We start from the raw sequence: 72,089 nt of genomic DNA, 5'->3' as shown, positions 1-72,089 counted from the left end.
CATCCCTGGGTTACAAGATTAGTATACTCTTCCAGGAACTGGTTGGTGGGGTCACTCCAGAGAGATTTATAGCAATCCTTGTTAGTAAGTTGTCTCTTAGCCTCTTGGATATATATATCCTGTGGCCAGATGACAATATTGCCGCCTTTGTCACTAAATTTGAAGACAACGTCCTCCATTTATTTAAGCTCATCAATTATTCGTCTATCCACAAAGTCAGGACTTCATCTAAAATCTCCATCTGGTAAGGCTAAAATATCCTTTGTGACCAAATCCACAAAGACCTTCACGGCAGGGCTAGTTTGCAATGTCGGCATATTGGTAGACCTGGGCTTTAGAATTTTCTTTTTCCAATTGGAACTTGATATATTCTCAATTTCCACCTCCTCTACTTGATTGGCTATGTCCAATTCTTTAAGTATTTCTAAGGTCCGTAGTTCTTGACTAGAAAAGCTAGGGTTAGATTCTGTATCCTGTGGGGAGATACCATGGTTTACTCGACTTGAGAACATTTTTTTAAAAATTAACTTCCTTCTAAAAATATGTAAGTCCTTGATAATATTACATTTGTTCAGGTGACTTGGGAGGCAAAAATTGAGACCTCATGGCCTAAAAAATTTTGACAAGAATCTCTTGAATGTATCTTCTCTTATACTAAACAAATATGTGGTTCATTTTGTCTCCCATGGTGTTGTATTTGGGCACCGAATTATCGGTGTCCCAGATACTACACTATGGATTAATATTAATTCCTAATATGTGGGGAATATATTTTATATATCTCCAATCACCTAGGATATATTTTTTCCTTCTATCAGCATATTGACTACTAGGAATAATTGTTAAATATTCAATAAGTATCAATAAGTATCAATTGACCTACACATATCAGCCACAATATTTTTGATGGGAATTGTGATTACATCGCTTTTAGCAAATGCTATATGTGGTCTTGTTAGTTTTGTATAGAGTAGTATGTGGGCATTGAATCCACTAGTTTTTGTAATTTAATAGGTCTATATATGTCAGAAGACTGTTACAATTTGAATTTTCAATGTATATGCCTCCTCGGGTATAATATCAGTTATATATCTATAAGAATGGGATGAAATTTGGGACCCATGCATTGGTACTGTAATTTGTTATTCTTTATAATTATCTTGTATTATTTAATTTCATCTTTTTGTGAATGTGTGTATATCTACAATCTGATTGGCTGTCATACCTGTCAATCTTGACAGGGTGTATAAGAATCCTGAGGAGGCGGTCGATTTCGCCCTTAGAAAAAGCCAGTAACCCCCGCAAAACGCGCGTCAGGGATGACTGTCCTGTCAATGTTCTATGTGTCAGCACACTAGAGATTTCCATGCTATTCCCCGGTCCTGCCATGTGCCGGTTTCACTTCCTAAGTGCCTCACTATATGATTAGCAAAATGCAGCATGATGTTTGCTGTGCTGCTCCTGCCACCTGAATATATCCAGCGGCACTGACCGCGTGCGCACCACCTGCACGCGATCAGCCTGTAAGCTCTGTGTGGGAGACTGTTCTAACCTATGTGCGGTACCTTTGCATATGTCGGCGAAATACCGACACATGTGCTGGCGCTTCACCTACCCAACGTGGGGTGTTAGTTGTTCACACTGACATAACTGTGACATGCGTGAAAACTCCCCAATATAGGACTATATCGCTATAATATCTGCCGTCTAATCATTTGTTATAGATATCAGTATATCAGCCCCACAGACCCGATATATGATCAAATATGAGGCTGATGGATGGTGATTTCTTTATTAGCCACCTTTCATATTGAGGTTGCTTTCCACTATATGGCATAATTAACAGAAATAGATAAAAACACTAATAATTTTTGATAGGCTAAGACGGGGATAGATGGCATCCCTAGACAGGAGATTTATAACACCCAACCATCTAATTGTGGGGACATTGGTTGTGGAATATTTTGTATTGGTGCTGTCACATTGAAGTCAGGACTTTGTGGGTCATAGCTGTTTATAATTTATTACAGCAGTGGCCCAATATACATCCCCCTGGATGTATGATAATTTGTTTGATCAATATTTTAATTTTATTATTAAAGTTACATTTTATTCACATACTTTTCCTCCTTGGTACCCTTCCTATTCTCTAATAGCTATATATTTGGTGGTGACCACCTATGTGAATATTGTCCACTTCAAATCGGATTTTATTTAACCTGTTTTGTTCTTACTTCCTGGTGCAGTACTGTGTGACTGTGCATTTTTTCCTTTACCTCATGTTCTGAGAAGCAAAAGCTTGTTATCCCAAGTAATTTGCTCTGTGAAGTTTCTACCACAACTGTGGGTATCCAGAAGCTGTGCAACAGGTTATGGTCCCAGGCACCGAGGACCTCAGAAACCGGAACTCTCAGGAAGACCCTAGTGAATGCAGAAGAATTCTACAGTACAATTCTCTCCAAACAACTAAGACAAGTTAAAGGTGACAAGTAAAGTAACACAGAGCTAAAACTCACAGTAGCTAAGATGAATAATGAGAATTATCAGTTATGGAAGATCAAGGTAGAAATGTTATTGTCTAAAGATGCTTTATGGGAAGTAATCACTACAGATAGACCTGATGAGGATAATCAGACATGGGATAAGAAAAATAGACAAGCAAGAGCTACCATCAGCCTATTAGTGAATGATGCTCAATTAATCCACATAAGGAATGAGGATACAGCAAAGGGAATGTGGGAAGCACTAAGAAAGCTACATGAAAGACCTAGCTTAAATCACAAGTTATTTCTGCTCAGAAAGCTTTACAGTATGAGACTTAGTGCAGACAATGACATGCAGAAGCATATATTCTCTATTATGGAAGTGATATCACAGCTGAGATCAATTGGTGAAGATATTAAGGAAAGCCATGTAGCAGCAATATTATTGTGCAGTTTACCGGATTCATATACTGCTTTTATAAATGCACTAGAGACAAGACCTGAAACAGACATTATATTCGAGTTTGTGAAGACCAGACTCATAGATGAATATCAAAGAAGGAAAGAACAAACAAATGATTCTTCTACTGAAAAAGATAATGGAAATGCTCTTAAAGCTACAGAATCAAAACCCTATAATAAAGAGACAAGAGAATGTTTCAAATGTAAGAAAAAAGGACATTTAAAGAAAGACTGTACTATATGTAAAGCAGAACAACAGAAATTATATCATAAAGAGAATACACAGAAGGTGAAAAACACAATTTCTGATTCATGTGAAAATAATTGGAATGGCACATTTAAAGTGACTGATAAGAAATCATCGTTGGGTTGGTTTATTGACTAAGGAGCAACAAGTCACATGACAAGTAATACAAATTTCTTTACTGAACTTAATTTAAATAAGAAGGAAGCCATTTATCTTACAGATGGAAGCAAAATAACTGCAGAAGGTGTTGGACAAGGAATGCTAAACTGTTCTAACAAGTTTGGGCATTATTCAAAAATACTTGTACAGGATGTGTTATATGTTCCAGGATTAAAAGGAGGATTGTTATCTGTAAAACGTCTAACAGCTAAAGGACTTACTGTAAATTTCAAAGATGATGAGTGTACGATCCTAGCAGGAAACAAGGTAATAACCAATGTCAAGGCAGATGAACAATTATATCATCTAGACACATTCAAGGAAAAGATGAAGTTGTGTACACATGATCACAAGAATTGTATTCACATGTGGCATAGACATCTAGGACACAGACATCCTGAAAGTATAATGGAGCTACAAAGGAAAGAATTGACAAAGGATCTATTGATATCTAATTGCTCAATTACCGTAAGATGTGAATGTTGTATAAAATCCAAAGCTACAAGGATATCTATCTCTAAAGAAAGTGAAACGAAAAGCACAAGACCACTTGATTTGGTGCATACTGATGTATGTGGACCCATGAAAGTGACTACATCAGGAGGCAATAAATATATGGTGACTTTTATAGATGACTACTCAAGATACACAGTCACATACTTGATCAAGAACAAAAGCGAAGTTTTCAATAAACTAGTAGACTACGTGACAAAGTCGAATAACAAGTTTCAGAGGAAGCCAATTGTCATTAGGAGTGATAATGGAGGGGAATTCACAGGACACCAAATAGAAAACTACTTAAGAAAAAATGGTATAGAGCATCAAAAGACTGTTCCATACACACCTGAACAAAATGGAGTAGCAGAAAGGAAAAACAGAACTCTGACTGAAATGATAAGGCGTATGCTGACAGATTCCAAACTATCAGAGAAATATTGGGGTGGAGCAGCAATGACAGATACATATCTACAGAACCGACTTTTTTCTAGAAAACGGAAAAAAAAACATATGAACTGTGGCAAGTAGAGATGAGCGTTGTTCTACTCGAACTGTTCGCCAATCTCAAATTCGAGCTGTTTTGGGCGGTGTTCGAGCCGTTCGGCGAACACGAACAATTTGAGAAAAAATCGGCTGTTCGAGGTTATGTTCGATAACTGTTCGTGCACCAAAATCATAACTGGATTTTTTCTCAGTAATGATGAAAATTAATGTTAATACGCAGTTTGAGTGTACAGCGGGGTGGAGGGAGGGGCAGGGGATGGATCTCTGCAGGAACAATGAAGATCTCCATTTTTTTTCCTCTTTCCCGCATTTACAGTGGGGAGGTGCAATCTGTCAGCCTATCAGCAGCGCACACACGGAGCGAAGTGCTTTTTTTCACACAAGCAAGGGCATGTGTCATTGGCAGTGTATGTCACATGTCCTTGCCCTATAAGACCAAGCCATTTTCCCCGTCGCCACCATTTTCTCACTGCTGCAGCTGCGTGTTAGACGGCACCGCTGTTGCTGTGTGCGCTATACCTTGTTAATTTCAAGCCAATTTTCGCACAAATCTACAGATAGCTTGGGAGTAGGGAATAGTTGTGATTGCAGTCCTTTTAAGGACTAGGTTACAGCATTTCCTACTACTTTTATCAGGCAGGTCTGTGCTCTTAAATAGATAGATTGTGGGAGTAAAGACTAATTGTAATTGGAGTCCTTTTCAGGACTAGGTTACATCAGTTCCTATCAGTTTTTGCCAGGCAGGTCTGTGCCAGTGCTGTGCAAGTTTTTTTCACAGCATTTGGCTGAATCTAGCAAAGCTAATCCTTTTTGGCCTATTGCAGAGTGTGTTAGTCAGTGGAGTAGCCTATCTGTGTTGCAAGATATACCACCTGTGTATAGAATACCAATTTTTTTACTGCACCTAGTGAAGTAAAATCTTTTGGGCATAGCATCATTCTATTAGTCCATCTATACTGACCTCCATCAGGTTGCAAATTGAATATAATTTTTTTCTGCATCTAGCTCTGAAAAAATATTGGGCTTCTAGCTGTGTGTGGGACTTGTTCTATTAATCCATCTATACAGACCTCCATCAGGTTGCAAACTGAATATATTTTTTTCTGCATCTACCTCTGAAAAAATATTGGGCTTCTAGCTGTGTGTGGGACTTGTTCTATTAATCCATCTATACAGACCTCCATCAGGTTGCAAACTGAATATATTTTTTTCTGCATCTACCTCTGAAAAAATATTGGGCTTCTAGCTGTGTGTGGGACTTGTTGTATTAGTCCATCTATACTGACCTCCATCAGGTTGCAAACTGAATATATTTTTTTCTGCATCTACCTCTGAAAAAATATTGGGCTTCTAGCTGTGTGTGGGACTTGTTCTATTAATCCATCTATACAGACCTCCATCAGGTTGCAAACTGAATATATTTTTTATCTGTATCTACCTCTGAAAAAATATTGGGCTTCTAGCTGTGTGTGGGACTTGTTCTATTAATCCATCTATACAGACCTCCATCAGGTTGCAAACTGAATATATTTTTTTCTGCATCTAGCTCTGAAAAAATATTGGGCTTCTAGCTGTGTGTGGGACTTGTTCTATTAATCCATCTATACAGACCTCCATCAGGTTGCAAACTGAATATATTTTTTTCTGCATCTACCTCTGAAAAAATATTGGGCTTCTAGCTGTGTGTGGGACTTGTTGTATTAGTCCATCTATACTGACCTCCATCAGGTTGCAAACTGAATATATTTTTTTCTGCATGTACCTCTGAAAAAATATTGGGCTTCTAGCTGTGTGTGGGACTTGTTCTATTAATCCATCTATACAGACCTCCATCAGGTTGCAAACTGAATATATTTTTTTATGCATCTACCTCTGAAAAAATATTGGGCTTCTAGCTGTGTGTGGGACTTGTTGTATTAGTCCATCTATACTGACCTCCATCAGGTTGCAAACTGAATATATTTTTTTCTGCATCTACCTCTGAAAAAATATTGGGCTTCTAGCTGTATGTGGGACTTGTTCTATTAATCCATCTATACAGACCTTCATCAGGTTGCAAACTGAATATATTTTTTTCTGCATCTAGCTCTGAAAAAATATTTGGCCTTCTAGCAGTGTGTGGGACTTTCTCTATTAGTCCATCTCTACTGACCTCCATCAGGTTGCAAATTGAATATAATTTTTTTCTGCATCTAACCCAGCCAATAGTTTTGGCCTAATACCACAGTTTGGCCACTCAGCTCTGCTCGGTTCCCATCCATTGTTTTTTTGTGCAAACAACTCCAGAGTTGTTAATTAGTTAACCACCAAAATGAGTGGAAAAGGGCCTGCTGCTGGTGGAAAGGGGAATAGGCGTGTTGGGAAGGGGAAAAAAGGTTGTGTCCGTGGGGTAGGTGTTAAAGCAACAGTAACATCTGCAGAAGAAAGACCATCTTCCAGCCAAACTAAAATGTCTACTTCTTTTAGCGGACAATGTGATAAGATCCCTTTCTTACGGCCACGCCAATCGCTACAAATTCCAGATGAGGCACAAAAACAGCAGGTGCTTCAACGGATATCAAGTGCTCCTTTAAGTTGGCTCTCCTCCACATCAACTTCAACATCACAAATACTCCAGTCCTCAAAGGTGTCACCCCAATCGCACTTGCTTCCTCACAGCTCCCAAATCTCCAGCTGCCCGTCTGAGTATGAGGTAGAACAGATGGTTGAGTCTGCAGAGCTGTTTACTCATACTATAGCCTGGGAATCAGAGGTCAACTCCAGCGCTTCTGTGAATCCAGACGAGGAAATGATCTGCACTGATGCCCAGAATCTTTATGAGTCGGATCCAGGACCAGACGCAGAAGGTTCTGACCATAATGTAGACCCTCATTCCCAAACTGTAACTCCCGTTGGTGGAGACAATGAGGAAGACGATGATAAGACTCAAATACCTGATTGGAGCGACAACTTTAGTTTTTTGTCAGGGCAGGAACAGGTTGGCTCTGAGGACGACGGGTGTGATAACGCACAGGGTGATGATGATGAGGTTGGAGATCCCACTTACTGTCAACCCACAGTCAGCCAAGAGATGAGGTCAGCAGAGGAGGTGGAGGAAGATGCTAGTGACGATGAGGTCAGGTTGCGCCTTCCTGGACAGAGACGTAGTACTGGAAGCACGTCAACAACTGCATCCTCAAACACAACTCTGCCTCTCACCACAAGTCGTGGTGGCTCTTCAGGTCGCATGGGTGCTAAGCCTTGCATAGCCTGGGCATTTTTTCAGATCGATAAAGATGACCCAACTCGTGTTATCTGTAACATTTGTCAGCAAAAGCTAAGTAGAGGCCAAAAAATACATAGTTTGAGTACTTCATGCATGAACCGGCACATGGACATGAAGCATAAGTTGCAGTGGGAAGCTCAGTGTGCTACAATGCGGCCTAGCCGGCCGGGCCAACCACCGTCTGCCATATCTTGTGCATCCGCGGCCTCTTCATCCTCTGTGACTGGGATGACAGCAGTCACACCTGTTTTGGGGCGCAGACCTGCCACCTCTTCACCCGCAACAGCCAGCGTGATTGGCAGGTCATCATTTTCTTTGGAGGTGGTAACACCAGCTGGTGTTGAGCGCTGTCCGACATCGATAGCACCACCTTTGGATCAAGGCAACCTAACATGTCCGCCTGCATCTTCCTCACAGACCGGCAGTTTGCCGGGGACACCCTTATCAACCCCGTCTAAGCACAATAGCCAGCCCTCGGTCCCTCAGATGTGGACAAGTAAAAGACCATTTCCTCCTAGCCATGAGAAAGCTAAGAGGTTGAATTTCACCATCTGCAAGTTCTTGGCTACAGAAATGCTGCCTTTCCGCCTGGTGGACACAGAGGATTTTCGAGACCTTATGTCCGTCGCAGTGCCCCAGTACCAGATGCCCAGTCGGCACTACTTCTCAAAGAAAGGTGTGCCTGCGCTCCACCAGCATGTCGCACACAACATCACCGCTTCTTTGAGAAACTCTGTGTGTGACAGGGTGCATTTCAGCACAGACACTTGGACGAGTAGGCATGGACAGGGGCGTTACATGTCGCTGACTGGGCACTGGGTAACTATGGTGACAGCAGGACAAGGGGCTGCTGTCCAAGTCTTGCCGTCCCCACGAGTTGTGCGTCAATCCTCTTTATGTCAAAGTTCCTCCACTGCTTCTGCCTCCTCAACCTCCTCTCGGTCTTCCACCTGCACCCAAAGCCTGTCTGGTCATGCCACAAGCTTTCTAACTGCGCAGAAGGGATCCTGCACACCTCCTTACTATGCTGGCAGTAGGGCTCAACGTCATCAGGCGGTTTTTACATTGAAATGTCTGGGAAATGTGAGTCACACAGCTGAGGAGTTGTGGTCAGCTCTGGAGAACCAATTTCATGAATGGTTGTCTCCACTGGACCTGAAACCAGGGAAGGCCGTGTGCGACAATGCTGCAAACCTGGGTGCGGCCCTTCGCCGGGGCAATGTCACACACGTGCCTTGTATGGCTCACGTGTTGAACCTGGTTGTCCAGCAATTTTTAGCCCACTATCCCAGACTAGATGGCCTTCTGCAGAGGGCACGGTCACTGTGTGCTCACTTTCGCCGTTCGCATCCCGCAGCTCAGCGACTTACATCTCTACAGAAGTCGTTGGGCCTGCCACTTCACCGGCTAAAATGCGATGTGCCTACCCGGTGGAATTCAACTCTGCACATGTTGCAGCGACTATGGCAGCACCGACAAGCCCTGGTGCAATACGTTCTGACGTATAGCCTGGGCCAACGAGATCCAGAGGTGGGGCAAATCACGCTGGAGGAGTGGTCTCAGATCAGGGACCTATGCACCCTTCTGCACAGTTTTGAAATGGCGACGAAGATGTTTAGTGCTGACGATGCCATTATCAGCATGACTATTCCGGTGATTTACATGCTGGAGCACATGTTAAACAGAATTCGAAGTCAGGTGGTGGCACAAGAGGAGGTGGAGGAAGTAGAGGAGGAGGAGTTGTATGCGGAAGGGCTAACATCTGCAAGGTCCAGACGGTCGGCAGCACCAAGGCGGCAGGCATGTGAGGGTGGGGGAGATGGTTTTACCAGGGCGCATGGTAGCAGCCAAACTAGTGAGGAAGGTGCAGGAGCCCAGGAAGAAGTGGAGGACGAACTGATGGAAGACTCATCAGATGAGGGAGACCTTGATCACATTTCTGTTGTGCGAGGTTGGGGGGAGAGGACAGAGGAAGGAAGCATGATTGTTACCTCGCCACCAACACAACAGGGACTTGGTGCTCCTGGATGCGCAACACACATGAGTGCCTTCTTGCTGCACTACCTGCAACATGACCCTCGAATTGTGAGAATTAGAAATAATCCTGACTACTGGGTTGCCACACTGTTAGATCCCCGGTACAAAAGTAAATTTGCAGAAATTATTCCTGCCATAGAAAGGGATGCACGCATGCAGGAGTATCAGCAGAGACTGTTGCAGAATCTTACATGTGCTTTTCCACAAAATATCAGTGGTGCACATAGTGAATCTCACAGTTCCAACTTGCCAACCGTGGGACCGTCAAGTGTTCAGCACTCAAACCGTAACAGAACCACAGTATCTGCTGGTAACATCAATTTTGCGGAATCATTTCACCACTTTTTTAGCCCATCCTTTGCAAGGCCACAGGAGACAAGAAGTCTGACACATAGTCAACGCCTAGAGACGATGGTACAGGAGTATCTCCAAGTAAACATTGAAGCCATGACTGTGTCACTGGACCCTTGCTCTTTTTGGGCTTCCAATCTGGATAAATGGCCGGAGCTAGCCACTTACGCCTTGGAGATCTTGTCATGCCCCGCAGCCAGCGTTCTGTCTGAACGTGTGTTCAGCGCTGCTGGTGGTGTGCTGACAGATAAGCGCAAGCGGCTCTCCACTGATAATGTAGACAGACTCACGTTCATAAAGATGAACAAATCATGGATCCGAAACGACTTTTCTACCCCTGTGTCATCCTGGGGAGAGTAAAAGCTTGATGATTGGTTAAAATCACCCTACCAACCGTTTTAAGCTTTCAAATTACTAATCATGTTTATCTGTATCTTGGCTGGAAAATAATTTGGGCTTTGTAGCAGTGTGCAGCACTGATTCTATTAGGCCATCTATAATAAGCTCCACCAGATTTACAATTACTAATCATGTTTATCTGTATCTTGACTGGAAAATAATTTGGGCTTTGTAGCAGTGTGCAGCACTGATCCTATTAGGCCATCTATACTAAAGCTTCACCAGATTTAAAATTAATAATAATTTTTAGCTGCATCTAGCCCGGAAAATAATTTTGGGGCTCCGAGATGCGCAAGACACATAAGTGCCTTCTTGCTGCACTACCTGCAGCATGACCCTCATATTGTCAGAATTCGAAGTAATCATGACTACTGGGTTGCCACACTCTTAGATTTCCCAAACTTTTCGATCAACCTTTTCATTTTAATAAAGACCAAAAAAATGGTCATTTTTGAAATTATAAGCATTAGCAGGTTGTTAGAAACTGAAATCAAACAGTTTTCAACTCAAAACTTTATTCTAGGTGATGTCCCATTTTCTCATAGGACCCCTTGTTCGAAAGGAGCTTCTGAACTCTCTCGTCCATTGAATTTGTCAGGTTTTGGATGGTTTCTGCTTCAATTGTTTTGCATGAGGACAGAATACCCTCCCAGAGCTGTTGCTTAGATGTGAACTGCCTCCCGCCATCATAGACACTCCTTTTAATGATGCTCCAAAGGTTCTGAATGGGGTAGAGGACAGGGGAGCATGGGGGTCACACCATAAGTTTGTCCCCTTTTATGCCCATATCAGCCAGAGATGCAGATGTTTTATGTGCAGCATGAGATGGTGCATTATCATGCAGAAAAATGATCTTGCTGTGAAATACACGGTTCTTCTTCTTGAACCATGGCAGGAAGTGCTGTTTGAGAAAATCCACATACATTATGGAGTTCATCTTTAGCGCCTTCAGGGATCCTAAAGGGGCCGACAATCTCTCTCCCCATGATTCCAGCCCAAAACATTACTCCACCTCCTCCTTGTTGGCGCTGTAGCCGTGTTTGCGTGGGGTGTCCATCAACCAGCCATCCTCCACTCCATCCATCTGGACCATCGAGCGCTGCACGGCACTCATCCGTGAACAAAACAGTTTTGAAATCAGTCTTCATGTAATGTTTGGCCCACTGGAGCCGTTTCTGCTTGTGTGAAGTGGATAGAGGAGGTCGACAGGATGGCGTATGCACAGCTGCAAACCTCTGAAGGACCCTGCATCTTGTTGTTCGGGGGACGTTGGAGGCACAAGCAGCTTCAAAAACTTGTCTGCTGCTATGACAAGGCTTTTTTGCCGCTGCTCTTTCAACCTGACGTAATTGCTTGTAAGAAAGAGTCCTCAATTTGCCCTTATCAGCACGCACACGTGTGTACTGTGAATCAGCTACATACTTCTTGATTGCCAAGACACTTCATCCTGATCATCGCACAATGTTGATTGTAGTCATGCCTTGACCTAAACACTCCACAATTTGTTGCTTCTCAGCAGCCGACACATCCTTTTTCTTTCCCATTTTGGCAGAAAATGTAGGCTGCTTAATAATGTGAGACAGCCTTCTTAAGTAGTCTTGCCTTTCATTGGACACACCTGCCAAACTAATTAGCACAGGTGTCTGCAATTGCTTACAGTGATATAAAGAGCCCTGACACACATCACCATCAATGAGTTTAACTGACAAACAAACAAATTCTTCCCTTATCACTCCTAAACACTTTTTGCATAATAATTTGGAACACAGTGTACATGTGCTTTTCCACAAAACACCAGTGGTTCACGTAGTGAATCTTACAGTTCTAACTTGCCAACCGTGGTCTGTATGGAGTTGTTCAATAAAGGGCCCAAAATTAAGATAACATAGATGGGAGAGGTCTCTATGAATAGGAATTCCTAAGTATTTGATACCCTGTGAGGGCCAGGCAAAGGGAAAGTTGGAATGGATGGAATCCTATATGGATTTGGGGAGGGAGACATCGAGGGCCTCAGACTTCGCTGCATTGATTTTAAAATTTGACCATGTAACAAAGTGATCTATTTCAGCCATAACAGCATGGATGGATATATGTGATTGAGTGATATATACTAGGACATCATCAGCAAATAGAGAGCACTTGTACTCGGTGCCTCCCACCTCAATCCACCTAATATTGGGGTTATGGCGAATTGATGAGAGCAGGTGCTCCATCACTAGGATGTATAAGAGAGGGGACAGAGAACATCCCTGCCTTGTCCCATTGGTGATAGTGAAAGGTGATGAAAATGTTCTGACGCGCCCCCTGGGCCTTGGGACACCCGGAGCCGGACCCTTTTTGGTGGATGCTGGTGGTTGTAGTCTCCGTGGCGGCGACCCGATTCCGTGGCTCAGGGCGGTCAAACCAGTGGCGGAACTATTTATGTGGTTTTGATGTTTAAATGTCCGACTACGCCACCCGTGGATTGCGGTCAGAGTGAACCGCCGCTCCAGGGCAGACCGCTGAGGCTGGTGTTGTGGGTGCAGCAGAGCGTAGCATAACTCCTCACGGGAGGAGTATAGCCTCAGGGCAGTGTATGCGGAGGATGGGGGTGATGGTGCAGGGCAGCAGCAGTAATGACACGGAGTCAGTGATGCAGTCCAGGGCCTTTACTCACAGTTCTTATTATCCAGACCACGTCTGCAGGTAATGGCTGCCCACGTTGTACTGTGCTCACCAGGTGAGGGGCTCAGACAACTCCCAGATAACTTTGGAGTGCTTCACAGGACCCCCTTTGTGTGTCCTTTGTCTGGCCTTTCTTACCAACCCTTCTGTCCGGCTGCCTCGGGCCTCCTCTTGGTAAACTTGGCGCCAGTTTCCCTGACCCTATGTGGTGCCTTCCTAGCGGGTGTAGCGAGGGGCTGCGCCACATAAAATGTCACAGCCTCCTGTTTCTAGCTGAGGGTCGTTTCCTGCCTCCACTAGTTTCGGGGACCGGTCTCCCCCTTTGGCCTGACCCCTCCACGCAGGTGGATTCGGGCGTGCGGTGGCGACTCGCCCGTCCGCACCCCTGAGATCCCTTCGTTCCTCGTTCCTGGAGCCTTCTCCGCTCCTCTTCCTTCCTTCTCCCTCTTCCAGGCCTGGGCCTCTGTTACTAGGCCCGCCTACGGAGCAGAGCTCATGCAGAGCCCCTGCTCCCTGCCACTTCTGCTCAGACTTCTCTGCACTGAACTAAGATGGTGCCCACCTTTTATACTCCCTTCTCAATGCACCCAGGAACTGCTTCCTCCCTGCTCCTGCACTACAGGGTTCCCCTTCCTCAGTGTTCCCTCCCCCCACTCCAGCCAGGGACAGGGACTGTCGTGCCCATCTCAGGGGCATATTGGTCGCCCTGCCCCACGGCAATGTGGTGTAATGCATGCAGGTGTCGGGTCCTGATCCACACTACATCCTTACCTGAGAGTGAGATATCACACCTCTGGGTGAGGTGCAATACCTCTGTAGCAACCGAGCCCTCAGGGTGCTACAGTTCCATTTATCTTCAGCCTAGGTGACGTATTGCGATACAGGGCCATGATTTTGGCTATAAAAGGGTCCCCTAGACCCCTACCCCAAGCTTTTTAAGAGAATCATATATGGCGTGCCAGGAGACTCTATGGAATGCTTTCTCAGCATCCAACGAGAGTATCTAATTACAAATTTTTAACTGCATCTAGCCCAGGAAATACTTTGTGCCTAGTAGCAGTGTCTGCTAGTCAGCGGATTATCCCGGCTGTTAAGCAAGCTACACCACCTGTAGTTTGGACACTTCATTTTTTCAAAGGAAATGCTTCGGGACCACGGGATACTCAGTGTAGAGCATCAGGAGGCACCCCAAGGCATAGGGGCTCGGACTGGCAGTAGGATGCCTTGCGGTGGACAGCCGAGCTCGATCCTTATAAAAGCTTTTTAACTGCAGCAGCTTTAGTGGACGCTACTGGAGCTGGAATTACGCGGCTGCTGGCATGAGACTTGCCCTCCAATAGATCCTTGTAAATGGATTTAAAGTGTATTTATTCAAATTAGAGAGACAATTTAAATTAAAAAGCTTAGAGCTGCCTCCACCACAGGGGGGCTCGCTCGACCCACCAGCGGACAGGCACCAGTATTGGGAGAGGGGGGCTGGCCGTCAGGGTTCACCGCGGCTCTGGCACAAACCCGGCGACACGGAGGTGGCACGGGCAGGAGCGGACTGAACGTGTCGGCTTCTCACTTTTTGGATTTTAGAAGGGCATGACATGCCTATATCTGTGTCTCCCCCTCCTTTTACTCCTCCACCTCTTTTCTTTTCACATGACTATATGTACTTGTCACTTTTCCATGTGTTAGTTGTGTCTTCTGAGCAGTTTGTCAGCTTTTGGACACCTTTGAAGGTGTTTTCTATGTGTTTCTATGTGTTTTTGTTTGCCTGCCATTGGTTTTAACGGTGTTCGAAGGTGTTCGACGAACAGTTCGGCGAACACACGGGTGTTCGACGAACCGAACCGAACTCGAACACTACGGGGGTGGCTCAACACTAGTGGCAAGTAGTGTTGAACGAGTATGTTCTATTAACCCTTTCGCCGAGTATGCTCGGGCCGAGCTCCGAGTATTTATAGCTGCTCGGTGATATGGTTGAATCACTCCCGTGTGCATGATTTGCGACTGTTTGACAGTTTTATTACATGTGAGGAATGTCTATTTCTTACACATTCCTCACATGTAATAAAGCTGCCAAACAATTGCAAATCATGCACACTGGAGCAATTTAAGCTTATCACCGAGCAGCTGTAAATACTCGGAGCTCGCCCGAGCATACTCGGACAGAACATACTCGCTTAACTCTAGTGGCAAGGTATGAAACCAAGTGTAAATCATTTAAGAGTTTTTGGTTGTAAAGTTTTTGCATTCATTCCAACAGAAAAGCGTTCCAAACTTCAAAATAGGTCCATGGAAGGAATATTTGTTGGATATAGTGAAATTTACAAAGGATATAGAATCCTAGATCCCAAAACAGACAAAGTTTGTGACATTCATTGAGGATCTAAATGTTTGAACTCTCCTGTTAGGTTTTTCTAGTTTGCTGGTCACATGACCTTTTTTGCCTATTTAATCCTGCTCCGCCCTCCTGGCCTTGCTGGACTTCATTGTAATTTCTACTCTTGAGCTAGCTTGGTGCTCTGTTACCTTTCTCAGTCAGTTTTGCTAGGTCTTCGGACCTCTATGTTCTATGTTGTTTGTCTGTCTTATTTCTGCTACAATTTCTGCTAGGAGGTGTCCATCTTTCTCCCAGTCCCTAGTTCTTGTAGGGATCCCTTCCTCACATCTATAGGTCTTCGTTCAGACTAGCCGAGGACTTTAGCGGGTCTGATCGCAGGATCAGGTTCCCCGTTACATCGTAGGGATCCAGCTTAGTTCTATTGTAGGGACAAATCTCCTGTCTTTCCTTAGTGCTTGTAGCAGATCATAACAGTAAGTCCAGCCAAAAAATTTCTCTAAGGAAAGACCTCCAGTTTCCATCATGGTCTCGGTTCAAGATTTGGCTCAACGCTTGCAGGGACACTCTCTGGAGGTGGCCAAGCTCCAACAACACGTGAGTAGCTGTTCTGGAGCACATTTTGTAGAGCCTAAGGTACGTCTGCCTGATCTATTTTTTGGTGACCAACAAGATTTTTTTTCCTTTAAAAATGCTTGTTTATTGTATTTTCGTTTAAGATCCGGATCCTCTGGTGATGAATCACAGCACATAGGGTTCATAATGTCACTTTTGCGCAAAGAACCTCAGGGATGGGCCTTTTCTCTCCAACCTAGTGATCCGTGCTTTAGATCAGTGGATAGTTTTTTTTCTGCTTTGGGGTTGTTGTATGATGATCCTGATCGTGTCTCATCTGCTGAGTCTGAATTAAGACGTTTGAGGCAGGGATCAGGTAATGTGGAAAATTATTGTACTCACTTCCGTCGGTGGTCTGCTCAGGTGGGGTGGAACGATTCAGCTTTGAAAAGTTTGTTTCTTGCGGGGCTAGGTGAAAGGGTTAAGGATCTGCTGATTGCTTATCCTTCACCTGGAAACTTGCAGGAGGCAACGCAATTAGCTATACGGGTGGACAGGAGACTGCGTGCAAGGGTTAATGAGAGTAAATCCTCTGCCATGTCAGCTCCGAGTCTTGAGAGGGTCTGTACTGACATTGGAGAGCCGATGGAGATTGGGGCGATGTCACCCCGCTCTCAGGAAAAAGACCGCAGATTTTCTGAAGGTTTGTGCTTTTATTGCGGTGAATCTGACCATTTCATTAAGAACTGTGTGCTTCGTATGAACAAAGAAAAAAAAAAGGTCAGTTACGCCCGTATAGCCTGTTTAAATACTAAGGGTGTACTTCTTTCTGCTACTACCACTGCTCAGGAAGAATTAATTGAATTTCGGGTATTTGTGGATTGTGGTTCTACTCTGAATGTGATTGATGGGGGATTCTTGGAAAAACTTAAATTAAAACCCAAACCTTTGTCATCCCCTATTGCCGTGGTTTCTGTAGATGGCTCTCCCTTAAAGAGTGTTACTCACAAGGTCTGTGAATTTCCCCTCACTATTAATGGTATTCACCAAGAGAATTTGGATTTGGTAGTATTAAATAATTAGCCTTCTCCAGTAGTGTTGGGGTTACCATGGTTAAAATTGCACAATCCTGTACTGGATTGGTCTACCAATTAAATTAAGTCCTGGAGCCCTAAGTGTTATGACAAGTGTTGTAACGGGCGCATTGCTGCTGTGGATAAAGGGGAATTACCTGTACCTATTCAGGATTTTTGGAAAGTTTTTTCTGAGAAGGAATCGCAAATTTTGCCTCCCCATAGAGACTATGATTGTACCATTGAATTTGTCCCTGGAGCGACTCTTCCTAAAAGTAATTTATTTAATCTTACTATTCCTGAGAGAAAGGCTTTGGAGGAATACACACAGACAAGCTTGGCTGCCGGTCACATTAGGCCTTCCAAGTCTCCTGTGGCTGTTGGATTTTATTTTGTTAAAAAAAAGGACGGCGGTTTACGTCCTTGTCTGGACTTTCGTGAGATTAATAAAATTACTGTACGCAATCCTTACCCACTGCCATTGATTCCTGATTTGTTTAACCAGTTAGTGGGGGCCAAGTGGTTCTCTAAAATTGATCTCCGGGGGGCTAACAATTTGTTGCGCATGAAGGAGGGTGATGAATGGAAGACTGCTTTTAACACTCCTGTGGGTCATTTTGAGAATCTGGTTATGCCTTTTGGTCTTACTAATGCTCCAGCATTTTTTCAGAATCTTATTAATGACATCCTTAGACCTTTGATCGGCAAAAATGTGGTTGTGTATTTGGATGACATTTTGATTTATTCGCCGGATCTGGAGTCTCATTGGCGGAGCGTACGTGAGGTATTGCAGTTATTGATTGACAATTCTCTTTTTGCTAAGCTGGAGAAATGTGAGTTCGCTGTTCAGAGAATTAGTTTTATGGGCTACATTATCTCCAGCGAGGGCTTTGAGATGGATCCGGTTAAAGTTCAAGCTGTGCAGGAATGGCCTAGGCCTATTGGTTTGAAATCGATACAGAGGTTTTTGGGTTTCGCCAATTATTACAGAAAATTCATAAAAAAAAATTCTATTATTGTCAAACCACTGACCGATCTCACCAGGAAAGGTGCTAATTAGTGTTGGGCCACCCCCGTAGTGTTCGAGTTCGGTTCGGTTCGTCGAACACCCATGTGTTCGCCGAACTGTTCGTCGAACTGTTCGTCGAACACCTTCGAACACCGTTAAAACCAATGGCAGGCAAACAAAAACACATAGAAACACATAGAAAACACCTTCAAAGGTGTCCAAAAGCTGACAAACTGCTCAGAAGACACAACTAACACATGGAAAAGTGACAAGTACATATAGTCATGCGAAAAGAAAAGAGGTGGAGGAGTAAAAGGAGGGGGAGACACAGATATAGGCATGTCATGCCCTTCTAAAATCCAAAAAGTGAGAAGCTGACACGGCCAGTCCGTTCCTGCCTGTGCCACCTCTGTGTCGCCGGGTTTGTGCCAGAGCCGCGGTGGACCCTGACGGCCAGCCCCCCTATCCCAATACTGGTGCCTGTCCGCCGGTGGGTCGAGGCCCCCCACGGTGGGGGGGGAGTAACATCTGCAGAAGAAAGACCATCTTCCAGCCAAACTAAGATGTCGACTTCTTTTCGTGGACAATGTGATACGATCCCATTCTTACGGACACGCCCATCGCTACAAATTCTAGATGAGGCACAAAAACAGCAGGTGCTTCAACGGATATCAAGTGCTCCTTCAAGTGGGCTCTCCATCACCTCAATTTCAACATCACAAATACTCCAGTCCTCAGAGGTGTCACCCCAATCGCACTTGCTTCCTCACAGCTCCCAAGTCTCCAGCTGCCCGTCTGAGTATGGGGTAACACAGATGGCTGAGTCTGCCCAGCTGTTTACTCATACTATAGCCTGGGAAACGGAGGCCTGCTCCAGAGCATCTGTTAATCCAGATGAGGAAATGATCTGATCCGATGCCCAGAATCTTTATAAGTTGGATCCAGGACCAGATGAAGAAGGTTCTGAGCATAATGTAGACCCTTGTTCCCAAACTGTAACTCCTGTTGGTGGAGACAATGATGAAGACGATGATGAGACTCAAATACCTGATTGGAGCGACAACTTGACTTTTCGGTCAGGGCAGGAAGAGGTTGGCTCTGAGGGCGACGGTTGTGATAACACACAGGGTGATGATGACGAGGTTGGAGATCCCACTTACTGTCAACCCACAGTCAGACAGTCGATGAGGTCAGCAGAGGAGGTGGAGGAGGATGTGACTAGCCCTGGGGATGGGGATGACTCGGTACCCGGGCATTTGCCTGGCCTTGGGGATGTCGCGGTGGTCAGCTCCCTGGCCCGTACCCTGGGGTCTCTCTTTAAAAGGGTGGATAATTGTTAATTTTATAAGTGTTCATGACGCCACCTGTGGTATCTGGTGACAAGCACCAGTGCTGCAGCAGTCCACTGAGGCCGGTGATAAGGCAGCTCGATGGTATAGCTCCCCACAGGTGGAGCTAGGTCTCAGGGCAGCGTATGCAGGGGGAATGCAGGACAGGCGAGACCCAGCTGGGTCAGAGCAAGAACGGGGACGGACACGGTAGTCACTTCAGTACCTTTTACTGGTGGAAATTCAAGCACATCCCGGAGCACTGTAGGGTGAAGGGTGCATATCAGGATCCTCCCCAATGAGCGGGTGTAGGGCCTCCTGTTTCTTGCCTCTGCGTAGTAAGTTTCTGACCTGCCTGGAGCTAGGCCTAACTTTGTCTCTGTCCTGCGCTGGCTGACCTTGTGGTAGGGCCTTCTCTTGGAGTTCACGCTCCCAGTATGCGGGGCCTAAGCGTCTCCTGGCTCTGTTACATATCAGCACCTTAGCGATCCTGGGACTTGTAGTTCTCCAGGGATTCTGGTTATGCCTTTCTGGGTCATAGAGATACCGGTAAGCTCGGATCCTGTGTCCGGTAAATGCTTCGGGGTGAGCTGGTTAAGCTCCTCTGCCCCTTATGTACTAACTCGCCACTCGCCTTCGGCCTACTCGGGCCCTCACTAGGCTATACACACTAACGGCAGCTCGCCGCGCTTCATTGATCTTACGGCACCGGCACACCTTAAGCTCTATCTGGGCTCCCTGAATCTAGCAAGCAGGAGCCTCGTGCTCCACTGCTGAACTATTAACTGCGTTCTCTAGACTAGACTGAGCTCCACTGCAGACTGACCTCTCTTAGGCTTCTCTACTGCAGGAACTCTTCAGAGGAACTGAACTGCCTAGCTCCACCTTCCCTATTTATATCCCTAACGGGCTCCCTCTGCTGGTCTGAGGTGGAAGGTGGAGATGTGTGAATGTTTATGGGGGCCTCTTGTGGAGGATTCCATCAATGCACTCTTGTAGGATCTGTGATACCAAGCGCAGCGGGGCATCACAGATGCTATTGATGACGAGGTTAGGTTGCGCCTTCCTGAACAGAGACGGAGTACTGGAAGCACGTCAACAACTGCATCCTCAACGACAACTCTGCCTCTGACCACAAGTCGTAGTGGCTCTTCAGGTCACATGGGCTCTAAGCCTTGCATAGCCTGGGCATTTATTCAGATCGATAAGGATGACCCAACTCGTGTTATCTGTAATATTTGTCAGCAAAAGCTAAGTAGAGGCCAAAAAATACATAGTTTGAGTACTTCATGCATGTACCGTCACATGGATATGAAGCATAAGTTGCAGTGGGAAGCTCACTGTGCTACAATGCGGCCTAGCCGGCTGGGCCAACCACCGTCTGTCCCATCTTGTGCATCCGCAGCCTCTTCATCCTCTGTGACTGGGGGGACAGCAGTCACACATGTTTTTGGACGCAGACCTGCCACCTCTTTACCCGCAACAGCCAGTGTGATTGGCAGGTCGTCAGTTCATTGGGAAGTGGAAACACCTGCTAGTGTTGAGCGCTCTCCGACATCGAGAGCACCACCTTTGGATCAAGGCAACCTAACATGTCCGCCTGCATCTTCCTCACAGACCGGCAGTTGCCGGGGACACCCTACTCAACACCGTCTAAGCACAACAGCCAGCCCTCGGTCCCTCAGATGTGGAAAAGTAAAAGACCATTTCCTCCTAGCCATGAGAAAGCTAAGAGGTTGAATTTCACCATCTGCAAGCTGTTGGCTACAGAAATGCTGCCTTTCCACCTGGAGGACACAGAGGATTTTCAAGACCTTATGTCCGTCACAGTGCCCCAGTACCAGATGCCCAGTCGGCACTACTTCTCAAAGAAAGGTGTGCCTGCGCTCCACTAGCATGTCGCACACAACATCACCGCTTCTTTGAGAAACTCTGTGTGTGACAGAGTGCACTTCACCACAGACACTTGGACGAGAAGGCATGGACAGGGGTGTTACATGTCGCTGACTGGGCACTGGGTAACTATGGTGACAGCAGGACAAGGGGCTGCTGTCCAAGTCTTGCCGTCCCCACGAGTTGTGTGTTAATCCTCTTTATCTCGAACTTCCTCCACTGCTTCTGCCTCCTCAACCTCCTCTCGGTCCTCCACCTGCACCCAAAGCCTGTCTGGTAATGCCACCTGCTTTCTAACTGCGCAGAAGGAATCCTGCACACCTCCTTACTATGCTGGCAGCAGGGCTCAACGCATCAGTGTTTACTTTGAAATGTCTGGGAAATGTGAGTCACACAGCTGAGGAGTTTTGGTCAGCTCTGGAGACCCAGTTTCATGAAAGGTTGTCTCCACTGGACCTGCAACCAGGGAAGGCCATGTGCGACAATGCTGCAAACCTGGGTGCGGCACTTCGCCGGGGCAATGTCACACACGTGCCTTGTATGGCTCACGTGTTGAACCTGGTTGTCCAGCAATTTTTAGCCCACTATCCCGGACTAGATGGCCTTCTGCAGAGTGCACGGTCGCTGTGTGCTCACTTCCGCCGTTCGCATCCCGCAGTTCAACGACTTACATCTCTACAGAAGTCGTTGGGCCTGCCAGTTCACCGGCTGAAATGCGATGTGCCGACACGGTGGAATTCAACTCTGCACATGTTGCAGCGACTGTGGCAGCACCAACAAGCCCTGGTGCAATACGTTCTGACGTATAGCCTGGGCCAACGAGATCCAGAGGTGGGGCAAATCACGCTGGAGGAGTGGTCTCAGATCAGGGACCTATGCACCCTTCTGCACAGTCTTGAAATGGCGACGAAGATGTTTAGTGCTGACGATGCCATTATCAGCATGACTATTACGGTGATTTACATGCTGGAGCACATGTTAAACAGAATTCGGAGTCAGGTGGTGGGACAAGAGGAGGTGGAGGAAGTAGAGGAGGAGTCGTATGCGGAAGGGATAACATCTCCAAGGTCCAGACGGTTGGCAGCACCAAGGTGGCAGGCATGGGAGGGTGGGGGAGAGGGATTAACCAGGGCGCATGGTAGCAGCCAAACTGTTGAGGAAGGTGCAGGAGCCGAGGAAGAAGTGGAGGACGAACTGGCAATGGGCATGGAAGACTCATCAGATGAGGGAGACCTTGATCACATTTCTGTTGCGCGAGGTTGGAGGGAGAGGGCAGAGGAAGGAAGCATGATTCTTACCTCGCTACCAACACAACAAGGACTTGGTCCTTCTGGATGCGCAAGACACATGAGTGCCTTCTTGCTGCACTACCTGCAACATGACCCCCGGATTGTCAGAATTCGAAGTAATCCCGACTACTGGGTTGCCACACTCTTAGATCCCCGGTACAAAAGTATATTTGCCGAAATAATTCCTGCCATAAAAAGGTATTGACGAATGCAGGAGTATCTGTTGCAGAATCTTACATGTGCTTTTCCACAAAACACCAGTGGTGCACGTAGTGAATCTCACAGTTCTAACTTGCCAACGGTGGGACTGTCGAATCTTCATCACTCAAACAGTAACAGTAACACAGTATCTGCTGGTAACAGCAATTTTGTGGAATCGTTTCACCACTTTTTTAGACCATCCTTTGCAAGGCCACAGGAGACAAGACGTCTGACACATAGTCAATGCCTAGAGAGGATGGTACAGGAGAATCTCCAAGTGAACATCGAAGCCATGACTGTGTCACTGGACCCTTGCTCATTTTGGTATTCCAATCTTGAAAAATCGCCGGAGCTCGCCACTCACGCCTTGGAGATCTTGTCATGCCATGCAGCCAGCGTTCTCTCTGAACGTGTGTTCAGCGCTGCTGGTGGTGTGCTGACAGATAAGCGCACGCGGCTGTCCACTGAGAATGTAGACAGACTCACGTTCATAAAGATGATCAAATCATGGATTCGCAAGGACATTTCTACCCCTGTGTCATCCTTGGGAGACTAAAAGCTTGGGGATTTGGTAAAATCACCTCACCAACCGTTTTAAGCAACAGTGGGGCAATTGATGCCACTTAACCCTAGAACGCATGACCATAAAAATCTACACTTTCACATACCTGGGGCCCTTTAGGCCCGTGTGCAAATAACATGGAATAACTCAAACTCAAATGACAAACAACTATATACATGAAGAATACCTAGAGTTTCAAAATTCTAACTAAAGCAATCTTGCAGAAAATAGAAAACAATTAACTGGGCGGGCCTGCAAGGCCACAGGTATGCGTTCTAGGGTTAAGTGGTGTCTGTGCCACAATCTTGGGAGTCCCCTTGCTGTGTCTTACGTGACGTTGGCATCGTCAATTCCAGGTGGGTTGGGTCACACCCCCCCCTTTTAACTGTAAGAAACTACATACACTATGGCTTGGGGTAACACAGATGGTTGAGTCTGAAGAGCTGTTTACTCAGAGGTCTGCTCCAAATCTTCAGTGTCTGCTAGTCAGCGTAGAATTTTTAACTGCATCTAGCCTAGGCAATACTTTGGGCGTAGTAGCCCAGCTTCGAAGCAAGCTGCACCGCCTGTGTATCTAATAAGAATTTTTAAATTAATCTAGCCTAGGCAGACTGTGGGGACCCCCAACCAAACCCAGATGCTCAGCCCCCCTACCGCCCCCCTTTCATGGACAACCCAATAATGTAACTCTTACAACTGGATGGGTGAGGATCGGTCACAGCTTTATTAACTCTTTATACTCATTCCATTAGAAAGGCATTTTATTTCTAAAATAATTCAGCTTGTTGCAGCATGCCCTGGGTCCCCACTCCGGCAAGTTGGCCAACAAGTGTAACTCTCCAACATGTCCTTTCTATTTCCAGGCCACGGAGGATCCAGCGTACTCGTATGCAGGACTCTGACCCCCACCCATCACTCTTAACGCTTGTTCCACTCCGTCCTGGAGTCCTGACAGGAATATGTCCAGTCCAATATCTATTAAGTGAACACCGTCGGGCCGTATGAGGCCTGCTTTATCTCCTTCCAGTTGTCGGTGTCGTATCACTACACCGCCTCTGTCTCTTCTAAATTTTGCCATCCGAATATTTATTACCCGCCTTGTCCATTCGATGGCCGTGATGTCTCGCGCACCTTGCCATACCGCTATCGGCACAATCTCTGACCATACTATAGCTAATTTTGTGAAAAATTCTCTGAAGCGCTCAGTGTCTAGTTTCATTATTGCCATTAGTTATGCGCTCTTGTGATGACCTAGGTTGTTTCCCCCGGCCTGTATAACTAAGATGACCGGACCTCTTGCCTCTCTCCCTACCTTGATTACCTCCATTAGTACCTGTGGCCATAGCAGGCCTCTAATACCTCTCCAGTTGAAATATGTGTTATGAAACTCTAATTTCCTCCCGCCTGGGCGGACTTTCGCCCTTTTTTGTGCCCAATATATATACGAGTGGCCTATCACTCACACTGTTGGCTTAGCGTCACCTGTAAAAGAAACAAACCACGTTAGGATAACAAGTCCGGTCTTATGTATCTCGCCAAACACGTGGATCGCCATCTCCCTATCCTCTGAACTTCCGTTTCTGACAGTCCTGCTCTTGCTGCTTCCGTGGCCGCACCTATGCGGAATGAGTGTGTCCTGTAATCTTTGGGGTGGTTCCCTGCCGATGTTATGCATTTATTAAATATAGCTTGGAACAGGTATCTTGATAATGGCGTTCCATCAATGTGTGATACGAAGAAATTACTTTGTGATCTGATGGTTAGATATGTTTTTACTATTGTTACCCGACTCAGTGTACCGTTTGTGGGTTGTAGAAGTACCCAAGTACCCCTGCCCGCTGGAACCGTTTTCGATTGGTGTATGCGTACACGTATTGTATTATTGGCTATGACTACTTCCTGGTGTAATAAGCGTCCACTGGTGGTAATTTTGGATTGAGGGACTAATTCGCTTATACATAGCGCCCCGAAGAAGGCGATCACAAATGCAGTAGACATTAGTGTTGCTTCAAATTGTGAGTGTCATGTTAATGGTGTTAGGGATAAGATGTGAGAAATCAGTTTTAGTGACACGGGATGGGACGTCTACATTCCTGACTTGGCTGACCCCTTTTCCACCCTTTTATGGATTGTCTGATGATGAATCTTTGTCACATCTCCCCAATTCAGTAGTTGGAAGTGAAATGCTACTCCGGTCAGACACCGCTGCGCTGACGCCCCTGATATGCCCCTCATCATTAGCTGGTGGAGAAATTCTATGGTGACTTGTGATCTGGCTTGTTCACATTGGTCAACCCGTCTGCCTGCTACTAGTCATGTCCACTCTTCCCATGCCTTACCGTATGCTTGCCACGTTGACGGGGCAACTGACGCTCTGATTAATGGCATCAACTATTCGCCACTAGATCCCATAGGGAGGGTGGGCAACTGTTGCCCGATGGGTGGGCGTTGTGGAAGAGCTCTGTGAAAATCTGCCAATTGAATTGTTATAAAGCGTTAGCAGCAGCTTTATACCCCTCAGCATAGTGGCTAGCGCGGACCCATACATTGTGTTTTAGGCACAGGAATACTAGCCTGCGTAGTAGGCCTAGCACTGGGAGAGACGATGATGCCATCTTATTAATGCAGTGCGCTAGGCTGGTGTTTTGTGTTATGAAGCGTATATTTTTGCTAGCCAGGCGCGCGCCCCATATTTCTATTGCTACCACTATTGGGAAAAATTATTTTGAGGGCTAGATGCAGCTAAAAATTATTATTAATTTCAAAGCTGGTGGAGCTTGGTATAGATGGCCTAATACAATGAATCCCACACACTGCTAGAAGCCCAAATATTTTTTCAGAGGTAGATGCAGATAAAAATTATTTTTAATTTGCAACCTGATGGAGGTCAGTATAGATGGACTAATAGAGAAAGTCCCACACACTGCTAGAAGGCCAAATATTTTTTCAGAGCTAGATGCAGATAAAAATTATATTCAATTTGCAACCTGATGGAGGTCAGTATAGATGGACTAATAGAGAAAGTCCCACACACTGCTAGAAGGCCAAATATTTTTTCAGAGCTAGATGCAGATAAAAATTATATTCAATTTGCAACCTGATGGAGGTCAGTATAGATGGACTAATAGAGAAAGTCCCACACACTGCTAGAAGGCCAAATATTTTTTCAGAGCTAGATGCAGATAAAAATTATATTCAATTTGCAACCTGATGGAGGTCAGTATAGATGGACTAATAGAGAAAGTCCCACACACTGCTAGAAGGCCAAATATTTTTTCAGAGCTATATGAAGATAAAAATTATATTCAATTTGCAACCTGATGGAGGTCAGTATAGATGGACTAATACAACAAGTCCCACACACAGCTAGAAGCCCAATATTTTTTCAGAGCTAGATGCAGACAAAAAATTATTTTGAATTTGCAACCTGATGGAGGTCAGTATAGATGGACTAATAGAGAAAGTCCCACACACTGCTAGAAGGCCCAATATTTTTTCAGAGGTAGATGCAGAAAAAAATATATTCAGTTTGCAACCTGATGGAGGTCAGTATAGATGGACTAATAAAACAAGTCCCACACACAGCTAGAAGCCCAATATTTTTTCAGAGGTAGATGCAGAAAAAAATATATTCAGTTTGCAACCTGATGGAGGTCTGTATAGATGGATTAATAGAACAAGTCCCACACACAGCTAGAAGCCCAATATTTTTTCAGAGGTAGATGCAGAAAAAAATATATGCAGTTTGCAACCTGATGGAGGTCTGTATAGATGGATTAATAGAACAAGTCCCACACACAGCTAGAAGCCCAAATATTTTTTCAGAGGTAGATGCGAATAAAAATTATTTTTAATTTGCAACCTGATGGAGGTCAGTATAGAGGGACTAATAGAGAAAGTCCCACACACTGCTAGAAGGCCAAATATTTTTTCAGAGCTAGATGCAGATAAAAATTATATTCAATTTGCAACCTGATGGAGGTCAGTATAGATGGACTAATAGAACAAGTCCCACACACAGCTAGAAGCCCAAAAATTTTTTCAGAGATAGATGCAGATAAAAATTATTTTTAATTTGCAACCTGATGGAGGTCAGTATAGATGGACTAATAGAGAAAGTCCCACACACTGCTAGAAGGCCAAATATTTTTTCAGAGCTAGATGCAGATAAAAATTAAATTCAATTTACAACCTGATGGAGGTCAGTATAGATGGACTAATAGAACAAGTCCCACACACAGCTAGAAGCCCAAATATTTTTTCAGAGGTAGATGCAGATAAAAATTATTTTTAATTTGCAACCTGATGGAGGTCAGTATAGATGGACTAATAGAGGAAGTCCCACACACTGCTAGAAGGCCAAATATTTTTTCAGAGCTAGATACAGATAAAAATTATATTCAATTTGCAACCTGATGGAGGTCAGAATAGATGGACTAATAGAACAAGTCCCACACACAGCTAGAAGCCCAAATATTTTTTCAGAGGTAGATGCAGATAAAAATTATTTTTAATTTGCAACCTGATGGAGGTCAGTATAGATGGACTAATAGAGAAAGTCCCATACACTGCTAGAAGGCCAAATATTTTTTCAGAGCTAGATGCAGATAAAAATTATATTCAATTTGCAACCTGATGGAGGTGAGTATAGATGGACTAATAGAACAAGTCCCACACACAGCTAGAAGCCCAAATATTTTTTCAGAGGTAGATGCAGATAAAAATTATTTTTAATTTGCAACCTGATGGAGGTCAGTATAGATGGACTAATAGAGAAAGTCCCACACACTGCTAGAAGGCCAAATATTTTTTCAGAGCTAGATGCAGATAAAAATTATATTCAATTTGCAACCTGATGGAGGTCAGCATAGATGGACTAATAGAACAAGTCCCACACACAGCTAGAAGCCCAAATATTTTTTCAGAGGTACTGTAGATGCAGATAAAAATTATTTTTAATTTGCAACCTGATGGAGGTCAGTATAGATGGACTAATACAACAAGTCCCACACACAGCTAGAAGCCCAATATTTTTTCAGAGCTAGATGCAGACAAAAAATTATTTTGAATTTGCAACCTGATGGAGGTCAGTATAGATGGACTAATAGAGAAAGTCCCACACACTGCTAGAAGGCCAAATATTTTTTCAGAGCTAGATGCAGAAAAAAATTATATTCAGTTTGCAACCTGATGGAGGTCAGTATAGATGGACTAATAGAGAAAGTCCCACACACTGCTAGAAGGCCACATATTTTTTCAGAGGTAGATGCAGAAAAAAATATATTCAGTTTGCAACCTGATGGAGGTCAGTATAGATGGACTAATAGAACAAGTCCCACACACAGCTAGAAGCCCAATATTTTTTCAGAGGTAGATGCAGAAAAAAATATATTCAGTTTGCAACCTGATGGAGGTCAGTATAGATGGACTAATACAACAAGTCCCACACACAGCTAGAAGCCCAATATTTTTTCAGAGGTAGATGCAGAAAAAAATATATTCAGTTTGCAACCTGATGGAGGTCTGTATAGATGGATTAATAGAACAAGTCCCACACACAGCTAGAAGCCCAAATATTTTTTCAGAGGTAGATGCAGATAAAAATTATTTTTAATTTGCAACCTTATGGAGGTCAGTATAGATGGACTAATAGAGAAAGTCCCACACACTGCTAGAAGGCCAAATATTTTTTCAGAGCTAGATGCAGATAAAAATTATATTCAATTTGCAACCTGATGGAGGTCAGTATAGATGGACTAATAGAACAAGTCCCACACACAGCTAGAAGCCCAAATATTTTTTCAGAGGTACTGTAGATGCAGATAAAAATTATTTTTAATTTGCAACCTGATGGAGGTCAGTATAGATGGACTAATACAACAAGTCCCACACACAGCTAGAAGCCCAATATTTTTTCAGAGGTAGATGCAGAAAAAAATATATTCAGTTTGCAACCTGATGGAGGTCTGTATAGATGGATTAATAGAACAAGTCCCACACACAGCTAGAAGCCCAATATTTTTTCAGAGGTAGATGCAGAAAAAAATATATTCAGTTTGCAACCTGATGGAGGTCAGTATAGATGGACTAATACAACAAGTCCCACACACAGCTAGAAGCCCAATATTTTTTCAGAGGTAGATGCAGAAAAAAATATATTCAGTTTGCAACCTGATGGAGGTCAGTATAGATGGACTAATACAACAAGTCCCACACACAGCTAGAAGCCCAATATTTTTTCAGAGCTAGATGCAGAAAAAAATTATATTCAATTTGCAACCTGATGGAGGTCAGTATAGATGGACTAATAGAATGATGCTATGCCCAAAAGATTTTACTTCACTAGGTGCAGTAAAAAAATTGGTATTCTATACACAGGTGGTATATCTTGCAACACAGATAGGCTACTCCACTGACTAACACACTCTGCAATAGGCCAAAAAGGATTAGCTTTGCTAGATTCAGCCAAATGCTGTGAAAAAAACTTGCACAGCACTGGCACAGACCTGCCTGGCAAAAACTGATAGGAACTGATGTAACCTAGTCCTGAAAAGGACTCCAATTACAATTAGTCTTTACTCCCACAACCTATCTATTTAAGAGCACAGACCTGCCTGATAAAAGTCATAGGAAATGCTGTAACCTAGTCCTTAAAAGGACTGCAATCACAGGTATTCCCTACTCCCAAGCTATCTGTAGATTTGTGCAAAAATTGGCTTGAAATTAACAAGGTATAGCGCACACAGCAACAGCGGTGCCGTCTAACACGCAGCTGCAGCAGTGAGAAAATGGTGGCGACGGGGAAAATGGCTTGGTCTTATAGGGCAAGGACATGTGACATACACTGCCAATGACACATGCCCTTGCTTGTGTGAAAAAAAGCACTTCGCTCCGTGTGTGCGCTGCTGATAGGCTGACAGATTGCACCTCCCCACTGTAAATGCGGGAAAGAGAAAAAAAAAAATGGAGATCTTCATTGTTCCTGCAGAGATCCATCCCCTGCCCCTCCCCTCACCCCGCTGTACACTCAAACTGCGTATTAACATTAATTTTCATCATTACTGAGAAAAAATCCAGTTATGATTTTGGTGCACGAACAGTTATCGAACATAACCTCGAACAGCCGAATTTTTCTCAAATTGTTCGTGTTCGCCGAACGGCTCGAACACCGCCCAAAACAGCTCGAATTTGAGATTGGCGAACAGTTCGAGTAGAACAACGCTCATCTCTAGTGCTAATGCGGTTCAGTGGACTGCTGAGGCAATTGAAGCTTTTGTGTTTCTAAAGGAGAGGTTCAGCTCTGCCCCCATCCTTATGCAGCCTGATGTGACTAAGCCGTTTTTGGTTGAGGTTGATGCTTCTTCTGTGGGGGTCGGTGCGGTGTTGTCTCAGGAAAACAAGGATGGAGTACATCCCTGTGCCTTTTTTTCAAAAAAATTTTCTGAGACTGAACTTAATTACGATATTGGTAATCGGGAATTGCTGGCTATTAAACTCGCATTTGAACACTGGCGTCATCTCTTGGAAGGTGCTGAATTTCCCATTCAGGTTTTCACTGATCATAAAAATCTGATCTATCTTGATGCTGCCAAGCGCTTGAATGCCCGTCAGGCTAGGTGGGCACTTTTTTTCTCGCGGTTTAATTTTTCCGTTACTTACATCCCGGGTACCAAGAATGTTAAAGCTGATGCTTTGTCTCGCAGCTTTTCTCCCATGGTCGGTGCTGAGGAGGAGGAGAGCATTTTACAAGAAGGTGTTGTGATTGCTGCTTTGGACTCCGTTTTGGAGGATGAGATTCTTAAAGTGCAGGAGAATGCCCCATCTAACACTCCCCATGGGAGGTTGTTTGTGCCTAGGACCTTTAGGAGAGATTTGTTTGTTGAGTGTCATGAGTCTCGGTTTGTAGGTCATCCAGGAATTTCTGAGACCAAGAGACTTGTGGGTCGCAGTTTTTGGTGGCCTGGATGGCAGAAGGAAGTCATTAAGTGGGTGCGTCAATGTACTGTGTGTGCTAGATCTAAGTCTTCGCATGCTCCTGCTGCGGGGTTGCTTTGCCCTCTGGAGGTTCCTAGTGCACCTTGGACACATCTGGCTATGGACTTTATTACTGACCTTCCCCCCTCTGAGGGTTTCACGGTCATCTGGTTGGTCGTGGACCGTTTTAGCAAGATGTGTCACTTGGTTCCCTTCATCAAACTGCCCTGCGCTAAGACACTCGCTAAGGCCTTTGTCAAGGAAATTGTCAGACTTCATGGCGTTCCTACTGACATTGTTTCTGATAGGGGACCTCAGTTCGTGGCTCGTTTTTGGCGTGGCTTTTGTGACAGGTTGGGAGTTCATTTGTTGTTTTCATACGGATATCATCCTGAGTCTAATGGCCAGACAGAAAGAAAGAACCATGATGTTGAGCAGTTCTTGCGTTGTTTTGTGGCAGACAATCAAGAGGGGTGGTCTGAGTTTCTACCACTTGCTGAATTTGCTCTTAACAACCATACATCCTCTTCTGCTGGGTGTTCGCCTTTTTTTTGTTGTTCTGGGAGACATCCGTCTTTTGGGTCATTCTCCAAATTGGTATCGGCTGTGCCTGAGGAGGAGAGTTTTTCCGGTGATTTGGAGAGAGTTTGGATGGATGTGCGTGGTAATCTTCAGGAGGCTAACAAAAAATCTAAGATGTACTTTGATAGGAAACGGCAAGAGGTTTTGTTTGCTATTGGTGACATGGTTTGGTTGTCCTCTAAGAATCTGCAATTGAGAATTCCTTCTAAAAAATTGGGTCCCAAGTTTGTAGGGCCCTTTAAGGTGCTTCAGATAGTTAACCAATCTGCTGTTAGGTTGGAGGTTACTACCTCCTGGAAGATTAATCCGGTGTTTCATGTTTCTCTGTTGAAAAGAGCTGATGTGTCGGATGGTGACGCCTCTGCCACTGTTCCTCCGGTGGTGGAGGATGGGGAATATGAAATTTCCCGCATCCTAAATTCTAGACGGTATAGAGGGAGTTTGCAGTATCTCGTCGCTTGGTAGGGTTTCGGACCAGAGGATAACTCATGGGTGAGGGCGGATGATGTTTCTGCTTCCAGACTTGACAGAGCGTTTCACAGGAGGTTTCCTGATAAGCCCGGGCCTAGGGGATCCGGAGGATCCTCTTAGAAGAGGGGGTACTGTTAGAACTCTCCTGTTAGGTTTTTTCTAGTTTGCTGGTCACATGACCTTTTTTGCCTATTTAATCCTGCTCCGCCCTCCTGGCCTTGCTGGACTTCATTGTAATTTCTACTCTTGAGCTAGCTTGGTGCTCTGTTACCTTTCTCAGTCAGTTTTGCTAGGTCTTCAGACCTCTATGTTCTATGTTGTTTGTCTGTCTTATTTCTGCTACAATTTCTGCTAGGAGGTGTCCATCTTTCTCCCAGTCCCTAGTTCTTGTAGGGATCCCTTCCTCACATCTATAGGTCTTCGTTCAGACTAGCCGAGGACTTTAGCGGGTCTGATCGCAGGATCAGGTTCCCCGTTACATCGTAGGGATCCAGCTTAGTTCTATTGTAGGGACAGATCTCCTGTCTTTCCTTAATGCTTGTAGCAGATCATAACACTAAATGAAAACACTATGATTTCACTGGAAACAAAAAATGAGAAAAACAGCAAGGATATAGCTGAAGGAATATCTGATGAAATAGAAGATGATATTAATAAAAAATAGAATACTGAAAGTGAAGAGATACAACTACAAACAGACATAGTACCAAGACTTTCAATAAGAGAAAACAAAGGAAAACCACCAATACGCCTTTCATACAAGGCAAGTACAAGTAAAATTTATGAGCCTACCTCTTGGGAAGACATATCTCGACTTTCTGAAGAAGGAGCCAATAAATGGATAGAGGCAACAGAAATAGAAATAAAATCCATGCATGACTCACAAACATGGACACTAACAAAATTACCAGAAGGAAGAAAAGCTATAGGATGTAAATGGGTTTTTAAAGTAAAGTACCGAACAGATGGCAAAGCTGAAAGATACTGAGCAAGACTCGTAGCTAAAGGTTATTCTCAAAAATATGGAGAAGACTATGATGAAACATTTGCTCCAGTTGTCAAACATACTACAATAAGAACTTTGTTTGCAGTTGCAGCAATGAAACAAATGGAACTGAAACATCTGGATGTAAAGACAGCATTTTTGAATGGAAGTTTAACAGAAGATATTTGCATGGAACAACCTCCAGGATTCAAAGATGAAAGTAACCCAAACATCGTTTGCAAATTACAGAAAAGTATATACGGTTTAAAACAAGCATGGAGGTGCTCACAAATGAAAAATTTAAAAGAAGCAAAGCTGATCCTTGCCTGTACACAAAAAGACTAATGGACAGATGGATCTATGTACTTATATACAGTACAGACCAAAAGTTTGGACACACCTTCTCATTTAAAGATTTTTCTGTATTTTCATGACTATGAAAATTGTACATTCACATTGAATGCATCAAAACTATGAATTAACATGTGGAATTATATACTTAACAAAAAAGTGTGAAACAACTGAAAATATGTCTTATATTCTAGGTTCTTCAAAGTAGCCACCTTTTGCTTTGATGACTGCTTTGCACACTCTTGGCATTCTCTTGTTGGGCTTCAAGAGGTAGTCACCGGAAATGGTCTTCCAACAATCTTGAAGGAGTTCCCAGAGTTGCTTAGCACTTGTTGGCCCTTTTGCCTTCACTCTGCGGTCCAGCTCACCCCAAACCATCTCGATTGGGTTCAGGTCTGGTGACTGTGGAGGCAAGGTCATCTGGCGTAGCACCCCATCACTCTCCTTCTTGGTCAAATAGCCCTTACACAGCCTGGAGGTGTGTTTGGAGTCATTGTCCTGTTGAAAAATAAATGATGGTCCAACTAAACGCAAACCTGATGGAATAGCATGCCGCTGCAAGATGCTGTGGTAGCCATGCTGGTTCAGTATGCCTTCAATTTTGAATAAATCCCCAACAATGTCACCAGCAAAGCACTCCCACACCATCACACCTCCTCCTCCATGCTTCATGGTGGGAACCATTCATGTAGAGTCCATCCGTTCACCTTTTCTGCGTCACACAAAGACATGGTGGTTGGAGCCAAAGATCTCAAATTTGGACTCATCAGACCAAAGCACAGATTTCCACTGGTCTAATGTCCATTGCTTGTGTTCTTTAGCCCAAACAAGTCTCTTCTGCTTGTTGCCTGTCCTTAGCAGTGCTTTCCTAGCAGCTATTTTACCATGAAGGCCTGCTGCACAAAGTCTCCTCTTAACAGTTGTTGAAGAGATGTGTCTGCTGCTAGAACTCTGTGTGGCATTGACCTGGTCTCTAATCTGAGCTGCTGTTAACCTGCGATTTCTGAGGCTGGTGACTCGGATAAACTTATCCTCAGAAGCAGAGGTGACTCTTGGTCTTCCTTTCCTGGGGCGGTCCTCATGTAAGCCAGTTTCTTTGTAGCGCTTGAAGGTTTTTGCAACTGCACTTGGGGACACTTTCAAAGTTTTCCCAATTTTTCACACTGACTGACCTTCATTTCTTAAAGTAATGATGGCCACTCGTTTTTCTTTACTTAGCTGCTTTTTTCTTGCCATAATACAAATTCTAACAGTCTATTCAGTAGGACTATCAGCTGTGTATCCACCAGACTTCTGCACAACACAACTGATGGTCCCAACCCCATTTATAAGGCAAGAAATCCCACTTATTAAACCTGACAGGGCACACCTGTGAAGTGAAAACCATTTCCGGTGACTACCTCTTGAAGCTCATCAAGAGAATGCCAATAGTGTGCAAAGCAGTCATCAAAGCAAAAGGTGGCTACTTTAAAGAACCTAGAATATAAGACATATTTTCAGTTGTTTCACACTTTTTTGTTAAGTATATAATTACACATGTGTTAATTCATAGTTTTGATGCTTTCAGTGTGAATGTACAATTTTCATAGTCATGAAAATACAGAAAAATCTTTAAATGAGAAGGTGTGTCCAAACTTTTGATCTGTACTGTATGTTGATGAAATTTTAGTTTGTTTTGAAAAAGAAAGGGATAAAGAGGACATACTAAAAATCCTTAATCAACATTTCGAGATCAAAGACTTGGGAAATGTGAAATAGTACTTAGGAATACAAATAGAAAGAGAAGATGATGGAAGTTTCCTACTTAATCAAAATCACATGATTCAAGACATAACTGAAACATTTAGATTGAAGGATGCAAAACCAGCAAAGTCTCCAATGGAAACTAATTATCTTAAAGAGATGAGTAGTGAGAAAAATGTGTTACCAAATAATGAAGAGTACAGAATGGCGATAGGAAAATTACTGTATCTAGCGACTGTTACAAAGCCAGACATTGCAGTAGCAGTAAGAATTCTGAGTAGAAAAGTGTCCAAGCCAAATAAAGCGGATTGGAATGCTGTGAAGAGAGTAATACGTTATTTGAAAGGAACCAGCAATGTTAAACTGAAACTGCCTACAAGTGATAAATGCATTTTAACTGGATACGTTGATGCAGATTGGGCTGGAGATCCAACTGACAGAAAATCTGCCAGTGGCTATCTTTTCTTTCTCTCAGGTGGACCAATTAGTTGGACTAGTAAAAAACAGTCAATAGTAACGCTGTCGTCAACAGAAGCAGAATATGTTGCAGCAGCACATGTGAGTCAAGAAGTTTTTTGGTTAAGACAATTGCTAACAGACCTAGGACAAGCACAGTTGGAACAAACAAAAATAAATGAGGACAATCAGAGATGTCTTGTTCTTGCTCAGATGGACAGAGTTAACCCAAGAACCAAGCACATTGATGTGAAATATCATCTCTTGGGGGACCATCAGGAACAAGGAATCCTGAAATTAGAATATTGTCCAACTAAAGATATGACAGCAGGCATTTTCACAAAGGCATTGAATGCTGAAAAACATCAGAGACTAGTGGAGAAATTAGGTTTGACTGAATAAGTCCTTACTGTTGAGAAAGGGTGTTTGTATATGCAACAGTTGTGGACTTCTTTGTTTGTGTGAAGGAGGACTTTATGCTTATCTGACAGTAGATGGCGATGTTGTGTAAAGTTTCCTTGTTGACTGCATTGTAAAAGAAAAAAGTCTCTCTTGTATTTTCTGTTTTGTTCTTACTTCCTGGTGCAGTACTGTGTGACTGTGTGTTTTTTCCTTTACCTTATGTTCTGAGAAGTAAAAACTTGTTATCCCATATAATCTGCTCTATGAAGATTCTACCGCAACTGTGTGTATCCAGAAGCTGTGCAACAGGCTGCTTGTCAGATTTTGGTTGAGGGTTTTCTCTTGATCTGTAATTAATTCAGATGAAGCCACTGAACTTGATACAGAGCAAAAAAAAGGTCTTCTACTAGTACAGAGGGAGAAGCCACAAGAGCCGGCTGTGGCAAGGCTAACATTGCACAGGTCTGCTTTATTGAATTTTGTGTGTAGGTGAGAAAACATACTAATTAGAGCGCAAATGGTGTGGCGGGTGTTTATTTTGTTTAAGAGACATGCAGAATGAACCTGCACATTAATATTCTACTAATAGGTTGTAGAATTTTCTAAATAAAGCTGTGTTTGGACTTCTTTTTATATCTGGACTGTCTTACATTTGCCATTGCCAACCACGTCCCAACACAACATTCCGGCAATATACAGTATAAACATTACTATTTCTGAAAGAGAAATAACATAAAATTGCCCATGCAGTAATTGCTAGTCATTGTAATTCCAAATTTGGTTATTTCTGCTGTATTCAAAGTTAAGATTAGCAAAAATTTCACCATGTTTTCAAAATAAATGTTTTTACAGAAAAGGGACAAGCCTTGCTCATAAGGCAAAAAGGCATTAGTATTTTTTGGAAGACAGTTTGGCTGTACTAGCTCTTGCTATCTTCAGTTAATGGCACATAACACAGACAGTACATACTTACTAATCAGATGTATTTTGTTAATTATTTATATAAATATTTATAAGCCAAAATTATCAGTAGGTCTAATAGAGGTACATATCTTTCCAGTAAATTGTAATTTCTGTACGTTCCACCTTTTAGCCTAAGGAATGTGCTAACAGGCATTAAATCTGGATAGAATACGGGACCATTTTTAAGCCCTACCCCTAAGGTTTAAAAAATGTCTCTCTTGATGATCACAATACTAAATCTAATAGAAAAGTGACTACCGTAGCTCGTTCCTTGTCCCTACAGAACAGATGAATCCCAGGCACCTTCCTGCAGGTGATCTCATGTGCACAGCGTCAAACACTTTTGACAGTAATAAAGTGCTTTCCTTAAAAACGAGACAGTTTCTAGAAAAAAGTAGACAGCTTTTTCCAATCTTGGTCAATATTGAAGTTAGGATTTATATGTAATACCATATTTTCAGTTCGAGTGTTGCCCATGAAAAAAAACTGACCAAAGGGCCAAAGTTATTCAATAGGGGTGTTCAGATGACCATTCTTTTTCATGCACTGAATGTTTGTGTGGGTAAAAAAAAATCACAGAATTCACTATTTTGCAGATGAAACTCGCCTATTAAAGTCTATAAGTGCCCCCCCCCCCTCAAAAAAAAGCAGCCCATGTGGAGCCACTGTATAGCATCCAATTTTTATGGATACATTGTAATTCTTTAACATAGGAAGCTGTTTTTTTCTGGATGAAAGTCATGAATTTTTATTTACTCATGTAAACGTAGCCTTTAAGGTTACAAACAACATCATGGATCAGAACCATGTTGAAACTTTTTCCTATTTTCAAACAGCAGTGCCCTAAAATATATTTTTATAATATTCCACAAAAAATAAATTCTATAGAACATATTATGTACCAGTTATATTAGATATCACGAGGATCTGTGGATTCCCATATGTCTAAGTTTCATGAGATATTGAAGTCTTGTTGCAATTGAGCTAGCAATGGCGCCATCTGTGTAATCTTCAATGACTCCAACCAAGCTGCTGACTAATTTATATTGGTCTCCATATGGAGCGATTGCTAATTTCTTGTAATGAAATTGATGATAAACTATTAGTCACCAGTAAAGCTGGGACTACATGGCAACTTTGGCAACAACACAAGTCATGGAGCCAAACATCGGTGTCTGCTGCTGCATCACATCATAATGATATTGTATGGGGTCGCAAGGTACTGCAGAACAAGTTGGATTTTTTAACTTGCTTTGTGGCAGTGAATCACTTGCATTATACTGCTAAGTAGCATAAAGTGATACTATTGCTAGTAAACCGATTAATGATATATTCAACAAACATCGTTATACACCGTTGCTAACTAATGATGTTTGCTGAATATGTCATTCATACACACAAAGGAAATAAACATGTGTGCAACAAAACATGTGGAATTGCAATAATTTTCAGGGAGAAATACTTCATTATCTGGGACAACTTCAAGGGTGCCAACACTTTCAGTCATGACTGTATATATATAAACACATACACATACAATTTTAGTCCACGTATAATGCTTTGCTAGTTTCTAGACGAGTGTACATGGCTCACCATGACTTGGTATGTCATTGGATCTTTGGTCCCCATTTCATCGCAGACATCAAAAAGGTTTTTCATAGTTCACGCATTCCTACTGCTCTAATATTCCCATAAATAACAGTTTTATAAACCGTATGTTATATCCTACATTGGGATAATTTCAGACTAGTACAACACCCACACATAATATGTTCAGTGTATTCCCTAACTGTACCAGCTGCATCTTTGAGATCCAATCCAATCCAGGGTAGTTCCTTGCCTCCCACACCAAGCAATAGACTATTGTAGCCAATTCGAGCTGTCATTAAATGACTTTATTGAAATATAAAGATTGCAAATGCATTTTTTTCCGATGATAGGTTTTCTAAAGCCCTCTTTATGAAGCTGTCCCGAACCTTTACTGTGGATAAACTGAACTCTCACAGATTCCCTAGTATTAGTTTAGGATACAGCTAGTGTTGAGCGAGAGTGCTCATTTAACTCTTTAATCGAGCACGCTCGGGTATTCGCCGAGTATTTGTGGCGTGCTTGGCATCTATGTGTGAGCCGCCGTGGCAGCCCTGACACTGACTGCCGGCTCTAATACTGAGCTGCCGTTTGTCAGTACTGGGGGCGCCGCTGCTGTCTATACACAGAACGGTGACTGAACCCGTGCCGGCCCACCCCATAACTAAAACCTAAATGCTGCCGTGAGGAATAAAGTTAATTTCCTCCCAGCAACAGGGCTCTAAGGGTGAGCACCTGGCAGGTTCAGAAGGCTATTAACCTGCAGATTAACCTCACATCTGCAGGTTAATAGCGTTTTTTCACGTGACAGGTTCCCTTTAAGTAAAAAGCTCTTCTATAGTCTTTTAGAACTCATTCAGATGTCAGTGATTTTTCTTGAATGCAAAAATGGTCCGATCTTCATCAGTGTGTCACATTTTACCACCACTGCTTCATCAATGATTTTCAAATTCAAAAGGTAATAAAAAATAAATTGTAGAGCTTCTCCTGCCCATTGCAATGTTAAAAATAGACAGCACATGGATGGCATCCATGTCCTATTTCATTTCATTGACCCATAGACTTGTGTGGGTGATTTTCATGCCTGACTCAGGAAAAAAACAAACAAACAGACACATCTCTGCAATTTTTGCAGACATGCCGTCTGCAAAAAAGAAACCATGGACATGTGAATATCCACATTGACTATAAAGCGTATGTTTTCCATCCGTAAAAAATATGCATCTGAATGTGGCCTTAATTGTAGCAACTATAACACATATACAGTATATGACAGGGGATGACTCAGTAAAATGCATGTATAAACTAATTTTCTAGTTAATATTAAGTTAGAAAATAGATGTAGAACTCACTTTTATAATAGAATGGCCAGCTGTATTATCTAAAAAAAGAACATGAAATACGAATCATAAATTTAAATTATTAATGGGTTATGGTTATTGATTTTCTAACCTCTGTAAGTTGCTTTCCTGGTCCTTGATAACAGGCTTCAACGTACAGTTGTGCTCAAAAGTTTACATACCCCGGCAGAATTTTTCCTTTCTTGGCCTTATTTCAGAGAATATGAGTGATAACAAAAAAACTTTTTCTCCACTCATGGTTATTGGTTTGTTGAAGCCATTTATTGTCAAACTACTGTGTTTTCTCTTTTTAAATCTGAATGACAACCAAAAACATCCAAATGACCCTGGTCAAAAGTTCACATACCCCAGTTCTTAATACCGTGTATTGCCCCCCTTAACATCAATGACAGCTTGAAGTCTTTTGTGGTAGTTGTGGATGAGGTTCTTTATTTTCTCAGATGGTAAAGCTGCCCATTCTTCTTGGCAAAAAGCCACCAGTTCCTGTAAAGTCCTAGGCTGTCTAGCATGAACTGCGCGCTTGAGATCTCCCCAGAGTGGCTCAATGACGTTGAGGTCAGGAGACTGAGATGGCCACTCTGGAACCTTCACTTTGTTCTGCTGTAGCCAATGACTTGGCCTTGTGTTTTGGATCATTGTCATGTTGGAAAGTCCAAGTACGTAGCTTCGGGGCTGATGAGTGCAAATTTGCCTCCAGTATTTGCTGATAACGTGCTACATTCATCTTTCCTTCAACTTTTACCAAGTTTTCTGTGCCTTTGTAGCTCTCACATCCCCATAACATCAGCAATCCACCTCCGTGCTTTACAGTAGAAATGCTGTTCCTTTCATCATAGGCCTTGTTGACCTCTCTCCAAATGTAACGTTTATGATTGTGGCCAAAAAGTTAAATTTTGGTCTCATCACTGCAAATTACCTTGTTCCAGAAGTTTTGAGGCTTGTCTCTGTGCTGTTTGACGTATTGTAGGTGAGATACTTTGTCGCATTTGTGCAGTAATGGCTTTCTTCTGGCGACTCGACCATACATCCCATTTTTCAAGTGCCTTCTTATTGTGCATCTTGAAACAGCCACACCGCTAGTTTTCAGAGAGTCTTAAATTTCAGCTGATGTTATTTGTGGGTTTTTCTTTGCATCCCGAACAATTTTCCCGAAATTTTTGTTGGTCTACCTGACCGTGGTTTGGTTTTTAAATAGTCCCTGATTTTCCATTTGTTAATCACAGTTTGAATGCTGCTGACTGGCATTATCAATTCCTTGGAAATCTTTTTGTATTCCTTTCCTGTATTATACAGTTTAACTACCTTTTCCCGTAGATCTGTTGACAATTCTTTTGCCTTCCCCATGACTCACAACCCAGAAACATCAGTGGCTGGATGAAAGATGCAAGAGTCTGTCTGGATCCCAGAAACTCACTCAGCTCTCATGAACCCACACTGATTACAAGAAAAAAAGTCACAGGTGAGGATGTTACCTTTAGTAGCCATTGAAATCCATTTGTGTCAAATTCTGAGCATGTTATCAGGCCAAAATCACCAGGGTATGTGAACTTTTGATCAGGGTCATTTGGATGTTTTTGGTTATCATTAAGATTTAAAAAGAGAAAACACAGTAGTTTGATAATAAATGGCTTCAACCAATAACCATGAGTGGAGAAAAAGTTTTTTGTTATCATTCATATTCTCTGAAACAAGGCCAAGAAAGCAAAAATTCTGCCGGGGTATGTAAACTTTTGAGCACAACTGTATGTCTGTAGAGACCAGTGATTGGCTGCAGCAGTTATGTGCACTCTAGTTATAACATCAGCACTGTTCTAGCCAATCACTAGGCTCAGCGGCTCAGTGGATATGCCACTGTACATGCCTGTCAACAAAGGCCAAGGCCAAGAGCAGGAGTGGAGAAACATCTCTGGATCTGCGGAGGAGTATAGTTAAGATGGTTATTTTGAGGGTAGAAAATGATATGTAAACAAACATCTAAGAATAAAGTTCTAGCAAAGCTATAGAAGATGATAGGACACACGTCCCATTTTTATTAGATAGCCTCCTGAATGAATCCTGTTACTTCTCAAATAAGACACAAATCTACACCTTCTTCAGGAATACTGTTTTGGAAATTTTTAATGTCTTCTTGAGTTTTGTTTTATGATTAAAGTAAAACATCTAATGATTTCTTTAAAACATGTAATTGAATAAAGAACTTTAGCAATTTATTAAAGATCGGTGTTCTATCAACATCATTTATTGTCTATAGATACTTTGTTATTGGAATCCCAAGCAGCACGATTGGTCAACTGTACAAATAGGAAATGTATTGTACAAGCCTAACCTTGAAGCTTTTTTCCTTAGACAGCGTGGCTCCAGGAAGCCGGAAGGGCCCGCTTGTGACGCCATCCTTTCCCTGTAAAGTTTCACAATACAAACATCCAGAGGCAGCGAGAAGTCTAGGAACACAACTGAGCACAGGAAAGCTATTTCCAAACCAGGGAAACCACTGCTGTGATTCAGTCAATGGGAAATCAGGAACTGGACTGTGAATTTGAGTGTTTTAATATTTAGTATCTGACACCTGTTATCTAGAAGATCATTTACGCTAGATAATCAAATCTTAGATATTGAGGTATTCTAATAGTGATGCTGCTCCAAACTAAAGCTTGTTCTGAAAATCTGACTGTTACGGATCCGGGTGGTGGAACCTCTGTGCTGAGATGCAAGGAGGGATCAGAGGAGCGTAACTAAGTGCCGACTCGGACCGGCCCTGGCCACACGGCGGCTTAGTCGACTCCGTGAACCAGGGAGGGACTGGGCAGGTGGACCAGGTGCCACTCTGGGACTGACCTTGAGTGAGAGCAGGCGACTCCCACGGGTCAGATGGCTGAAGCTGACAGGTACAGCAGATGAGCACGGCAGGTAGCCAGACAGGTGATCCAGGTAGGCAAGCAGGCGGGCACAGCAGGTAGCCAGACAGGTGATCCGGGTAGGCAAGCAGGCGGACACAGCATGTAGCCAGACAGGTGATCCGGGTAGGCAAGCAGGCCGGCACAGCAGGTAACCTGACAGGTGGTCCGGGTAGGCAAGCCGGCAGGCACGGCAGGTAGACAGGCTGGCGGGCATGGCTGATAGGCAGGCTGGAGGGCACGGCTGATAGACAGGCAAAGTGAGCACAGCTGATAAACAGGCTGGCGGGCACGGCTGATAGACAGACTTGCGGGCACTGGAACCTGAGGGCTGAGGAGAGTGTTAGCACTCAAACAACCTTGCAAAGGCACCTCCATATTGGAGGAGGTGCTTCAGATAGGAGTGGTCCTCCGGCCATTGGCCGGGGACTCCTTAGGATGGTGTGCGCGGCCCCTTAAGAGGGAGCGCGCGCCACGCCCCCTAAGCACAGTGCCCGGGAAGCAGCAGAAGAGCAGGAGGACGCCGGACAGGGGCGGAGAGGGATACGGTGTCTCTGTCCGGCAGGAGGCAGAGACGCCAACCCTACACTGACCTAGTCTTTTGGATTGTTTCCCCTAAGGCCCATTGTTCATAGCCACATGGGCAGCACAGTGGCTCAGTGGTGAGGACTGTTGTTTTGCCACGCTCAAGTCCTGAGATTAAATCTCACCAAAGACAATATCTTCAAGGGCTTTGTATGATCTCCCTATGTTTCCTCCCACACTCCAAAGACATACTGATAGGGAATTTAGATTGTGAGCCCCAATGGAGACAGTGAAGATGTGTGTAAAACGCTGTGGAATTAATAGCGCTATATAAGCGAGTGATATAATTTTACCATCTGTATTGGTTTTAAAACTCCTAGACAAATGGATGAATTTGTGTCTTTTGTCAGCCATGTGTCGTCTGTTGTCATTATTACCTAAATGTATAAAAAGATCAAAATAAGAAACCCCTCTTTAAACAGTTTCCCACCTCAAATGTAAAATATCAGTTCAATAAATAAATTGGGTCCAGAATACAACCAAGAGAATATCTTCAAGGGGTTGAAAACCACCAGGACAACCCTTTCTCACTCTAAATGTTTGCCCCCGTTAAAATAAAAAACACTTATACTCACCTTCCGTGCCAGTGCCGTTTCAGTGGTGTCGGCACTTGCGTTCCTGGGGCTCGCGTGAGGTTGTTATGACACATGAGCCTTGGGCCAAATCAGCGCTGGCGTCACTGTCCTCGTCTTCAGACTTATAAGTAATCTGGAGGAAATGACAGCTACGGCTCACTTTCTCTTGATTACTTATACGTTCAAAATCAGGGACAATGACGCCAGTGGTGATTGGGCGCAGAGTTCATGTGTCATAACAACCTCACGTGAGCCCCAGGAACTCAAGTGGCGACACCGCTGGAACGAGAGGTGAATATAGGTGTTTTTATTTTAATGGGGGCAAATATTCAGAGTGAGAATGGGTTGTCCTAGTAGTGGACAACCCGTTTAAGAGTCCTCGGATTAGGCTACATAGATAAGAATCAAAGCAACATAGTCCACTAGGGATCATAAATGAACATGTTTCCTTCCAAAAGAAATAAGTGACTATATTTTGTGTAAATAAAAGTGTATAATATAATACCCGTAGACACCTCAGAAAATGCTGCTAACTACACAAACATCAGCTTTAACTGCAAGCATTTCTTCTGTATGGAGGTTGCATTGTTGGCCCCATAGCAAACATACTCCAGTATAGTAAATATACTGCTACAGCTTCCTCTTAACTTACCTGAGGAATGAGATAATAAAGCCCCGTAATGGGCAAAAATGCAGCGGGTGTCAGATGTATATTGTAGCTGACACCATGCTGCACCAGCAACAATCAGTGTTAGCACTGATCATGGCTTTTTAACCCCCTAAATGCTAGTGGCTGTCTTTAAAATGTTATCAATTTTGGAGGGAATAGGGTTTCCAATATTTAGGCTCCTCAAAGTCACTTCAAAACAGAATAGGCCCGTAAAAATAAGTTTTATAAATTTCTTGGGAGAAAAAAAGAAAATTTGTTGATAACTTTTAACCCTTTTAACATCCTAACAAAATAAAAGGATGTTTGAAAAATGATGCTGAAGAACAGCAGACTTATGGTAGAGTTTATTCTTTACTTTTTTATGTGGTATGGCTATATGGTTTAACAATATGAACAATCAAACTTTAAAACAACAATTTTTTCAATATTTTTTCAGTTTTTCATAAATAAATGCAAAACACATCGACCTAAATTTACCAATTATAAAAAAACACGTCAGATTTAAAAAATTTGGCTTAGTCACTAAGGGGTCAATAGCACAGTAATGAACACAATATTTCATAGTTTCACACGAAAACAATGAATAAAAAACAATCCTCTCCCTGCACATTCCCCTAGTTTATTTTATACTTATCTGTGGAGGTTTCACCCTATAATGGACAACATGGTACCCCCACTCAACGTTGGCTCTCCCTGGAATATCTTGGTTATTCACTGTTATTACAGATATAAAACAATAGTGATTGTCACCCTCATAGCTTCATTATAAAATATAAATGAAAAAAGAGCTAACACTCCATTTTGACCCATTTTGTTCTACGACCTCCCATTATGAACAGTTAATTGAAGTACGTTATCTGATGGAGAGCAGACATGGAGTGTGTACACTTAGGAAATGACAGGCTGTGTGCTGATCCTTTTCTCTCTTGTGTGAATAAGTCTTCCTGTTTTCAAAGAACTACACAGAGCAAGGGCTCAGCCGGGATGGAGCCAAATACCAGATATGAATATTGTTTTTTTAGTGACAGGCGTTGGTCCTATAGTTATGGGAGAAGTGTTTTTGGAATCGTGTTGCATTTGCGAACATAACATATTTACTTATATAGCTGTGCAGTCTGCACATCAGCCTATAAAATAATATCGTAACAAATCAGAGTTTAACTAGCATAGCAATTTAAATGTTATTAAGGTATAAATATATATAGTATGCAACAGTCAAATAAGAATAGGTAGACAGATTTGGGAAGCGGCTTATCCCCTCTATTTGCTGTTGTACTGACCTAGGGTAAGCACTGCCTTATGCCATTCTTCTCCACTGTGGTTTTTTCTATATGCCCCAATGGGGGTCCCTTCTCTCTGCGGTTAATTGGATCTTTATGGCTGAGGTACCTATCAGTGATTGAACAAATTTGAATATGGCCAATAATCACAGTTTCTATGCAGAGCTATACTTAGTGGAGTCTTATTGCCACAGTGAGGGGTTTAGGGGCTACATGGGTGCAAGCTATATTTATTGATATTTGACTACTATTTTGACATGTATTCCCCTGTCATCCCCACAACCCCCACCTAGTAATGCCAGTACCCGCTGCTACTGTTCCTAGCCCTCTTGCACATGTCTTTTTATTATGTGTCTTGTTTGGTCTGATATTCTGTGTTAATAAAATTTATACATTTTTTATCTTTAAACCAAAGCTCCATTTTCTTCTTTTGTGGTACATATGTCTTTTTGAGTCTAATACTTGTAATTGCACACAACCAGTGATCTGCATTGTGTACTATAGGGCAACATGCCTTTTTTTTTTTTGTTGTATTAGGTATAAATATATATAGTATGCAACAGTCAAATAAGAATAGGTAGACAGACAACTATAGGTAGACCTTAAATATCCATATATGGCCATCACGTGTGTCATCACGTGATGACACACGTGACCGTAATATATGGATATTTAAGGTCCTTCTACCCAGTATTCCTCAGCCTCTTAACAAAGCGAAACGCGCATTGATGCATTTTTTATCACCACCCCTATCTGCAGTGCTCCAGATTTTCTTCTGCCTGACATTGGTAAGACTTTGGGACCAAAAATTTATTTTATTAACTCAGGTGTGTATCTTTTACCTGTCAAATTATGGCCCCTAGTTATGTAGCATATACTGCCTTTTACCATATTGGCAGGGACGCTCTTTGGCAGAGTTACTCTGTTGCCCTGCAGTCTCCTGGCACATTTCTTGTCTGTCTACCTATTGTTATTTGACTGTTGCATACTATGTATATTTATACCTTAATAAAATTTAAATTGCTATGCTAGTTAAACTCTGATTGTCTTTTGTTCAGATATTCAGCCTGAGTTAGCACTCTCTACGCCGGTGCTGGTACATACAGATTTTGACCAGACACGAGGTGGTTTTGTTGTATTATGCATTTGGCCCTTTTTGTTTTATAAAATAATATCGGCCTGATGGATAAAGTAGTACTTGCCATGTTTCATATCTATAGAAAGCAAAAATCATGATAGGAAATATGGCATTCATATCTCCCATTTGGGAGGGTTTTCACGTCCGTCTAAATTGTAAGGTCCTTCTATCCGTGCTCCCTGTTCCCGAACCCGTAGATCCTGTCTGTACCTGCTCCTGATCCTGTCCCGCCTATAGCAAGACCTCATCCTGTTCCGCCTGGTCTGCACCTGTTCCTGCTCCCTCATCCATCCAGTCTGAACCCGTTCCTGTGATCCTGCACCTGTCCATTCTGCTTTCCTGTAACCTGTCCCACCTGTTCCTGTTTTCCAGTTTCCGTCCTTTTACCAGTCATGCAGTATCCACCCTCCTGCTATCCAATTCCTGGCCAACCTGTCTCTCCGAGTCCTTCCGTGCCTCTGTACACCCCTTAGGGGGTCAACTGCTGCGACTCTGGAGTTTGTCCTGGAGTGGTACCTGACATCCACCTGGGAACAAGTCTAACCACAACATCAGAGGCTCTAGTGAAGAACCAGGTGGTCCCTTAGTTACGCCCCTCCAGGCTTTTCCCGGACCATGGCATAGTGGTCCACAACCACGTGCGTAACAATCTGTTTAGCAGGTTTCATGACATAGGTACCTATTATCTAAATCCATCAGTGGTATACGCCGATGTTTTGCCAAAGCAAAAAAAATAAATAAATAAAGTGTCCATAAACTGGTAACTAATATCTCAAAACCTTACATTGTAAATGTGCCTTCTAGTCCACACATAAACCCCTGGACCGAAGCTATAAACAGGGAATGATGCCGATCAGTAAGTATTTAAATGCACCTGCACTACACACATATTTAGAAAGGTGTAGGAGATCAAACTTTTGTTTGGAGTTTTCCTTTAAAGGGGTGGTCCAGCACCTAAAATGTATTTTCTAAATATCTATCTTTACACCCTAATCACTTTCGTAATTTGCTTTATTACACAATGCCCTACACTTCTACACTTTCCCCTAATCTGCCATTCTCTAAATGTGTTTTTTTTTATACTGTTCTTCCTGTGACATTTTGTTTGATAGGAGTCTCAAGCATGAAGTCACAGAAGGTTGGGGTTGTGTTCACTCCAGGCAGCGTCCATTGTCCTTCAGGGCGTCATCGAGGGCGCAGCACTGCAGTTACTTACTAGTTTCTTGCATCACAGCCCCCACTGAAGACATCTTGGATCCTGGGTGATGGACACTATGGGAGAGCTGAGCGCAGTGCTGGCACTTGGGTGGCACTGCTGTCACTCACTGTTTTTATATCCCCCCTGATGATGTCCTCTTTCAGTTAGAACAGTGTTTTCCAAACTCCAGTCCTCGTGACCCCCAACAGATCCTATTTTCAGCCATTTCACGATTTAAGCTTTTCTCTAATACTGCATTGCTCACGTCCAGATGCCATGTAGACAATTGGATCTGTGTTGCAATTTGTACACAATGCCAGACAGGGCTTTACAGGCCCACCGTCCACCATCTTACAAAAGGGGCAAACCCCATTGCATCAATACAATGACAACACAATACTGTATGATTCATAAGTCGTGGGACATGATAGTCAAGCTGGTTTGATCAGACATTTTACAAAAATACAGTGGGTATGGAAAGTATTCAGACCCCTTTAAATGTTTCACCCTTTGCTTCATTGCAGCCATTTAGTAAATTCTAAAAAGTTCATATTTTTTCTCATACAAGTACACTCTGCACCCCATCTTGACTGAAAAAAAAGCAGAAATGTACAGTAGACATTTTTGTAAATTTATTAAAAAAGAAAAATTGAAATATCACATGGTCATACGTATTCAGACCCTTTGCTCAGACACTTATATTTAAGTCACAAGCTGTCCATTTCCTTATGATCCTCCTTGAGATGGTTCTACTCTTTCATTTGAGTCCAGCTGTGTTTAATTAAACTGATAGGATTTGATTTGGAAAGGCACACACCTGTCTATATAAGACCTCACAGCTCACAGTGCATGTCAGACCAAATGAGAATCATGAGCTCAAAGGAACTGCCCAAGGAGCTCAGAGATAGAATTGTGGCAAGACACAGATCTGGCCAAGGTTACAAAAGAATTTTTGCATTACTCAAGGTTCCCCAGAGCACAGTGGCCTCCATAATCCTTAAATGGAAGAAATTTGGGACCACCATAAGTCTTCCTAGACCTGGCCATCCAGCCAATCTGAGCAATCGTGGGAGAAGAGCCTTGGTGAGAGAGGCAAAGAAGAAACCCAAGATCACTGTGGCTGAGCCCCAGAGATGCAGTAGGGAGATGGGAGAAAGTTCCACAAAGTAAACTATCACTGCAGCCCTCCACCAGTCGGGTATTTATGTCAGAGTGGCCCAACGGAAGCCTTTCCTCAGTGCAAGACTCCTCAGTGCAAGCCTGCATAGAGTTTGCTCAAAAACACATGAAGGACTCCCAGACTATGAGAAATAAGATTCTCTGGTCTGATGAGACGAAGATAGAACTTTTTCGTGATAATTCTAAGCGGTATGTGTGGAGAAAACCAGGCACTGCACATCACCTGGCCAATACAATCCCAACAGTGAAACATGGTGGTGGCAGCATCATGCTATGGGGGTGTTTTTCAGCTGCAGGGACAGGACGAATGGTTGCAATTGAAGGAAACATGAACGCGGCCAAGTACAGAGATATCCTGGATGAAAACCTCTTCCAGAGTGCTCTGGACTTCAGACTTGGTCGAAGGTTCCCCTTCCAACAAGACAGTAACCCTAAGCACACAGCTAAAATAACAAAGGAGTAGCTTCAGAACAACTCTGTGACCATTCTTGACTGGCCCAGCCAGAGCCCTGACCTAAACCCAATTGAGCATCTCTGGAGAGACCTGAAAATGGCTGTCCACCAACGTTCACCATCCAACCTGACGGAGATGGAGAGGATCTGCAAGGAAGAATGGCAGAGGATCCCCAAATCCTGGTGTGAAAAACTTGTTGCATCATTCCCAAGAAGACTCATGGCTGTACTAGCTCAAAAGGGTGCTTCTACTGGATACTGAGCAAAGGGTCTGAATACTTATGACCAAGTGATATTTCAGTTGCAAAAATTTATACATTTCTGTTTTTTTCAGTCAAGATGGGGTGCAGAGTGTACTTTAATTTAAAAAAAAAATGAACTTTTAAGAAATTAACAAATGGCTGCAATGAATCAAAGAGTGAAAAATGTAAAGTGGTCTGAATACTTTCCGTACCCACTGTATATAAACAATTTTTAGCACTAAAGCCTCTTTAGATGTTTCTCCAAATCCTTGATTTATTATCCAGTGAAATCCACCGACAGACAAACAGACACTAATCTCCGCAGGGCAGTAGCAAAGCCCACCGTGCTGACTGCTGTGAATTAAGTGAAGGGAATGATGAGGTTCTTTTCCAATTCTAGGTATGATAGATCAAAGATAATCTCCATCACTAACAAATGTGATATTCTTTGCATAATCTAATCAATTATCATTGAATTTAGACCCTCATTCCACATAAATGAAGGGTGCTTGGATTACTTTCTCTATCTTAATCTTCAGAATCACTGCCGCCATCTGAATTAACAGGAATCTGTTGCCATGGATACTGGATATTTTCTCACTCAAACAAAATTGCTCACTGAGATATCATAATGTGTTAACGCTATACTATGATCACCTGAGATTTTTTTCCCTGTTTCCTCCAAACATTATTTCCAGGAGAGCTGTCTGACAAAATTGCAGTATTATAATGGGATTTGAAATGTGTCATAAAAATGATGGGGGAGTAAAGTTGAAAAGGATGCACTCCTCCATTAGTCAATAACTCTAGGACAGACAAACCGCATGCTGAAGTCGTGACTGTTCAAGGCAGATTGAACCACATGCTGTCAATGCTGACTTGAGATCCTTGTAATGAAGGCAGGTAAACACGTTTATGTCTTGCTGCACCGATAATGGGAAATAATCAGGCTAATCAGATGTAGGGCAGGACGTTGCATCCATAATGTGCATACATCTCAATAAGGACTACTCTATAACAATCTGGAGTCCTGTCCAATCTAGCATTATACATGTCCAAGGACACAGGAGCTCTCGGTAGAACATAGTTATAAAAAAGGGTGTAAAGGTGTCTGATTCGGTGAAAGGCACCATTCTCACCTCTGACACTAGAGCTTTGAACTACTGGGTCCTTACTCATATTGAGTGTACGTTATGTAAAGATTAGAGGTGGGCACTTCATTTTACAGGGAGGCAATATGAGAGTACGTGACTTTTGTGGAGGGCCAAGCCAACGGGCTGAAGTTAATTTTGCTCAATTTTAATATTAACATGGTATTCTTATATTAATGTTGACGCCTAATGATGAGCAGAATTAAGTCTGATGACTAGCTGCTGTTGTTAATACTTGTTACGATTGGGTTTATTGTAATATGAATTCTTATCTTCAGCAGCTGATCAAAACCATATAATGTACTGCATTTGATAAAGTTTTTAAAAAGCAGTAAGTCATATAGCTTATGTTATTCAGCCCTTGTACAAAGATCAACAACTGCCCCCACACACAGTATGATGGACCCCACAAGCCCCCCAATACATTATGACGAACCACACAGCCCCCCCACCCACACACATAGTATGATAGACCTCACATCCCACCCACCCCACTTGCAATATGATGACCTCCACATAGTATGATGGCCCACACACTATAAACCCTACAGCCACCACACACATAGTATGATGGCCCTCACAGTCCCCAACATACAGTACAATGGACCCCACAGTCCACCCTACACATTCACACAGTATGTTAGACCCCACAGGCCCCGTACACAAAGTATAATGGATCCCACATGCAGTATGACGGTCCCCACAATCCACCACTTACATTATGATGACCTCTATAATCCCCTACAAATGGTATGATGACCCTCACACAGTATGATGTTCCCAGATATTCCCCCAACAAGTGTCAACAGTGTGCTGCTTTGTTCCTTGCAGTGTGCGGACTGAACCTTCGCACAGCGGGTGTGATCTAGTGATGTCATTGCACATGCTGCACTAAGTCTCCATCCACAGGCTGAATGGTGGAAGATGGAGCCGACAGCTCCCTCCTCCACCATTGTATTCAATGGTATTCAACAGTATTCATCATGGGAATGCAGATAACACTGAACTTGTGACCTAGAGCAGAGGAATAACGGCTTAGTACTGGATTTCTCCAACGCACATGAGGTACACTGTTCCCAGCCCTTTGTCAGTCCCTGTCCGCTGACTGAAGAGGCTGGATATGGCCAGGATATCGCAGTTTGGCTACGTCTGCTTTAGAATCATTTAAAGCCTTAAAATACTTTTTTGAATGATATTTTGATATGCATTAGTTTATTCTGACCCAATGGAAGAAGTGAGCCCCAATGTAGGCTATTAATCAACTCACAAATTTGAAGCTATGAAACAAAATGTGAAGTTCTGGAGTGGTGTAAGATAAAGAATAGCGGCAAATAACTTTTTGTGGATGTTGTGGAATAGTTGGTCCAAATAAACATCTATTGATAATCCCAAATTCTGCAGGATGCCGGTGTCGAGGTTGTTAGACCGGTGTTGGATAATGACTATCAACATATTGAGCATGTACACTCAATAAATAGTTACTGAAGACACACCTGAACTATAAATGCCGCCCAAAGAAAAGATAGGTGCATATAGTCTCTAAAAATTCATACATTTTATTGAAAATTAATAATTCAAAAACATATATGTTCAACAGAGAATCAAAATAGAGGACCACATGATACATCAACATAATTATGTCTTACAGTGCTACATAGCTTTAAGAAAGATGTATACCTCACCCAAGTGTCTACACTTTCACTGACTATCTTATACAGTAGTTATCTTCATGGTGCAAAAAAAGTGCTGCCTTATTTGAGCTGATGGTGCTAATTACTTTAAATGATAGACAATAAAAATTAAATAACTTACATATTTTTGCAGGCTAAAATGGTGTGTGATCCTGGTGCCCTAAAGCACCATCAAGGGGCACCTGACGTTGGATAATAATCCAAATAAAAGTAGGGCTTATATTAATTTTGTATGTGACTATAGATGAGCGAACCCGAGGATGTTCGGGTTCGCTAAGTTCAACGAACACACAGTAAAAAGTTTGGTTTGGGTCTGAACTTGACCTCGAACTTGACCCCGGACACGAAACCAATAGAAGTCAATGAAGAACTGAACTTCAGTGCTTTAAAATGGCTGTAAAATGGTCATAGTTAGGGCTAGGGGGCTGCAAAATGAAGCTAAATTGGGGTAAGTGCAGGACAGTTTCCCTGCAAACAAATGTGGATAGGAAAATGACTTAAAGGGGTTCTTTCAGTATCGCAATCTTGGTAAAATAGGAAGTAAATGAATAACAAACAAATTTTAACAGTGCCCTCACAGAGACTGAGTCTTTCGATTTCTGGTCCACAGAGCATGTTTTCATATTTCCCTGAGAAAGATGATTAAAAATTTCACACCCAAACAATGGAACACAGTACCCCTGGTAGCTGGTAGTATGATCTTGAATAGAGCTGTCGGTCCACAGCGAAGCTTGCCACTGGCAGTCCAGTTAAAAATTTCACCCACAAAGCATGGTCCAGAATCTTATAAAAAATTTCATCCACAGAGCATGTTTTCACATTTCCTCCGCAGCTCCAAAATTTCACCCCCAGTAGCATTCAAGCAGCTGCTAATAAAAAGCTTGTGTTTGATTCTGCATACAGCTGTTGGTCCGCCACGAGGCTTGCTACTGATAGTCCCAGCCCCTTTGCCTTGGGATGCCTCCCAATGCTCTTGCCTTAGGGTCCTGGTGGCCCAAAGAGTTTCCTTTGAAAAAATTAGTGTGCAGGAAACCAAGCCTGAATACTTCAGCTAGGTATAATGGAATTGTACTCTGTTTCTATCTTCTTGTTTGTTCGAACTGGGGCCATGATTAAGTGGGGATCCTGTGGAACACAAAGTGAAGGAATAGGACGCACTTTCAGCCATCCAATCTCAAACCACCCACAGGTGGGGTTGCAGAGTACACACATGTAACGGACAATCAGGTTTCTATTCCGGACATGCAACCTGATAAACGCGTATCACTGTAGTAGAGGGCAAAGAACCAGCAGGAGAACTCTTGCAAGATGTGCCAGGGACGAGGAGAGATTGCTGTGAAGGAATGGCACCAGGGGGGCCCCGCAGAGTCCCGCTATTGCCGCTTCTTCTGCCCGCCACCCGCCTGACGTCACACTACGTCAGACAGAGCACGTGATACGGATCTACCCTTCACACTAACGTGACGTTCCGCACCCCCTTTAAGGACACGTAAGGTCAGATTGGTACAGTTCTACACTGTCACCTCCTGTCCACACGGGTACGGAGAGGCACCAGGGAGTGAGAAAAGGTGGTCCACTCAGTCACTGACGTGGCCCCACGCTCACTCACACCCCTGATAGGCTGAGAGGCTCTTTCACTACTCTAGTGAAGCAGAGCCTTGTTGGCCTTTATAGAACTGCCACCAGTTTCTATTTGATATAACAGAGTTGTATCGGGCTAGAAACCAGCCCAGTAGTGTGTTGGACTGAACAACAGACGTAATGTTCGGGGGTCGAGATAAAAGAACAGCCCAAGATTAAATTATATATTTAATCGCCATAAGGGCTCACTAAACAGTCTACTATATACATAGGGTTATACATATACAGTGGTCAGAGTTACAAATACAAAAGCATGGTACATCAAGCTAAGCAGATCTTAAAGTCAGTTATCAGTTTAGATGGAAAGCCTGGCTCAGAGGATGGGCGGCCACATGGGGGAGGTTGTGGGCCCTGCTTGATTGCTGGACTTCTCCCACACGTCTTGATGTCACAAGCTCCCCCAGGAAAAGACAGGTGGGAGGAGACCTGCAGCAGTTTTTAAACTCTCTGGGTTCCTCTCCCTACTCAAGCCCAAGCCTCCACTCCTGTTCCCTTTTAATTAAGAGTCTCCAAACTAAAATGGGCTATATCTCCTTACTGGATGGTCCCAGGGAACCGGTTATGGTGTCTATGGACCCAGCCGGGCTCCTGCTATGCGTGGAGACCAAACACAGCAGCCCTAGGGGCTTCTGAAAGGCTGTGCTACTTATCTCCCTATCCTTGCTAGCTGGGCGGTGGAGAAAGGGCTCGTGGGATTCTCCCTTCCTACCAGTTTCCAAAAATCTTTCTCGTGTATCACTCGGATATATAGTTTTCCCATAACTACTGTTGAATTATGTTTCTTGAACAAAGAGAGCACATGGTCGGAGGATGAACTGGGCAGTCAACCAAATTAACCACTTCTCAACAGAGTCAGCAGCTGATATTGCGAGACAGACTACCCAACCATGACAATTTAGAGGCTCTGTAATTGGAATTAGTAGTTAAATCCTTTATTGGGCTTTAGGCCCGGCCACAAAGATAGAGTAAATTTATTTTTTAGGCACACTACTCATACAGACACGGCTGCAGAGTACACAGAGGCTTGTGGGCACAGAACCCCCACAGAAACTAATAACAAATTTCACCCACAGATCATGTTTTCCACATTTATCCCACAGAAGCTGATAACAAATTTCACCCACAGAGCATGTTTTCACATTTATCCCACCCAGATACTGGCCCACAGTACCCCCACAGGCAGGGTTGCAGTGTACACACAGGGGCTTAAAGGCACATTACTCCCACAGATATGGGTTCAAGAATACACCCAGCAGCTTAAAGGCACATTACTCTGACAGATATGGGTTCAAGAATACATACAGCGCCTTTTGGCAAACTACTCCCACAGATATGGGTTCAAGAATACATTCAGCGCCTTTTGGCAAACTACTCCTACAGATATGGGTTCAAGAATGTGTAGCGGTGTCCAAAGATCACCGCAAGGCAGGATTCAAATACGGCACAGCAGACGAGGAGGCTGAAACAAAACTCCGGCTTTATTATGTACAAAGGAATTATAAGCCGGGAGATGAAAATAACAATATAGCTCCAGCTATGGCAATGAAAGCTCAGAATAAACAGTACACAACAAATTTCACAAACTACTCTGAGCTAATTCTCTATCTGGCCTTCCGCCTTCCGGGCCACGCTGCCACAGTGTCTTAGCTACAGAATACTGCTAAACCCTAACAGTTCACACTGATGGGTCACTCACGGTTGCGCAGATCAGGTGTAGATGGCGGCCACCACTTGTTCCTGATGTGAAAGAGCCGGATGAATTCACTTGAGTCCTTTCCTTGTATACGGGATCTCTTTCTTGCAGCCGGCAGGCAAACCTTGTTTCACTCTCACAGAAATGGCTGACATGCTGTGTTGTGTGTTATCTCAAGTCCTCAATCTCCAGGGAAAACGTTCTTCAAGAAAACGACAAACAACAAAACTTGCTATAGTGCCATAATCTTCTCTTTCCGTAGAGTAACAGTGTCTTCTTTATAATCTCTGTTGATCAGAAACCCTGCAGGCGTCTCTCCCTGCTACCTCAGGCACACAGGAGGTGTCTACTTCCTGGTTCTTCTCTCTCTTTCTCAGCACATACCAACCACAGCAGGGGAAGGCGACTAGTTCAAACGCAAGACGTGAGGGGAACATGATGCCTTAAAGTCACATTGTATTCAATGTCCAGTAAGGGCCGATCCCCTACAAAGGCACATAACGCCTTAAAGGCACATTACTCTCACAGATATGGGTTCAATAATGCACACAGCGTCTTTTGACAAACTACTTCCACAGATATGGGTTCAAGAATACACACAGCGGCCTAAAGGCACATTACTCCCACAGATATGGATTCAAGAATACACACAGCGGTTTAAAGGCACATTACTTCCACAGATATGGGTTCAATGATACACACAGCTGCTTTACTTCCACAGATATGAGTTCAATAATACACACAGCTGCTTAAAGGCAAATTACTCCCACAGATATGGGTTCAATAATACACACAGTGGCTACGCACAGTATTATCACAGACATGGGTGCAGAGTACACATAGACAATGTTTTTGTAAAACTGTGCACATGCAAAACCTAATACTGTCCCTCAGTACAGCTGTGTCCTGTCCCTACGCTAAGCATAGTAGAAGTAAAAAATAATAATCTTGAACCAGGAGAAACAGGTCCAAGTAGAGGAGGAGGTAGAGGAGGAGGTGGACGTGGTGGTATAGGTGGAAGAGGCGGAGGAGGAGGTAGGCAACACACTTTTTTGGGTTTTTTATTTGGGGAGGAGGCCCCCAAATGAAACAAATGGCAAATAGAGTTGAAGATTGGCTGGGTGTGGCTGTTATACTTGTCTAGTCATCCAAAGGTATGTACAAGTCGTGTGGGATCCATGCCTGGTGCATTTTATGGAATGTTAGGTTACCCATATTGGATGTGGACAGGTGGATGCGCCTTTATGTGATGACCCCCCTGCCGTACTAAACACACATTCCGACAATACACTTGCCGCAGGGCAGGCCAGCACCTCCAAAGCATAAAGGGCAAGCTCAGGACATGGGTCCAATTTGGAGACCCAGAAGTTAAATGGGCCAGACCCATCTCTTTAGTACGTGTAGACATGGGGACATGTAGTCTTCCACCATTTTGTTGTAACATTGCCTCCTGCTAATACAGACCATTTCAGATGGTGGTGTCGAATGTTTTATCTTGCTCATAAAGTTTTGCCACATTTCAGCCATGCTAACCCTGGTTTCCGAGGTGCTAGTGGTGCCCCAGCTGCATTGGTGACTTCCTCCTCATCCTCTGCCTTGTTGTTCCACTGAGCCCCCGTTGTCAGATGGGAAAACTGCTAGTAGTTTTTCTACCAGTGTGTGCTTGTATTCACGCATTTTGTGGTCAATCTCTAGTGACAGAAGTAACGATGGGACGTTGTTCTTGTAGCGGGAATCCATCAGGATGGCAACCAAGTAATCTGCACTGGTAACAATACAGGCAACTCGGCGGTCATTCCGCAAGCACTGCAGCATGTATTGACTCATGTGTGCCAGGCTGCCCAGAGACAAAGACAAGCTGTCCTTGATGGGAGGTATATCGTCTGGGAACTCTGCATCCCCAGAGCCACACTTGAATGATACCCGTGAACTGATCTGAGTGCCACCCCGCTGGAAAATGGTTCCCCCCCCCCGCCTCCCCCTCATCATCATCATCATCCTCCCAAACTGTCCCCTGCCATTACAGTTGGGCACCTGGTCGATGGGACAGTAACCCACCCTCCGAGCAATATGTGAACGACAGGCCTGATAACGGTGTGAATTGGGTCTGCTCCTCCTCCTGCTCCTCTTCCTCCTGTGCTACCACCTCATCCATCATGGCCTGAATTGTTTTTCCAGCAGGCAAGTGCTAAAGTAATGCTGATGATGGCGTCTTCAGCACTGGTCATATTGGTGGAATATTCAAAGCAGCGCAGCATGGCACACACGTCCAGCATGGAGGCCCACTCTTTGGTGGTGAAGTGGTGTTGTTCAGCAGAGCGACTCATGCATGCATGCTGCATATGAAACTCCACTAGTGCCTGCTACTGCTTGCACAGTCTCTCCAGCATATGCAAGGTGGAATACCTACTTGTTGGTACGTTGCATATCAGCCGGTGAGCTGTCTTTGGTGTGCTTATATCAGCGGAGCAGTGGGCAGTAACAGCCGATGTACTGGATAGGGGCTTCCTGCTGTTCTTCTGCACCTTGCTCACTCTTTTGCTGTGCTGTTGTGGTAGCATGGCCACCTCCACTTCCTCTGAACTGCGCATGGTGCATGTCAGTAGGATGGCCTCTGCGGGGTCTAGGGCCTCATCATCCCCCACATCATCTTCCACCGACTCTTCATCTCTCCCTCCTTGCCAGTTTGCACACTGCATGAAGACGTAGCAAATGGCAACTGAGTTTCATCATCATTTGACATGTGCTGCGGTGGTCCACTGACCATGTGTAGTAGGCCTCCCACAAGTGGTTAGGCATCAGTACACTCAGTCTCTTCCACTTCTGGAGCAGGGGCAGGTGGCAGGGCCACTAAACCCCAGCCAGCAGAGTCATCAAAAAGCAGAAGAGACTGCTGCATGACTTGGTGCTCAGAATGCTTGGCTGATTTGCAAGAGGGTGAGGCGAAAGCCAGATGACCATGGTCCTCAGGTGACAACTGCGCACTTTGTACACTGGACCATGTGGAAGATAATGCAAAGGAACTGGAGGCACACTCAGCCATCCAATCTAACACCTTTTCAACATCTTGTGGCCTCACCATTCGTGCAGCGGTATTCGGGCCTACGAAAGGACACATAAGGTCCCGTCACCTGCGTGTACCAGAGATAGGTGTTGAAACTGTGCATGTAGCAGGTACATTACGACCACATTCTCACATCCTCTCCCTGCATCAGATTCACCAGCACCACCATCAGCAGCTACACCAGCACCACCACGGCAGAAGAGTAGATTTATTTATTTGCAATTGTACTAGAAAAAACACAGTGGTCCTGAAAACTTGTGTCTTTGACCAAGAAATGGCAAGTAGACGGCTGATGCCAATTCTTTATTTCCCAGACTAATAAAAAACACATACCAGGCCTGAAAAAAATCAGTTTTGGGGCCTAGAAATGGCAACAAGAAGGATGATGCGATATATTGATTTGCAAAAGTACTATAAAACACATATCAGGCTTGAAAAAGTTATTTTGTGGCCTAGTAATAGCAACGAGAAGGCTGATGCAATATATTGATTTGCAAAAGTACGATAAAACACACATCAGGCCTGAAAAAGTTTTTTTGGGGTCAGAAATGGCAAAGAGAAGCCTGATGCGATATATTGATTTGCAAAAGTACTATAAAACACACACCAGGCCTGAAAAAGTTTTTTTGGGGCCAGAAATGGCAACGAGAAGGCTGATGCGATATATTGATTTGCAAAAGTACTATAAATCACACACCAGGTTTTTTTGGGGGCCTAGCAATGGCAATGAGAAGGTTGATGTGATATTAATTGATTTGCAAATCCTAGAAAATAGACACCAGGCCTGAAAATTTTTTGGGACGGCCTAGAAATGGCAATGAGAAGGCAGATGTTATATATTGATTTGAAACAGTACCAGAAAACACACACCAGGTCAGAAAAAATATTTTGGAGCCTAGAAATGAAAACGAGATGGCTGATGTAATAAATTGATTTGCAAAACTACTAGAAAACACACACAGGCCTGAAAAATTTTTTTGGGGGTGTAGAAATGGCAACGGGAAGGCTGATGCAATATATTGATTTGCAAAAATACTAGAAGACACACACCAGGCCTGAAAAATGATTTTTGGGGCCTAGAAATGGCAATGAGAAGGTTGATGTGATATATTGATTTGCAAGTCCTAGAAAATAGACACCAGGCCTGAAAATTTTTTGGGACGGCCTAGAAATGGCAATGAGAAGGCAGATGTGATATATTGATTTGAAACAGTACCAGAAAACACACACCAGGTCAGAAAAAATATTTTGGAGCCTAGAAATGAAAAATGATTTTTGGGCCCTAGAAATGGCAATGAGAAGGTTGATACGATATTTTTATTTACAAAAGTACTATAAAACACACACCAGGCCTGAAAACATTTTTATGGGGCCTAGAAATGGCAACAAGAAGGCGGATGTGATACATTGATTTGTAAAAGTACTATAAAACACACACCAGGCCTGAAATAGTTTTTTTGGGGCCTAGAAATGGCAGTGAGAACGCTGATGTGATATATTGATTTGCCAAAGTACTAGAAAACAGACACCAGGCCTGAAAAATTATTTTTGGGGACTACTAATAGCAATGAGACCACTTATGCCAATTACTGATTTCTCAGACTACTAGAAAAAACACAGCGACTTAAATTAATAGTACTCCCACAGGCAGAGAGGGTAGAGTACACACAGCGACTTTTAGCACAGTACTTTCACAGACAGGTTTGCAGAGTGCACACAACGGCTTTTACCACAGAAATAGCCCATTGATGGGTTGCAGAGTACACACAGCGTTGTGTTTAAACAAAAAGTGCAGAGGACTAGCAGATGATATACATCTCAATTTGTACACAAGATTAGAGGCAGGAATCACCCACATAGTGAAATATGTATATCTGCCTGACAGATTGGACAGAGCAATCGGAAGGAAACGACAACCAATAGAAATAATCCAATAGATTGATCAGATGTAAATTTGAATAAAAGAACCTTTATTTGTACAATAGGGTATGTGATGGCAAAGAAGAAGAGCACACACGCATATTAAAACAATGTGAAAAACATCAGTTGACAATTGAATAAAATATAGTTAAATACTGTACATAAAGTGCAGGAAGGACACCAGAGCAAGGTAAGAGCAACTAGTTATAGGTGCAATATTAGCAAGGTATATCTAGTATCGATATTAATAAATAGGTTGAGGCTAGTACAAAATTACAAAGGAGTTTCAAGTATAGAAAATTAGGACCAGGTGTATATATAAGGTGGTGGTTGCTGCAAGTACATGTACCTATCCCTGGGCCAAAAGTAAATTCTCCAATATTAAATAATATTAATATCGATGCTAGATATACCTTGCTAATATTGCACCTATAACTAGTTGCTCTTACCTTGCTCTGGTGTCCTTCCTGCACTTTATGCATTCAATTATATTTTATTCAATTGTCAACTGATGTTCTTCACATTGTTTTAATATGTGTGCGTGCTCTTCTTCTTTGCCACCATGTACCCTGTTGTACAAATAAAGGTTCTTTTAGTTAAATTTACATCTGACCTATCTATTGGACAGCGCTGTGTTTGCAGATTGCGCAGTTATAATCTCTCCCTCACTCCAGCTGCATCCTATTCCTACACTAACGAGATCATAATGGCGGCGGCACTCGTGATCCGGCATTTATACAGGCCGGGTCATGTGCTGTGCCGGGCAATCACAGCCATGACAATACTTGGCATGGCTGTGATGACTCCCAAAGTGCCCACAGTCTAAAAGCCTGTTGATTGGCTGCACTGCAGCCTTTCAACAAGCTTTATTAGACTGGCAAACCAGAACAGGAAACCGGACATAGAGTAAAATGTCTGTGTTCGGGGTTCAGTACGGAACACTAGATGTCCAATACGAACCCCAAACTTTCCGGTTCGGGTTTGCTCATCCCTATATATGACTCTTTGTATTTCATTTTACCACCATGGGTACTCCTGTTGCTTGTACCCTTGCTAATAGTTTCCAAGCAGTTTGAGGATATTTACAGTGACATATAAAAGTTTGGGCATCCCTGGTCAAAATTACTGTTACTGTGAAAAGTTAAGCAACTTGAAGATGAAAAAAAAATATATATATTGTCATTTTTTCATTTTAAAAATAACAAAAAGGAAAATGCGCCTATGCAAAAGTTTGGGCACCCTTGGAGATTTGTGTGCTCATATAACTTTGACCAAGGTTTCAGACATTAATTAGCCTATTAGGGTTATTGCTTGTTTTGTATCATTGTTAGGAAAGGCCAGTAGAAGCAAATTTTCCAGCTTCATAAAAACCAAGCCTCCTCTAACCTTATACTAAAAAACAGCAGCCATGAGGTCTTCTATGCATCTGCCTAGCACTCTGAAAAAAATGGTGAAGGCCCACAATGCAGGAGAATGCTATAAGAAGACAGCAAATAGTTTTCAAGTTGCCCTTTCCTCAGTCAAAATGTAATTGAGAAATCACAGTTAACAGGAACAGTGGAGGTCAAAATAAGGTCTGGAACACCAAGCAAAATTTCAGTGAGAGCTGTTTGAAGGATTGCTAGAGAGGAAACTCTGAACCCTTGTTTGAATGCAAAAGACCTTCAGAAAGACTTAGCTGACTCTGGAGTGGTACATTGTTCTACTGTTCAGAGACACCTGTACGAATATGGCCTTCATGGAAGAGTCATCAGAAGAAAACTTCTTCTGCATCCTCACGATAAAATTCAGTTACAGAAGTATGGAAAAAAACATCTAAACAAGACTGATGCATTTTGGAAACAAGTCCTGTGGACCGATGAGGTTAAAATAGAACTCTTTAACCACAATGATCAAAGGTATGTGTGACACCCCAAGGGTCTGGTTGCCACAGTAATAGAGATATTATGTCTGAGAGCAAGTGGGAGGTTTCTCTGGTCAGGAGCCCTAAGCATGCAACACTGCCCACCCAGACCTGGGAGGGGAGGAATCTGCCCTTATAAACTGGGTCTGGGGCGGGATTAAGTCAGTCAGAGCCTGGAGTGAAGTTCCAGACACAGGGAAAGCAAGAACAGGAGCTTTGTAGGAGCAGTAGCTGAAGTCCAGGGGCTGGAGCTGAGCAGAGCTCGCCCTGGACGAAGACACTAAAACCGGACACAGGAGTCCGAGGCTGTGGGGACTGATATAAACCCAGCAGCAGAAACCAGCCGGCAGGGGATTCCAGGTCCTCTGGCCATAGAAGCCCGGAAACTCAGTCACAAAGAAGGGACCAGCGCCGCCATCCAGGAGCGGAGGCTAACAGAAGGCCCCAAGTCACCAGCCATACGGGTGAGCACCACACGGTATACTCAGGGACGTGGGCTACTTGTAACCGCTGACAGCAAAGTAGCCAGGAAGAGTGCAGATTAACGGGGAGGCCTACAACTCCACCTGGCCAGGGGAACTCCTGCTTGCTCGCAGACTGACCAGGCCCCTTATACTAGCCAGTACTCCCGGGAGGGTCTGCCTTGTACCATCAGTAAAGACCCTGAACTGCACCACACGTCTCTGTGATTCCTTGCCGCACCAGCACCATTAGTACTGGGACCCTCACACCATCACTCCCATCATCTTCCACCTTAGCTGCCCTGAGGCAATACTTCTCCCGTGGGGAGTCATCCCATACTCGGCTGCGCAAACAACATCAGCCTCAGCGGTCTGCAGCGCAGCGGCGGTCCCCACTGACCGCAATCCACGGGTGGCGTAGTCGGACACTTATTACAATACAAATAGACTGCCACTGATTTGACCACCCTGGGCACGGACCGGGTCACCGCCACGGAGAACTACAACCCCCAGCGATCCGGCTCCGGGTATTCCCCCTGCACAGCAGCAGCAGCACAGGCCCAGGGGGCGCGTCAACTTTGACGTAGTCGGCAGGATTTCGTGCCCGCAACCACCGGGTACTGCGTGCCTGAAAAAGAGACTTTTATACTTACCTGTGGTGAAGTTTCCCGCCGTCCGGAGTCGTTTCCCGCCATCCGGAGCCGATTCCCGCCATCAGACGCCATCTTGGACCGTTTCCCGCCGTCTTCTGCCTTCTTCCCACCATCCGCAGCTGCTTCCCGCCTTCGGATGCCATCTTCGGGACGCCGCACGGGAAGAAGAGGGGCGTGGATGCCGAAAGCGCACGAGATCCGAAGCTCCGCCCCACGCTCCGCCCCACGCTCTGACGCTGCGCAAGGTCCTGGAAGGGAGGAAGAGCGACGCTGACGTCATCGGAGCGCGACGCCAGGTCCTCAACCCCGACGATCGACTGCGGAGCCGCGGCCTATGGAAGAAGAGCATCGCAAGGTAGGCCACGGTCCACTAGGGGGGAGGAGGATGCCGGATACCGAGGGGAGCTCCACTGGCACAGCCACCGCCAGCGCAACCGCTGCAACAGTCATGCCATTCACCATGCCCTATATCCCGGGGGCAACCTGGCTACCCTAGTACTCAGGGGAGTCACATACTCTAAATGACTTTAGAGAAAGACTGGATAGCCTCTTCCAGGTGTAACCCCTCACAGAAGAGCAAAAAGTGAGCATCCTGGTGGCCCAATTAATCGGGGCAGCCCAAAGGGAGGTAAAGTCCTGGCCACCTGGGAGGAAGAGGACTGTCAGAGACATATTAACCCGGCTGAAAGACACATTTGACACCCACACCTCAGCCGAAATAAAACTAAGATTTTATGGGTGCAAACAACGGGCACATGAGAGTATAAGAGACTATGCTCTAAACCTACAAGAGGCCCTGAGAGCCATTAAGCAGGCAGACCCTGACAGCGTGGGAAATGAAGATAAGCTGTTGACTGAACAATTTATTGAGGGTCTACTGTGCAATGCCCATCGAACCCAGTTGCGGGCAATGGCCTTACAGGACCCTGACCTGGACTTTGCACAGTTCAAGGACAGAGCCATCCGGGTGCTCCGAGAACCGGCACCAGGTGGCGCTGTGACCCACAGGCGCCCTGCTATCACTTACCACCAGGAGACGGCGCCCTTGTCTGCAGGGCCTGTGGGAGCTGATGCGCAGGCTTTAAACAGTGACCCGGCTACAGACCTGCACCATCAGGTCCAAGAGCTGACTAAGAGTGTTGCCGTGCTAACCAGAACTGTGCAGTCTTTACAGGTCTCTTCTCCAGGAAAGATCCAGCTGGCATCCGGACCGGAGGACGTCCCGTGGCGCCGACTGAGGAGGACCCCACCGGCCAGAGGAAGACCCAGCGACAGATACAACGAGGACGGACGACCCATCTGCCGCCGCTGCAATCAACCCGGACATGTAGCAAGGTACTGTCATTTAAACGGGCACAACCTGGGGTAGAGGGCCAACCCCCAGGCATAAGACCATCAGGCCCATCAAACTGGCGTGATAAATACGTAGGGGGACGTCCAATCTTGCCTGTGGTACTGGATGGCATTCCTATGAGTGCCCTACTAGACACTGGGTCACAGGTGACCACCATCCCGTACGTGCTCTTTAAGCAGTACTGGAATGACTCGGACATAACCCGCTACCCAGATGATGACCTGAGTATCATCGCCAGCAATGGTCAGCCCGTGCCGCAGGTGGGATTCAAAGAGGTGACCATTAAGATCGGTAAAGTCGAACTGGCGGCACAGGGACTGATTATAGTGGACATAGACCGTCATGAGAGTCACCCTAGAATAACCTTGGGAACTAATGTGATTGAAAATTGTCTTGCAGAGGTGATTCTCATTTTACAGCAGGTTGCCAAGAACGCCAGTTCCGGCCAGCAGCGTGTGCTCCAAAAAGAGATCCGGGCACTGATGAAGCGGCAACAGGTGGAACTATCTGGTGGTGAGATAGGTAGCGTGAGAATGTGTGACCCGTTCCCTATTGCCATGCCCCCAAAAAGTGAGATGATGATTTGGTGCCGGGCAGCTATTGGTCTAAGAGGTAGAGACTACCAAGCAATGGTAGAACCCGTCTACTCAGACAGTAGGCCCACCATTTTGACAGCACGGGGGGTGGTCGATGTACGCCATGGGAGGGTGCCCGTTCGCATCATAAATATCGGGGAGAGAGAAGTATACCTGCCCCGGTATGCCACGCTAGCCAAATTGTATACCATAAACCAGAATTCTGTACAGGCCGTGGAACCTTTGCCTCCATCTCAACCAGAGGAAGGTAATGGCTCTAAGAAACCAATGGAGGACTGGTGTCAGCAACTGCATTTGGGTACTGACTCCACTCCCTCACACCAGAAACAGGGAGTCTATCGGGTGGTTCGAGAGTACGAGAGAGTGTTTAGTAAACACCCGCTAGACTTCGGGCGAGTAAAGGGGGTAGAACACCACATCCCCACGGGAGACCATCCTCCCATAAAGCAGAGATACCGACCCGTGCCCCCGGCACACTACCAACACGCCAAGGGGATGCTTAGAGACATGAAGGAGGCTGGGGTAATCAGGGACAGCTGTAGCCCCTGGGCAGCTCCACTAGTCTTAGTGAAAAAGAAAGACAACACTATGAGAATGTGTGTAGACTACAGGAAGGTCAACCGTATCACACACAAAGATGCGTACCCGTTACCGAGGATAGAAGAGTCCTTAGCTGCATTAAAATCTGCTAACTTCTTCTCTACTTTGGATCTCACTAGCGGATACTGGCAGGTTCCTGTAGCAGAGGCGGACCGGGAGAAGACCGCATTCACCACCCCGATGGGTCTCAGTGAATTTAACTGTATGCCGTTCGGGCTCTGCAACGCACCAGGAACCTTCCAATGGTTGATGGAATGCTGTCTGGGACACCGGAACTTCGAGACGGTCCTGTTATACCTGGACGATGTCATCGTCTATTCCAAGACCTACGAGGACCACCTGAAACACCTAGCAGAAGTGTTTGAAGCTCTGGCAAACTACGGCCTAAAGGTGAAACCCTCCAAGTGTCACCTCCTGAAACCAAAGGTGCAGTACCTGGGACACGTGGTGAGTGCTGACAGAGTGGCTCCCGACCCTGATAAGATCACCGTGATTAAGGACTGGCCAAGACCCTCCAGCATAAAGGAAGTGCGGCAGTTCCTCGGGTTGGTAGGCTACTACCGAAGATTCATTCCCGGTTTCACCAAAATGGCAGCCCCTATGCAGGACCTCCTGATAGGTCAATCTCGGAAAGCCAAAAACCAGAAGCCGCCCTTTAGGTGGGAAAAGCTGGAAGAGGAGTCCTTCTGCCAGCTGAAGATGGCCCTCACGGGGGATGAAATCCTGGCATATCCAGACTACAGCCAGCCCTTTATCCTCCACACGGACGCAAGCAACATCGGGCTAGGAGCCGTACTGTCCCAGATCCAGCAAGGGAAAGAACGGGTAATCGCTTACGCCAGCCGAAAGCTACGGCCCACGGAGAGGAACCCTGAGAATTATAGCTCATTCAAGCTGGAGTTCCTGGCAGTAGTGTGGGCAGTGACCGAACGTTTCAAGCATTACCTTGCCTCCTCCAAATTCACCGTGTACACGGATAACAACCCGTTGACACACCTGGACACTGCAAGGCTCGGTGCCCTGGAACAGAGATGGATAGCCCGCCTGTCCAACTTTGAATTCACCATCAAATACCGGGCAGGACGCTCAAATGCCAACGCGGATGCCCTGTCTAGAATGCCGAACTTACCGGACGTAGGGGAAGATCCAGAAGATCTGGAAGAAGTTGAGCTCCCTGCGTTCCACCGTCATGGGATTACCCTGTATTCCCACCGTGTGAAGGACAGGCGCTCCGTGACGTTCAATCCCTTGCCCCACTACAACTGGGCGGAGACTCAAGACAGTGATCCCGCAGTCCATTTGGTGAAGGAAATGCTGACCCAAGCCGATGCCAGTCTTGACCCGGACGCTCCGGAGGAGACCAAGCAACTGTGGAAGGAGAAAAGTAAGCTGTTCCTCTACAGGGAGAAGCTGTGCCGGAGAATGGTTAACTCTCGAACACATGAGTTGACCTGGCAGGTAGTGGTCCCAAGACGAGACGCGGCTATGGTTCTGGAGACATACCACAATGGAGCAGGGCATTTCGGATGAAAGAAGCTGGAGTTCTTGTTGCGTGAACGGTTCTACTGGGTAGGCATGAGAGGAGCCATCGAGAGGTGGTGCAGAGACTGTGGCCCGTGCCACCTGAGAAGAAAAGACCGAGCCAGCCAGAAGACTCCCCTGCAGCCCATCATCACCAGACAGCCACTGGAACTGGTAGCCCTGGACCATGTGAAACTGGCTCCAAGCAGATCTGGGTATGTCTACGCCCTCACAATCGTAGATCATTACTCCCGGTTCCTGGTGGTGGTCCCGGTCAAGGACTTAACGGCTCAAACAGCAGCTAGAGCCTTCCAGCAGCACTTCTGCCGTCCACACGGGTACCCGGACCAAGTGTTGACAGACCAAGAACCAACCTTCGAAGCGGAGGTCTTCCAGGAGTTCTGCAACCTGTATGGCTGCAAGAAGATAAGAACAACGCCCTATCACCCTCAAACCAATGGACTCTGCGAGAAGATGAACCAGGTGGTGATAGATCTGCTAAAAACATTGCCCCTGGAAGAACGCAGTCTGTGGCCTGAGAAACTGCCCGATCTGGTGGACCGGTATAACCACATCCCTGTAGGTTCCACCAACTGTACCCCGGCTTACCTAATGAGAGCAAGACCTGGTAAGCTGCCTATTGACCTGGATATGGGAGTCCTGACACCTGAGGACACCTCGCCAGAGGCAGACTGGGATACAGAACGGCAACAGCAGTATCGGAAAGTGCAGGAGAGCGTCGAGCGAAGTCTGTCTCAAGCTACAGAAAGGCAAGAGAAGGCTTATAACCAGTATGCTCCCGCTGTTCCCCTGGTACCTGGAGAGCAGGTCTTGAAGAGGAAGAGGCGGCTCCACAAGTTGGACGACCAGTGGGAGAAGGACCCGTACACCGTACTGCCATCAAGCCATGACAACCCAAAAATCTGCGTAATCAGTAAGGATGGAGGAGAAACCACAGCCATTGTCTCCAGAGACCACCTGAAGAAGTGTCCCGAGCAGCTGCAAAGCCCTGAAGAAGATCAAGAACACCCTCAACCCGCAGAGGAAAGGGAAGAAATGATCAGTACCGTACTCGGAGACTTCCCCCGGTCTTGGACACAAGTAAACGGCGCTGTCGTGGTACCCGTCCTCAACTTTCTCCAGCCAGCCCCGCAAGTGCCTACAGAGGAACTGGTAGAGCTGGAAGAGCAGCCGGCCCAAGAGGCAGAAGAGTCCACACCAGCAGTACAGGAGGATCAACCCTCTGCTAGTAGTGAGCCTGCCGTGCCCCTAGTGAGCCAAAGAGTGCGCAGAAAGCTGCCCAGCTTGCCCATAACACCTCCTACACCCTGTAGTGCAGAACCAGTTAGTGAGCTCCGTAGGTCCACTAGAGTCACTAGAGGTCAGATGCCCGCTCGCTGGAGAATCTAAACCAGTGCACTGTAAAGTTGACTGTTTATTGAAAAATGTTTATGGTTTATGTTTGTTGCCTGTTACTAATTATGTTTCTCAGTTACCCTGCAGATTTATTTGGACTAACAGGTTATGGACACTGGATAACCGGAACAGTATTGTAGATAGTTGCACCTTGGTGCCTCTTGTGAAGACGGCCGTGGAAGAGAAAACCTGTCTGGCGTGGCCTCCTTGCTGCCCAAAGTAGTTAGTCTACCCTTGCAGCCACGCCCAAGGACAACGCAAGGGGTTTGCTTTGGACAGGTCCCCTATTCTGTGCCAAGACTTCGCCTTGTTGGGTGATATGGACACCCGGTCACGGAAACGCCGTGACCTCTACAGACTAAAGTTTCTTGTGAATATGTTATCGTATTATTGTTTATACCCTGTTATTATGTTTTAAAAATGTGTTTAGTCCCGGAGTACTCAAATTTACTAGGGGGGAATGTGACACCCCAGGGGTCTGGTTGCCACAGTAATAGAGATATTATGTCTGAGAGCAAGTGGGAGGTTTCTCTGGTCAGGAGCCCTAAGCATGCAACACTGCCCACCCAGACCTGGGAGGGGAGGAATCTGCCCTTATAAACTGGGTCTGGGGCGGGATTAAGTCAGTCAGAGCCTGGAGTGAAGTTCCAGACACAGGGAAAGCAAGAACAGGAGCTCTGTAGGAGCAGTAGCTGAAGTCCAGGGGCTGGAGCTGAGCAGAGCTCGCCCTGGACGAAGACACTAAAACCGGACACAGGAGTCCGAGGCTGTGGGGACTGATATAAACCCAGCAGCAGAAACCAGCCGGCAGGGGATTCCAGGTCCTCTGGCCATAGAAGCCCGGAGGCTCAGTCACAAAGAAGGGACCAGCGCCGCCATCCAGGAGCGGAGGTTAACAGAAGGCCCCAAGTCACCAGCCATACGGGTGAGCACCACACGGTATACTCAGGGACGTGGGCTACTTGTAACCGCTGACAGCAAGGTAGCCAGGAAGAGTGCAGATTAACGGGGAGGCCTACAACTCCACCTGGCCAGGGGAACTCCTGCTTGCTCGCAGACTGACCAGGCCCCTTATACTAGCCAGTACTCCCGGGAGGGTCTGCCTTGTACCATCAGTAAAGACCCTGAACTGCACCACACGTCTCTGTGATTCCTTGCCGCACCAGCACCATTAGTACTGGGACCCTCACACCATCACTCCCATCATCTTCCACCTTAGCTGCCCTGAGGCAATACTTCTCCCGTGGGGAGTCATCCCATACTCGGCTGCGCAAACAACATCAGCCTCAGCGGTCTGCAGTGCAGCGGCGGTCCCCACTGACCGCAATCCACGGGTGGCGTAGTCGGACACTTATTACAATACAAATAGACTGCCACTGGTTTGACCACCCTGGGCACGGACCGGGTCACCGCCACGGAGAACTACAACCCCCAGCGATCCGGCTCCGGGTATTCCCCCTGCACAGCAGCAGCAGCACAGGCCCAGGAGGCACGTCATATGTGTGGAGAAAAAAGGGCACAGAATTTAAGGAAAAGAACATCTTGCCAATCATTAAGCATGGGGGTGGATCAATCATGCTTTGGCGTTGTGTTGCAGCCAATGGGGAACATTTCACGGGTAAGGGGAAGAATGGATTCAATGAAATTTCAACAAATTCGTGATGCAAACATAATACCATCTGTTAAAAAGCTGAAGTTGAAAAGAGGATGACTTCTACAAATGGATAATGATCCTAAACGCACGTCACAATCCACAATAGACTACCTCAAAAGGTACAAGCTGAAAGTTTTCCAATGGACTTCACAGTCCCCTGATCTGAACATCATTGAAAATCTGTGGCTAGACCTCAAGATGACCCAGGAATCTCACAGAACTGGAAGAATTTTCCAAGAAAGATGTCACCTATGGTCAGTTTATCCATTTAAGAAGGATAAATAGTGAGGATACAGTGGCATACTGTAAATAAAAATGATCCTGAATTGAGAGAAATCGCAGATAAAAAACCCATCGTAGCTTTCAGATTTTCC

This window comes from Phyllobates terribilis, unplaced genomic scaffold (genome assembly GCF_046119375.1).
Source record: "Phyllobates terribilis strain yellow unplaced genomic scaffold, ASM4611937v1 Scaffold_11__3_contigs__length_659146591, whole genome shotgun sequence".
Taxonomy (NCBI): domain Eukaryota; kingdom Metazoa; phylum Chordata; class Amphibia; order Anura; family Dendrobatidae; genus Phyllobates; species Phyllobates terribilis.
Note: the sequence above shows the minus strand (reverse complement) of the source record.